General features: G+C 39.7%; 2 protein-coding genes across 2 annotated transcripts; both read right to left on the reverse strand.

Moving 5' to 3' along the window:
- Nucleotides 1–22111: 22111 nt before the first annotated feature.
- On the reverse strand, nucleotides 22112–27108 carry LOC148144539 (putative G protein-coupled receptor 139). Its single transcript, XM_087975389.1, has 2 exons — nucleotides 27039–27108; nucleotides 22112–23058 (listed from the first exon to the last, which is right to left on the reverse strand). Exons 1-2 carry the CDS (start codon nucleotides 27106–27108, stop codon nucleotides 22112–22114), a joined length of 1017 nt encoding a protein of 338 aa, XP_087831515.1.
- A 22149-nt stretch (nucleotides 27109–49257) lies between these two features.
- On the reverse strand, nucleotides 49258–50013 carry LOC148144540 (putative G protein-coupled receptor 139). The gene has a single exon (XM_087975390.1). It carries the CDS (start codon nucleotides 50011–50013, stop codon nucleotides 49258–49260), a length of 756 nt encoding a protein of 251 aa, XP_087831516.1.
- Between the last annotated feature and the right edge of the window lie 22076 nt (nucleotides 50014–72089).

Raw genomic sequence — 72089 nt, forward strand, 5'->3', positions numbered from 1 at the left:
TGTCTGTTTTAAAATCTAGTAGTCAACTGAGCGAAATTACTTTGGGTAATATTCATTGTACACTTACCGAAACAAATCGCAAAGTTATTCTCTGGGCTGCCAGCTTAAGAATGTTTTGAGTGGTCTGGCCTAGTCCATAATACAATCAGTTTTAATCTTGTTCGTTCTCCAGCTCAGGACATGATGGAGATCATCAATAGAACAGGAGGAACAAGAATTGATGGAGACCATTTGGTCTTTCGAAAGTGTTCTTCTGTTCAATGAATTTGATGTTACCACGCACCCATTTTCCTGCACTAACGCCAAATCCAATATTTCATTCATGATGAAGAATTTGTGATATGAGTCTGAAATATTCTTGGCAGCAGAATAATCACTACTATTTGGTGTAATGAATAGTGACATTAAAGGCATAATCTCCACTCCTGGCAAATTAATACAGGCTAGTTTTTTTCTTATATTTCGGCCAGTTCTGGGTAATAGTAGACTGTTGTATCAGTGCCAGAGTCTACCACAAAAAAAAGAGTTACTCGCTGGCATTAAGCAATGCACAGAGAAGTGATAATGGCTACTTCATTTCGAATGACCCACAGACTGATCCAGAATTTTTAAAAAAATCTCTTCGGGCCAAGTGATATTTCTAAAGTTGTTTTGATTATATTCACAATTCATCATACGGATCAGAGATCTGATTCAGTGAAGAGACGTAGAGGTATTTTGGATGGTCTGAGAGGGTTTCTGTATCAGGTTGGATCTCAGTGCACCGTGAATGGCAGAGGTCTCAGAGACATGAGCTCTGGCGATGTATAAATGAACCACTATTTAGTCTTTCTCCATATATTCAGAAGATTGTTTCGTTAAATCTGGAGAATTATTCCCCCCCTCGTTGTTATTTCTCCTCAGTAAATATCTCGGATATACGTGACGAGTCTTGCAGCCAGCCCTTCCTGAAAACTTCATTCAGTCAGGTGGATCCGGTTAAATGGAATTTTGGAGTTTCGTTTCTGGATGAAATACACAGATTTTGTGACTTACTGGAATAAATGAATCTCACTTTGGAGATTTTCAGTCGGAGTTTTTCTGTCACGACATTATATAATGTACACAGGGAACACGTTATCAAATTTAATAGCAAGCAAGATCAGAACTGCCCCGTACTTTTTTTTTTGGACAAACGCAGGGCAGTTCCTTGTCCTGTGCTCAGCTGAATTCTTATATCCATCGACACCAGTAGAAGAAACAATATAATTAGAGACTACATTCCACGGGCTCTCTTCAACTTTGGCTCTCGATGTCATTGTCACCTACTTTCAGTTTTCACATTTTCAGGCATCCGGTCTGTTCTTGCTGTAACACATCACTTTCACTTCAGCTTTATTCTATCACCTGGAATGTGGATAATTCTCTCCCTTTGAGATGAAAAGGCAAATATTTTAAGGTTATTCTCATATCCACTAAACAAATCAATACTGGCTGAATACTCACAACGAATGTGTATTGTTGGGTAAAGTCCATAAAAGAAATGATGCATTTTTTTGCCAATTTTCGAACCAACTATGGTACTCTTCCCTGAGGTTCCTTTGAGAATAGATAATGTGTGGGATGAGTCACTTATTGACAGGCAACAGATCTAAATATTTGAACAACGAAAATTGATTAACAGAATTGCTTCATGTACGTGAATGCGTCAGATAGAATAAGGAAGCAAACCAATTGGTCTTTGGATCCTGCATTGCCGTTAAACAATATCGTAACTCATTTATCATCGACATATGCTCTTTCCTCAGTCTCTGTCATATATTGTCTGTGGGGAAGATCAAACGTTGTCTAACTCATCCGTGAATGAATTTCTGGTGAAGCCTCTGCGGATCTCCTTGGAAATAACTTCTGGGGGTCCTTAAGAGAAAGGTCGTTGCATCATATTTACAGCTAAAATGGAAAATCTGTTGAATTTAAACTTCACTGCAAAGTACCTTCCTGAGTCACTTCAGTATATCAAGTGATACATCATACGGGGAATGCTTGAGCACTCTAGTTATGTTCTCGGTGGGTATAGAAGGATGAGAGACAATCTCATTGAAACACATGGAATACTGAAAGGTCTGCGTAGAATGGACGTGGAGACTGTTTCTTTCCACTACTAGTCGAGCAACAAAAGGCAAAGACTCAGAACTGTGGTAAGTTATTTCCTCAGCCAGTGGCTGGGGAATCTGTGGAACCGATTGTCTTGTCAGGCCAAGTTCAGAATACTTAAGGCAACGGTAGATAGGTGAGTGATTATTAAGGGGAATGTGGAGAATGCAGGAAAATAGAAACGTACCAACTATGACCAAATGGCAGAACACAATCGTTGGACGTACGGCATAATTCAACTCCCATATCTGATTGTCTTACGGTGTCAATATTAAGTACCTAAATGCAATGTGTTCTGAAATAAAAAGGTAAACTTTTCTTCTAATAGGATGGTGAGTGAGCAAGGAAGAATTGAGAATAACCTGTTGTGAACCTCCACCCAGCTTTAATAAATTTGACTTTTCTAAGTTTATTTAACATGACTTAGCAGGAGAGGATTAACAGAACAGAATCTCAAGCGATAGCACAGAAACACAGATCTGAGTAGTTTTTTTTTCAAATGCCTTTGCTGTGCAATTGACCTGACCAAGTTACAGTTTTGCATACTTTCACACTTATTCGCACGAATGATGTTAGTGTGGACGAGTGTTCAGCTAATCCTTGAAACCTGGAGAATTATAAGTGAATGCACAGCATCGAAGCATCATGCAAATGTAAGGAGCATGTGACTCATGACTCATTGTAATTGTTAGCTCATGAACATTGTCATACTCGGGAGAGATCATTCTCTTGTCTTGTGTGTTAAAATAGATATAAGGCGTTTTCCATCCTTCACTTAAACCAATGGTTCACACTAATGAGACACCTTTTAAAAGCTCTGACCATGGACACTACTTAAAATATTGGAAGTTTTAATTTTAAAATGTAGCTTGTTCCCCCTGAACAGAGAACGTATGATCGTTCTCGTTGCGAAAATACAATCAGACAATCATCTTGCAACAGTCCACAGGAGCAAGTTGACAACGGTGAGAGGCAATTTACCTGCTCTTCAGATGGGAAGGGATTGACTTCTCATTCCAATCTGCTGCGAAACCTCCCTATTTCACAATGAGGTAGAAGATATTCGCCTGCTTTGCGTCAGGGAAGAGATTTCTTTTCTCAGACATCCAACCTGCTGAGTGCCAACAGGCCTCCACTAAGGAGAGATCATTCACCTATTGAAGATGTGCTAAAAAAGATTCACTTTACTTGTTGAACCACAAGTAGCTTTGCAATTGATTGTAAGTGTTGGATTCTGCTGCAGATGTCTTTTTTTTTCAAGTACTAAATAACTGGCCCTTCATCCTGAGACAGTGCCCAGGATTACCATTCCCCAGACAGAGGAAAATCCCTCTCTGTAACTATCCAGTTAAACTCATGCGCATTCTTTCATGTTTCAATAAGACTATTTTTCAGACTTTTATGTTCCACATTTTGTATTGTACGAAATCTCCTTAATCCCCATAAGTAAGACAGTGAACGTTTACAGTACTATGTTCAATGTAAGTAAACTCATTCTTCAACCATTTTCTGCAACTATGTGCTCAGAGTCAAATCTGAACAATTGCTGCAGCTTCTAACATGAGTACGGCAAGGAATTCTAAAAAATCCCAATCACCTCTAATAGCCTACCCAATCTGCTTTTTATATTTAAAGGTTTTCCACGTGCACAATTCATCCACTGTCACAATCAAAACTCAAACCCTCCAACTCTCTCAACACGTCCGCACGCTCTCAGAACTCACCTTTTCAGCTCTCAGAGTCCGTTCCTCATGCTGTTATATATCACCACTCCTACTTTCACAGCTGAACCACACCCATTCTGACATGTGTCATTGAAAATATGTGCAGCAATTTGCTCAGCGATCTATTCTATTGACATACAAAATAATTAATTCACGGAAGAAATTGCCATTTGCGTCACATGACACCAGAAATGTGCAATGTTTATTCTGACAATTGGGTGTTATTTATTCTGATGTTTAAAATCTCCGTAACTAAGATAGGCATTCATATTCAGATAATGCAAATGCTGATAAATGACAGTTTGCATTTTCTTACAAACATCAGTCTTCAGTTGAAGCCACGTTTTGAGAATATTATCAGATTTGAGACACATAATTCAACAGTGTTTTACTTGCTGTTCTTACAGTTTACTTATCGTTTTCACTGCACAAGAAACTGTCTCTTCTATATTGGAGAGAATGAGCACAGACTGATATGTTTCGGGGACAAATTATACGCTGTCTGCAAACTACAAAAGAAAACAGTGGAGAAAGATTGAACGTTTTCTATTTGGAAGAGAGAAGCAATATATTTCCACCCAGAAGAAAGACAGGTTAATTATAGAATGGGTCTCTGAACTTTGCTTTCATTACTCGCCCCAGTGGCAAAATGTGCATACTGCGCCATCACCTTTAACTTATTTAATCTCACCTACCTTCTAACAATCACAAACTCTCTCTTCTGCTTTGCACTCTTTCTCAAACTGTGCAATTTACAAAATTCTACTGAATATCTAATTTTGTCCACGTTCAAATGCAATTTCTGTAGACTGAAACGTGAACTATTTTCACAAGGCAGAATCTGCACTGTCTGACCTGAACATCCAGCAATTTTGCTAATAGCGGAACCATAGGTAGCTGTTTATGGTCACCTACTAACTGATGTCACCACTCAACATGCAAGAATGTACTGGACACTGCTTTTCAGATTTCAGGGCGTTTCATATTATTTTGAAGTGTAAAAGTCCCTAACTGGAAAGATAACGTTGAAACGGCTATGAAGGCGGCATTCACAACGACTTTGGATTTCGATTTGACAGGTATGAGGCAATGGGCATCCCGTCTTTAAGAATGTGACGACATTGGTAAAACCGCCTGCTAGTTTAAACCAGCAACACAGAAAAAATTTACCCCGTGCAGTAATCTGTGAAAATTCGAGTAAACAAAGGTAACCATTTAAAGTAAAAATAACAACATTATTTCTTAAAGTACAACGGTGAATAATTAACTAACAGCTACTTGCAATCCTTTCTCTAGCCTAATCTTTACCTTCCCCTTCTACAATGCTTGTCCCATAAAACGTGCCGTATAAGATTTTCCAAAAATCCAAATTTCAAAACCAGCCAGCTGTCGAATCTTCTCTTTATATTTTCTTCTGTCTACTTTTCTTCTTCTTAGGGATTTCTGTTTTGCAGGTCACTGATCAATAAGGATACCTTTGAGATAGATATTCTCCTGGCAGTCTGCCTGTAGTGGTGGCTTGTCAGCTCTCCTCCACCTGTTCAATATGTCCCGGTATTACACCCCAAAGTATCGGGTTGTTTCATTGGTTTTTAATATTGCCAATATACTAAATTCAAACTTGATTGCAGGTTGGTATTTTGGGGTATAATTAAAACATTCGATTTTTTTTGTTATCTCCAGGGAAACAGCTACACTGGCTGCTGGAACAAAGTTTACATTATATCTTGTTCAGACCTCTTGGAGTTCTACCAGTTTTCTCTGCAAGCTTTTAGCTCTCTGAAAGATTCAGTACCCCTTATATCTTCAGAAGATCTCCCCCTTAAGAGAAAAAAATTGTCAAAATGAAAAGTTGGATTAGTTGGAATTTTGCCTATTCCTCATCACATTACACTAACAGACAGATAACTTTAATATAAGTTGATTGTAATTATTCCCAGAAACCGGTATGTATAAAACGGCGAATACATAGAGACTGTATCTAAACTTTATCAGTTAAATCTGCGATACCGCATCTGCGATTACATCCTCACTAGCAGCAATATGCATGATTTTTAAATTACATCTGTAACATAAGACTCCAACAAAATCGGCTCATATTGTTGTCTTTAAATTTTCCAAGAATGCAAGAGGATTGTGATCCGTGTACACAACCGTTTCCAACATATTGTTTGTGACATAAACATCATCTCGTTGTAAGGCCAGTACCAAACTCCATACTTGTTTTCCGATCATGGAGTATTTCCTCTGGTGGATGTTGAGCTTCTTCGAAAAGTAACCAGTTGGCAGTTCAATCAAATCCTCGTCATCGTGGAGGAGTACAGTTCCAACTCTTGTGTCACGAATATCGATGACGGCTTAAAAGGTTTTGAAAAGTTTGCTGCTGAACATTGCTTTTAAATGGTCGATTGCCTCCTGACATCGTTCTTTTCACCGATACTTATTCAGCAAATTGGTTAACTGTGCCACTATAGGCCTGGTGTTTGGAACAAATGTCTGATAGAGTCCTCAGGATTGAAGCACCTCGTTATTCGAGTTTGGTCATGTAAATGCCTCGACGGCATTCATCTTTGCATTCCATAAGGACACCTTCCGTGACCGATGATCGATCGCAAGACCATCAATTCTACTTTTGTGAATTCAGATTTATTTAAAATTATCACCATTTTTGCTTCTCGTAGTCGTTCAAAGAGTTATGCCAACTGTAGCATGTGACCTTTGCAGGAGTTTCTGAGCATCGCTATATCGTCGAAATAGACTGTACAATTCGTTAACCCAGCACAGCTCTGTCCATGAGTGTTTGGAATGTTCGGGTGGGTTCTTCATTCCAAAGAGCATCGCTTTAACCTCAAATAGTCCTTTTCTGATTACAAATACATGAATGTATTTCTCCGTCTCTGATAAAGTTACCTGCCAATAGCCAAGCTATAAGTCCATATTCTTGATGCAACTGACTTGTCCGAATTTTTCGAAACAGTCATGCATTCTCGAAATTGGATATTAGTCTGACTTTGTAAAGCTGTTGACCTTTCGATCATCCACACAGAATCAGAGAGTTCGTCAAGTTTGGGAATGAAGACAATCAACGAACTCCACTCACTCTGGCTTTGTTCGATGGTTACCTCGGAAAGCATGGGTTTTTCGTCCATTTAGACCTATCTGAGCTTGAAATGATTAAGCTGATAGGGATTTTGCTTTATCGAGGCAGCATTCCCCACGTTTACTTCATGTACAATAGCATTCGTCCTCCCCATCTGATTCTTACATATGTGTTTAGAATGCAGTAACAATTTATTCAACAGCGTTCAATGCTCATGAGATGAATAGTTTACAAAAATATCACACTCCTCAATTTACTTTCAGGCCCATCAAGATCCACATCATCTAGATTTGGTTCCTTACACTGTGGAGCAGTAACCACCATCTGTTTCTCAATTTTTTTCTCTGCCATAGCATACGGTTTGAACATGTTCACATGACATACCGAGAAATTTTCTTTCTATGTGGCATTTTTCTGAATAGTTCGTTGATCCAACTTTTACTCAATTTGATAGGGATCACTAAACCTGGCTTTGCAGGGATCTCCAATCACTGGTAACAGTACTAACACGTCGTCCTCTCGGGAACACGTCCGAGTTTCAGAGCTTTTATCTGCCACCTGTTTTATTCTATGTTGTGGCTTCTTTATGCGCTGCTTCACCAACTCAGTGACTCGATTTAGTCTCTTCCTCACCTCTGATACATAATCTAAGCGTGAGATCTCAGCCGTTGGTCCAGTCAATTTTGCATTAATTACATTCAAAGCTACTCTCACTTCGTGTTCAAATATTAACTTGAAGGGCATCTCGAATGGCAAGCAATACGAATGGCATACTTTTATCGCACTCATTCGGGTAATTCTGATAGTATGCTCTCATTATGGTCTTCAAGGTCTGATGTGACCTTTTTAAAGCTCCATGGTATTCAGTATGATGCGCCCTGGATTTAAAGTGCTGTAGACCTCAGCTATCCATAACCACCTTATAGGTCCTGGCAGTAAAATGTGACCTTTGCCCCAACTCAATCTCTCTGAGTAGCCCATAATGGGTGAAGAAAGCTACTAATTCCTCTACTACCTTTTTTGCCCTCATACTCTCTAACGGAATTGACTCCATATATGTGGTAGACACATCCATTATTGGTAAAAGGTAATGGCTTCCACTTTCCATTCTTGTGAGGAGGCCTACACAATTAATTCTATCCTGCATGAAAGGTTCTTCAAATACTGGAATTGGCATCAAAGCTGCTGGCTTTCTTACCACCTTTGGCTTACCTACCAGTTGGCATGAATGACACAGAAGGCAAAAGTTCAACGAATCCTTGTGCATTTCAGGCCAATCAAAATGGGCGTGTACATTAGCATGACTCTGTAGTGCCCCTAGGGTACGTCCTATAGGTAGTTCATGTGCTACGCATAGCCATTCGTGTCTGAACGCTACTAGAAACAGAATCTGGTGCACTTCAGCCCATTTCACCACTGCGCTAACCTTCAGTGGTCTCCATTTCCGTCTGAGGATTCTAACCTTCAGGTAATAGCCCTCCGTAACATTCTCTGCCTCCTATTCTGAGTACACATCCACGCATATTTCCTTTGTCACATTGCCTTGCTGTTGCAAGTCCCTTTGCTTTCAGAATGAACCACGTCTGACTGACGCTCTGCCTGTTCAGTTTTTTCCTGCACTATTACGTCAAACAGGGTATTCGCTAATTTAACCTCAACTCCTTCATCTTTATCTTTAGTTTTCGCTTCGTGCTGTGACTTAGGACAGTGGGATCTGGTTACAATCATATTTCTGATTTAACTTCTCATTTTTTTGGTCTTCCTTCGGCTTCTCCACAACAAGGGACGTCCACCTTGGATCTTACTAAATCATTCCCAAGAACAAACTGAATTCCTGGAACGGGCGTTCTTTTAGTCACTCCCACTGTATTTTCTCCAGACTTGATTATGCACTCCAAACTGATCTCACACAGGGGAACGGTAAATTTCTGTACATCTATCCAACGACTTCCAACACCATCGGGTAACAGATGAAAAAGAGTGGATATTCGCTCATCTCTTACTATTAGTGACTTGGGAGATCCTGTATCTCAGATTATTATAATTTCCTGTCCTTCTCCCCATGTTCTTTCTGCGTAAACTTGACCTATAGACGTAAGTTGATTTTAGGGATTAGTTATTAATGACATAACCAGCCCCTTTCTATACTTAACACTCTCCTGCAGCTTCGAGCTCTTCTTTGTGTCTCGTTTACCACTTAACGAATACCACTGGCTTAGCTTCTTTCCCACAACACCTTTCTTTAACGACCAGCACTGTGAGTTTGTGTGCCACTTTCTGACAGTTAAAACACCTTTTCCCAGTGTCCTTCTGACACTACAAGAACTGCAATTTTCTGTGTCCCACCCAATTACAGCGAAAACGCCTGAGGCCTTTCACCTCCTGTCGACCCTCTTGCGCATTTTTAGCCCGTGGTAAGTTCTTCCCAGTGCTCTCTACTTTACGTTTCATCGTGTAGGATCTCCCCTTCTCCCAATTTCGATACCTCACAGAATGAAAATCTGGCCAGAAGCTTTTCTTATGCATGAACATGTATTCATCTACTAATTCGGCTGCCCTTCTCACTTCCTGAAATTTCTGTTCCTCCACGTGTATTGTTACCATCTGCGGAAGTGAGTGTTTTAGACACCTCTAGCAGAAGAACCTCTCGTAGAGCCGTAAATGTCTTACCTATTTTTAAAACATGCAACCATCTTTCAAAATGATTCTTTCTAATCGATCTTCACTTAAGTATGACCTGTTCCTTCTTTGTGTTTTTGAACCGCTGTCTGTATGCTTCTGGTACCAAATCATAAGCACTTAAAATAGCCTGTTTAAACTCTTCATATTCTCTTGTTCCTTCATCTGATACTGCAGCATATCTCACGAGCTGTGACTAAATGTTAAATCTGAACTAACATTACCCAAATATCTTCGTATCACTCCATCTGCCTAGCCAATTTTTCAAATGTAATAAAAAAGTCTTCAAACTCAGTTTCATCAATATGTGGCAAACGTTTGACATATTTGTATGGACCACTACCTTCCCTTTTAATCTCCACCCTCTTAATTGTAATTTGAGTCACAACTTCTCAAGTTCAAAGGGTCTATCTCCTTTTCCTCTTTCTCTCTCTGTCTCTCTGACTCTCTCTCTCTATCTCTTTCTTTCTTCGCTGTCTTTCTCTCTGTTACTTCTGTTTCGAAATCCCTTTCTTCTCTCTGTCCTTGCATAGCTGAGAAGATTTTTTCTCTCTCTCCGTCTCCTCGAATTCGATTTTCCTCAAATGCAGCTTCTGTTCTTTTTTACTACCTCTCCTGCACTTGTCTGTTTCTCTGACACACCTGAGTGTTTGAGTAACTCGCTTACAATTTCAACTTTGTTTTTGTTGTTGGTTCAACCCAAATCTAACTGATTCGCTAATCGGAAAAGTGTGACCTATTTCTTTCCTGCTACACTTTCTTGGCACGTCTAAGAATCGTCCTCAAATCCCAAAAAATGTTTAGCAATTTTTATAGCCAATTGTCTCACTTCTAATTCTTTCAAAATCAAGGCACCGAAATTAAACAAATTATCTCACCTATGTTTTATTTAAAGATCTGGGACACTAACCTGCAAGTTTTTAAATCTGATGGTATTTTCCAGAACTACTCAGATCTATCTAAATCATTTCAAACACGCCGAAGAGAGTCCAAGCTGTTATGACACGGAGTAACATCCACCCCATCCGCCCCCGTTTTAAAACAAAAAAAGGAAAAGATTTACCCCACGCGGTAATCTGTGAAAACGCGACAGGCAAAGAATTATCCCAATGGTCTCCATTTAAATTCGTAATGACCAAGTTTATTTATAAATTATATCAACGAATAAATAACTAATATCTTTTTAGAACTCCATTCTCTAATCGATCTTGTATTTTCCTCTTCTACATGATGAGTCCAATAAAACCTGCTGATTAAGATTTACCAAAAATTCCAGTTTCTAAATCAGCCAGCAGTGGAATCTTCTCTTTACATCTTCCAATGCCTTCTTTTCTTCTTCTTCGGGATTCCTGTTTCAAAAGTCACTGATCGGTAAAGGTACTGTTAAGACAGTTGTTCTCCAGGCAGTCTGCATGTGGTGCTGGTTTGGCATGTCTCCTCCAACTGTTCGTTTTTTCCAGTCTTATACCCACAGCATTGGATTGTTTCATTGGTTTTCTGATATTGTCAATATACTAAATTCATAATTGATTGATATGTCAATATATTAAATTCATAACTGATTGTTGATTGGTATTTTGTGGACTAATTCAAACTGATTGGCCGAATTTGAATTTGTATTATCGTCTCCAGGCGACCACTTCCGCGAGCTGCTGAACCAACAGGGTACATTCTATCTGTTCAGAACACTTGTTTCTGTATCAGCAAGTTCGTCTGGCTTTTTACTCTCTTAAAGATACAGCACCCCTCACACCTTCATCAAAATAAAGAGAATCATGCGGTATGAGGAATGCAAAGCAAAGTAATCAAAAATCAAATTCCTGCAAATGGAAAGAGAAAAAAACGTCTTGCATTCGGGAATTTGAGGCAGTGTTTCAGATCACTCAAATTATATAACTACGTTGGAAAATTTTAGAGACTTTTGCAATTTATTAATTGAAGTGCACAGTTCCAGAATCTTGTGATCTTCTTGATCTTGGGAAGCAATCTATGGGAGTTGCAGTAAGTGTTACAGAAAAAATGTAAGAGAACTTTTGACCAGAGAAAAGCAAAACATATGTTTGTGAAATAGGTTATGCTCATGTTACAAACTGATTTTTAAAAAATAATGTATCCAGTCATTCGATGGACTTGCAAATGGTGTTTAGTGGATACTTTACTGCATCTTTAGCTCCTCTTTGTCTTTTCTCTGCATGACTCCATAAATTTACACGTGTTTGTGCAACAGCTGAACAGTTTCAAATTAATTCCACATTCCTGCAAAAGAAACTTGGGACAGTAAACCCGCCAATAGCTAAATAACTGCTCTTTGCAAATCGCCATCGAACATATTTATACCGTAGGTTATCCAGAGCAAGTTGAAACTGCCCAAAACTGACGGAAGTAAAATGATGGACATTTTTTTTCTCTCGCCCATTCTCTGGGTGTCTCATTCCCTTCGTTACCTTGGCCGTCCAGTCTCTGACATGCTGTGATAGTCATTAGAACATGTCCGACAGTGAAAACATTCAACAACACAATGAAAATAAAAGGAATATGATAGGTCAGAATACGTGTCAAAATGTCTAATGATGTCCAGCCAGGCGACGTGTAGAAACATACATTTCTGCTCCAAAAGCATGGCGTTATCTATTATGGAAAATGTCTTAAATATAAAATCAAATGGGATGTTTTTACAGAAATCAAAGAGCATGCAATTCTTCTCACTACACCAGCTCTTTTTGCAGTGAATTGTTTCAGCTCCTGATAAAAAATGACCACACATCTCTCAACGGTAAATGCGACTGCCTGCCAAGTTTAGCTGTCCATGGCTGCATTAGTGACGACAATGGTACTACTGCAGCTCAGAGCGGTTATCAGAAAACCAATCAGGCAACGTATAGCACGAATCCGATTCAATATCATTGCAGTGATTACAACGCCAAGATTCGCCACTGTCATGAACAACAGGAAGGTAATGACATAGGTACAGAGACCACGTCTCCCTCCGGAAATGATAACAAGAGCCATTACATTCGCTATATGGGATAGAAAGAGCCATATAGTCTTCTGGACTGCAAAACAATGATAGAGTTGTGCACCACAGCTAATTTCGCAGACTTCCTGCTATAACTTGACACAGTCGGCGAATGATGATAATTAACTTTGTTAGCATGGACGTGGCTTGCCATGAATTCCTATGATATCACTTTAATCAAGGGCAAAATTACCCTTTGTTTAACACGTATTTGCTCAGTTAATGGATCTGTCTCCTTCCACGTTGAGCAGAGTTACAAAGATTGCTGATAATGGCATTCCTCGCACTCAGAACAGTGCAATTGTCAGGAGATAAGTACAATGTCAGTTGTCCGAATTGAATTGTTGCAAGTGGCTCAAGGTAAGATATAATAGGCAGAAACGTTTTGTACATGTGTAAAAGCAACACCAAAATGGAGTGAACTTTTTGTGTATATGTATATTCTGGATGTACAATAGGGTCCAAGACAAAAACTCACTGATTCCACGTACCCTATGTTCCAATTGCCAAAGACAGCAAAACATGATATCCGCTTGCATCTTACCTTATCTATCAACAGTTGCGCATAACGTGAACTCACCAATGTTTGGACTGATTTTGTTTTTTGAACAAGCTTCACACAAAGGTATTGAAGATTTTTGTCTTCATTCTTAAGGTCATGCAGGACTTGTATAATGATAGCAATGCAGTGTCCATATGCTTGCTTGAGATAGCTCGCCTATTCAACAATGTAACGTCCAAGGAAGCCATAGGAATAGACAATGCCAGTTGATATCATGGCGTTTCAGATTATGTGAATCAAAGTGAATTGATTTTACGAACTCAGCAAATTACTCACGAGTTCATCTTGAAGAGATCCACATAAGCTCCAATAAAGTTTGCTTCCGCGAGATGTGTGTTAAGCTCAGACCTCAAAAACATTTTCATTGGCGTCTGTAAGAAGTGTGTCGTCGCTTGAATGGCACACAACCTTCTCTTCCCTGTAAATTTTCAGTTTCTTGTTTGTAATTTTCTGATACTTGACTCAAATGCACTTTCGAAATGCCAATGTTAAATGAGATTTCTTTTGTTTATTTTCTGTTTCAGAAATTTACCGGAAAAGCTTTACAACAGTTTTCAACAAACCTAAATTCATTCGTCATTATGCACATCGCTGAAGTTTCATGGTGCACAAACTTGATCTAGTCGACAATCTCGAGAGGCAGTACGGTTGTATTAATTCAGATTACTTAATTGTGAAAAACAGCAGGTTAATGTTCTGGTAATCAGCCAGATGGTGAAATTTAAATTTAAAAGTATCTTAAAGTACAGTAGCTCAGTTGTGATTGCACTCTATTTTTTGGGAATTTGCAAGTTTGAGCCTGATCTGTACTTTGCCATTCACGAATTGTCAAAGGTATGTTTGATACGATCCGCATGTATACTGTTTTAAAAACCCAGTATTCCTCAGGAGCAACATTTGTGGTTGACATATGTCATTCTTACCTCAAATGGCCTTAACGTGGCTTCTGATGCACATCAATGTGATTAACTCTGAAGTAGTCTTTGCTCATTTATGCCTGGACAATAAATGGTTGGCAACAAAGCGATACCTGCAGCTTTGCTACGGATTTCTCTTTTTTAAGATACGGTCACAAAATATTTTCCACTGTTATGATTTGAAGTTGGAATGTAGCACATGAAAGACGTCACGTCGGTGAATGTTTGCCATGAATTGAGCCTTCTCCAAATCGTACAAATTCATGAAAGTGTCAAACATTTTTTTATTAAAGTTTGTCTCATTTACCTTAAGTGACAGTTGAAGGTGAGGGTATCTGAAAGCTTTCAGTGATTACTTAACAGCGTGTATTTATATTATTTCTACTGACATGGATTCTAACACGATGCTGCTGGAATAACATCGAGTCTGGGACACACACGTAACCTAGAAATATCGCCATTTATGTGACGTGAGAGATGCTTTGCATGCAAGGGTATGGCGGATCGTATCAAACATACCTTTGACAATTCGTGAATGGCAAAGTACAGATCAGGCTCAAACTTGCAAATTCCCAAAAAATAGAGTGCAATATCGGTTGCCATTACAGAGTTGAACAGAAAATGCCGAAAGAAACATGCGTGAACAGTTCTGCTTTCAATGACGTAGAGATGATCAGAAAGTAATGCAGTCGTGCTTATTTGATGCTACATTTTTGTCACAGTGCCCTATTACTTACTCCGAGAAAGAATATGCTTACAATCTGCATCCGTTCTCACTTAGTGTCTCCTGTCCTCTATTTCATTTCTGTGGACAATGCCGTGTCCAATGAAACTTAAGTAGCCCGGTTTAATACTTTATCAAGTATGTCAGGTAACATTCAGCTGTCATTGAATCAGTGTGTGATACATGGAGTCGCCTCAAATCAACTGAGACCACCCGTGGACTAATTTAGGACTGTCCTCTCATACAGTGTAACTGCTGTTTTCCAGTGTCAGAGTGTTTCGGGAGAATGGTGCTGATTAGTTCAAAATGAGAATCTTTGAATTATACCTGCATTTAAAGAGCAAGCTGTGATTTTAGATTGGCTGCCAATCTTGTATAGTAATATTCCACAAACAGCAATTAAAACTTTGAATTATTGAATACTTTAGTTTTCAACTGTATTTGATTAAGAAATAAATCATCCGACTAAAACATGAGAAATACCCAGTTCTCCTGAGCATTAAACGATCACATAGTTTCGTGTCTGAAGCTCTTTTCTGAAATGGCACGTAGTGGTTATTACAGAAACATCAATAATGTTTTATCAACTTCCTGTTCAATATTCCATATTCATTGACTATATTCTTTGACATAATAAAATGGAGATTTTGAAACTATGCAGCACCGGGAGTACTTCAATGAACAGCTTCTGTCCGACGTAAGACCTGTCGTTGGTTTTGATGTCCATGTATGCAAGTTGCATGTGCCATAAATAGTAAGGAAGAAAGACAGAGCAGAACGGAGAGAAAAAATGTTTGATCTTTGCCATTATCTCTGTCTCCTTCTTCTCTCTCTTTGAGACAAAATAAGATTGAAATCCAAAAAGGTACACCGAAAGAATCTATGTAACTGCAAATCGTGACAAACTCAATCAACCATCGAATTGGAGAATGCCCAGCAGTTGACAGTAAACGGCTTGCCTTCATTGCAAAACTTCAAATGACTGTTGGAAAATAACTTCTGCCATAGTTTAAAATTGTGAATACCTGAATTGTGTTTACCCTCTCTAAATTTCCGTTCCTCTACATTATGTGTGTAAAAATACTTGTTTTTCTTTGTCTTAATCGTGACTGAGCTCGTCTGTATTTGATTAGGTTTGAAACATTACTGTTTACGTTTCAGGGTTGTTAAATGCATATATTTTTGTCTTGTGTACGTCAATAAATAGTCATGTTTATAGTACTGATGAAAACTATTGTGAATTCTTCCTTACCTGAACATTTGTCGAATAATTTACAATATTGGTATGCACATGATATTGTATATGTTTCTGCATTTTTGCAGCTTATTAACGAGTGGAGCACGATTTTGACGCACTGATTTGCAATTAAGTCTTGACATCACTTTCACGCAATATTACGAGTTGAGACAGTGAGATATTTCACTTCGATCGTCATTTTTATTTCATCCCTGGCGAAACAGATTCAATGTCAGTCCAGCTGCAAGAAACAAAAAGAACGTTGTCCCCGTTTTTATATGGCAGTTTTCAAATCATAACCATTCTGAACTTGGAAACAAAAACAAGAAGGGGCACAAGAAGCAAAATGACACGATTTAAAACAGTGAGAGCGAAGCTGAAAGTTTAAGTGAATACAACTTGGAATGCTGCAAGAGAATCTCATCAAGCTATTTTGTTCTGAAATGAGGAAACGCTGATGGGATCCTTCGCAATATTAATGAAGGCATCGTCTGCAACGCAATACCTTGATATTGAATCATGAAAATTACTGTTGAATTAACATTTGAATTAGAATGCTTAACTCCGTGTGCCATACTTTGGTATAGATATCTGTCTCTCGAAGTGGTTGCGGGCGGCACGGTGGCACAGTGGTTAGCACTGCTGCTTCACAGTGTGAGAAATCTGAGTTCCATTCCCACCTCAAAGACTGACTGTGTGGAGTTTGCACGTTCTCCCCGTGTCTGCGTGGGTTTCCTCCCACAGTCCAAAGATGTGCAGGTCAGGGGAATTGGCTATGCTAAATTGCCCGTAGTGTTAGGTAAGGGGTAAATGTATGGGTGGGTTGCACTTCGGTGGGGTGGTGTGGTGTGGATCTTTTGGGCTGAAGGGCCTGTTTCCATGCTGTAAGTAATCTAATCCAAAATATTTTCGAGATTGCATCAGAATATGGGATTTTACTCGCGTAGAAATATTCAAGAGAGGAAAATGCCCTCATTCATCAAGTTCGATTTTCAAAGATGTATGGAACTTTAGTTGACAAGGAAAGGTTTGGAGAAGGCACAGAAAACAAAAGATTTGTTTTCAGATTGACACAATTTTCAGAGAGACGATCAGTTAGAATAGGATGAAGAACGACTGTCTGAACAGAATGATTCTATAACATGCAGGCGTTATGCATGAAGGATAGAGCTGAAAGTATAGTTATATCTCTATTATTGCTTAATTTGTTTTACGACCTTGGAGTACTCAGAAATGCTGTCTTGAATTCTGGTATTTCAGTCTGTCTGATATACAGTGACTCTCTGAGCATTTATATTTAGATCCAAAATTCTGTTTTTCCCACACAATGTGCAGACATTACTTCTCATGATGTAATCATCAAGTCTCCTGTTAAATGCCTGGTTTGAACTTTTCTTGCCACCCCATCTCAGCAGACACAGGTTCTCAATATCATGTCATCCAACACCTTGAGTGTGTGTTTTTTAAAATTCTGTCAAGTCTCAGATCAGCTTTTTGGTCTTCAACGAATACAATCCCAATTTCAGCAGTGCATAAATGAACGCTTTTATTTCTTATGTTTGATTTATTCTTTCGCTTTTTCGATAATAAGCAGTCAAAACCGACTGAGGTTTTCTGGCAGGTTCTCTCCACAGAAAAGAACAACTGCTGCCTATTCGAAACAAGTGCTCACAACATCCACCTGCAGGAAGTGATGGGTGCGAATTACCTCTGCAACAACTGGAGGATTGTGGCTGTGAAAATGCACCGTGGTTGACGAAAACACCAACGTACTTTATGGGCATTCTGTGCCTGGCCAAATATCACCAGTTTTCAAGACTTCCTGACGAAACTAGCAGAAGTTGAAACCACATGTTTGGAGGCACTAAGATGATCGAATTTGTGCTCAACGGGGAGAGTTGAAGAACCCTTCTCAAGGAATGCTGCGAAAACACATATCGTCAGTCGAATCCCGTGATGTGGCAAGGATATCGTCACATTCCCAGCGCCGGTCAGTTCGAAATTACTTGGACATGCTGCGGGATCATGTTCACTGCAAAGTGTAAATGGGAAGTGTGCTGAACAAGTAAGTCAAATTTGATGGTATGTCTGGATTAAACTCTATTTACATCGGCCTTGGTGAAAATCATACAAATACACAACCTCAAGATGGGGTAACACCTCGTTGTCCTTCTCTTGGTTGTAACAAGTTTCACCGTTCTCAATTACCTAATCTCCATAACCCTATACGCTAAAAATCCCTAGATCCTTAGACAGCAATTTCTCCTCATCTCTGTCTAAATGTACACTGCTTATTTTGAGATGATGTCCTCTGGTTTGAGACTCTGCCATAAGGGGAAACATTTGTCTAAATCTACACGGTCAATTTCTCTCATAATCTTGTATTTTTCAACAAGGTCGCTTCTCGTTCGTTTATATTCCTAAATGTCCAGTTGAAACCTTACTTCCTTTTCAAAACACAGCCTAAATGCTCAGAGTGAGAATTTCCTCATCCATTCTTAAATACCAGCATATATTTCCTTCAATTACTGCTCAGCCACAGCTTCATTGAGGCCTTTATGGATTGTACAAAACTTCTTCAATTTTTAAACTGTGTTTGCTTGATTTAAATGAAAGGCAAATTTAATTCGCCTTCCCTATTGCCGGCATTTTGTGATGTGCAGACAAGTATTCCCAAATCTACCTGTAGTATAACTTTCTCGTTTCAACAATTTTGCTTTGCAGTTGGTTTCCTCAATATATTAAAGTACGCTTTTCAAATATTAATTGGAAGCAAACTTGTTATTTCATATTATCCTACGTTTATTTTAGCGATGGAAAGGGTTATGTACATGCACAAAGCAAAAGTAATAGATGGGGGAAGGACAAATACAATGCGAATAGACAAGGCACAGGAGGATTCGAATGTGCTCTCAAAATGCAGGGAATGGAAACAATCGAAATGTGGAGTTGATTTAAGGAACAGATATTGCCTGTGTTTGATAACCTGTCAGGCAGGGAGGAAATGTTAAGGTAAGTGTTGTTTCAGAAATAATTTGTATCTCTTATTTGGTGGAAGAGGAAGGCTTATGTGATGTTGAGACGAGATGGTTCAGATGAGTCGATGGAGAGTTACAGATTAGTTAGGAAAGATGAGAAAGAGAGAGTTAAGAAGAGCAAAGATGGGAAAAGAGCAGTCTTTAACAGGTAGAATAAAGGAGAACCCTAAAGCTTTCGACAGGTATGTGAGGAATAAGAGCATGGCTCGGGTTGAAATTGGACCAGAGTTTAGATCAGAGTGGTGCTGGAAAAGCACAGCATGTCAGGCAGCATCCGAGAGCAGGAAAATCGACGTTTCGGGCAAAAGACCTTCATCAAAAATAGAGACAGGAAGCCTTCATTTTGGAGAGATAAATGGGGAGTGGGGGTGGGGCTGGGGAGAAGGTAGCAAAAAATGAAATAGATGAATGGGGTTGGGGTGGTGGTGATTGGTCAGAGAGGAGGGTGGGGGAAGGTAGCAAAGAGTTCAATAGGTGAATGGGGGTGGGGATGGAGGAGAGAGGGGATGAAGTCAGTCCTCACTTTTGCCTTGGAATAGGGAAAGTGAAAGACAGAAGTGGAAAGTTTGGGGTTGACCACGTGGAGATTGGAGAGGTGCTAAACAATTATTTCTCATCCGTTTCGACTCAGGAAAAGGAGAGTATTGTAGAGGAGAAGACTGAGATAAAGGCTATTCGACCAGAAAGGATTGAGGTTTTAAGGAGGAGGTGTTATGCTTTCTAGAAGGTATGAAAGTAGGTATGTTCCATTGGCTGGATAAGATTTATCCAAGAATTCTCTGGGAAGGTAGGAGGAAGATGTCGGAGCCTTTCGTCTTGATCTTTGAATCGTCACTTTCTACAGGTTTCGTACAGAGGACTGGAGGTTTGTAAATGTTGTGTCTTTGTTAAAGAAGGGCAGTAGAGATGAACCACGTAATTATAGACCACTTAGTCTTACGTCTTTTGAAGGAATGCTTTTGGAAAGATTATGAGAGGTACGATTTAGAATAATTGAGTAAGCAATCCTTTGACTGGAGGTAGTCAATGGTCTCGTCAAGGGCAAGTCATGTCTCACAAACCTCAAAGAGATTTTTTTTGAAAGGTGACCAAGCATGCGGATGATCGTCGGGCAGTTGACGTGGTCGACATGGACTTCAGCACAGCCTTTGATAAGGTTCCACATGGTATGCTTCTGGGTAAAAATTCGGAGGCATGTGATTGAGGATGATTTTGCAACCTGGATTAGAACTCGCTTTCTGTGAGAAGGCAGTGAGTGATGGTTGATGGAAAATATTCAGCATGGAGACCAGTTGCTAGTGGTGTGCCACAGGACCTCGTTTGGGATTGTTGCAGTTCATATTTTTATGAATGGCTTCGACATAGGCATAGGTGGACGGGTTCGTAAGTTGGTGGAGTGGTGTACAGTGTGGAAGAATGTTGCAGCTTGCAGGGGGACTTGGATAAACTGCAGAATTGTGCTGAGAGGTTGCAAATGAAGTTCAGTGCAGACAAATGTGAGGTGATTCACTTTGGGAAGAATAACAGTAAGGCAGAATACTGGGTCAATGGAAAAATTATTGGTTGTGTGCGTGCGTTGAGGGATCTTGTTGTCCACGTATATACATCCCTGAAAGTTGCCACGCAGGTTGATAGTGCTGTTAAGAAGGCATACGGTGTGTTAGGTTTTATTGGTAGAGAGATTGAGTTCTGGAGCCGTGATGTCATGCTCCAACTATACAAAACGTTCATGTGGCCTCACTTGCATCGCCCCACGACATTAAGGATGTGAAAGCATTGGAAAAGGTGCAGGGAAAATTTGCCAGGATGTTGCCTTGTCTGGCGGGAAGGTGTTATGAGGAAAGGCTGACGGGTATGGGTCTGTTCTCTTTGGAGAGACGAAGGCGAAGAGGGGATTTAATCGAGACATACGAGATGATCAGAGGATTAGATAGGGTGGAGTGTGAGAGTCGTTTTCCTCGACGATGAGGTCAGCTTGTTCGAGGGGGGGCAACTTAGGGGTGATAGATTAAAGACAGATTTAAGAGGCAGGTTCTTTACTCTGACAGTGGTAAGGGCATGCGATGTCCTGCCTGCAAATGCTATTAACTCAGTCGCATTAGGAGCATTTAATCAGCCCCTTGGTTAGCATATGGATGATGATGGGATAGTGTAGCGGGATAGGCTTAGGTTACTTCAAAGTTTGGTGCAACATCGAGGTCCGAAAGGCAGTGGGCTGTAATGTTTTATGTTCTATGTCGCACTGTAGGTAAGCAACGGAAGTATTTTTTATACAAAATGTTCCAGAAAATAATTTAAGATTCTATGTTTATTCTAGTAAATTCTACTTCCTGAATGTTCACATCGACATCACGTGAAATGCAGACTGGTTGCTGTAACGGGCTGAGATAGTCAGAATATAACGCTTTTGTTGAAGGATTCAGGTGAAACTCGTAAATATAAAGTTGTACAGAAGTATTTCTCACAGGGTAAACAATAGTACATCACAGTCTTGTTTTCCAAAGTAACAAAGTCAGCCATTTTGATAAGTTAAGGAAGTCTAGTTGCATGTGTGGAGAATGAAAATAGTCAGTTTCCCCCACCCTTCATTGTGATTTTTTTTTAGTGTTTTTTTTTAATGTCCAATATCCACAGCTTTTTTCATTATGGCGGCAAAGTCACTTGATATTTTATTTATGTCGTGCCTTAATTTTTTCGTTTACCTAAATTTATTATATTTGTTTTAGTGTGAATCAGAGAAAAGAAAGGGAGAGAAACAAAGAATAGACTTTTCCCCATCGTCAAATAGTGTCTTTGGATCTTTAACTAACCTGAGATGATCTACACAGGCAAGACTTTAGCACGTGATCGAAAAGGCTGGATTTTTAATCGTACACCATTCTTTTTGTTTTGGAATAAGTAATATTTCTGAGCTTGCGTGTGGACATTTCATTATTTAATGTGGCCGTTAATACAGAAAACAGTCTGATTTCTTAAATTTTCTACAAATTTAACGATGTCGACGGAAGAGAAGTAACTCTTTTTTTTAATGCTTTAATATAACCATTGAGAGTGATGAATGGGCATATGAACAGGTTCTTCAACTCCTCTTGGAACTTTTTCTGTGATAGCGCATAAATGAAGACGTTATTACAGGAACTAAGCAATTGAAGCATGTTCGCCGCTTCTTGAAGTATGTACACAGGATCATTGAAATCTAGGCTGTTAAAGTAGGTGATATCAGACACTCGGACGTAAAGGAAATGAACAACATAGGTAACCCACAGAAGTAGAAAGCTGAGCGAGATAGTGAAGAGCAGTATAACGGACCTTTTTCGGTTCACAATCTCTGGATCTTTGTCCGTCTTGGATCCCCGGAGCCTCAAGCGGGCTCTGCTGGCTGTTAAGATGTGCCTAATAGTTAGTGCATTGAGAAGTAGAATGAGATGGAACGGCAGAAAGGGTGTTAAAATGTGGTCAAGCCAGTCGTAATCTTTCCAAGCAGGCAAAGTGAAATAAGTGGACTCGAGGTCACAGAACCAGGGTACTCCATCCTGGATATACAAAGGCTGACAGACAAAGTACAACGGAGCATTTTTGATGCATCTCAAGACACAGATCACACCTATGACCAGTGAAGCAGTTTTCTCTGTGCAGTATCTGGTCTTCAGTCTCTGGCTGCAGATGGCTATGAAGCGATCAATGGTGAAGGCGACTGTCAGCCAAACTGAGCCATCCCGTGTGGCAAAACCTAACATTATGGAGATTGCACAAGCAGTGGTGGTGGACAGGATACTATCCAAAAAATAAATGCGGCTTATCCTGTTGAGGATGACAGTGGTAATGATGACAAGGAAGTCGTTGACTGCTATTGCGATAAGATAGAACGTGATACACCAGGAGAGACCGCACCGACCTCGCCTTAGGATAACAATCACCACAAAATTAGCTACGAGAAATTTAAAGAAAGATGTTGTTGAGAGAGTTGCAAAAAATCCCTATTTTTAGATTAAGTCCCTTCCAGTGTGGAAACAGGCCCTTCGACCCAACAAGTCCACACTGACCCTCCAAATAGTAATCCACCAATACTCATTTCAATACATTTAACTTTGACTGATACATGTAACACTATAGGCAATTTCGCATTGCCAATTCGCCTCATCTGCACATGTTGTGGAATGTGCAAGGAAACCAGAGCACCCAGAGGAAACTCATGCAGACAGGGGAGGAACGTGCAAACTCCACACAGACAGTTACCCGAGGCTGGAATGAAACCTGGGTCTCTGGCACTGTGAGGCAGCAGTGCTAAATTGTCCTCATCCATTGTGTCCCTGAAGTATGTGTTGACTTGTTCCTTTAACTTTCAGACTTTGATTATTCTGATTGCATTGCGAATAATTCAGCAGACAATGCTGGACGAAACATTATTGAATGACACTGTTTTGACAATCAATGCATGCCACCAAAGTCAATCTCAAATCCTAAAGTCAAACCCAGGAGGAATAATTGAAATTCAGATCAACTGTAACATGGGATGCCATGCGCTTGTCCATGCCAATTTCCATTGATTTTTGTCATTATTCTCGCTGACCGATAGTGGCTGTCGATCTGACAAATGCTTCCAATTTTCCACTGCGTCCACATTCTCACCATTCCAGGCTTGCAACATAGAATCATTGAGGCATGCGGTCATGTAGAAGCCTTTCAGCACATCTAGTTTGTACTGACAAAATATAATAGCACTTGCAAGTGTCCCATTATCCTGCATGAGCTCAAAATACTTGCATGGTATGGCACTTCACGTTTTCCCCCCCAAATATTTTGAGAGATATTGAATTATCCCGGCTCAACTGCTCCCTCGGAGTTCATTTCAGATCTCCAAAATCAACTGAGAGAAGAAAGCATTTCCTCTACTGCTGTCGATACTTTAAGTTTACGTCCCTATAATAAAGGAGACAGCTGCTTTATTACCAACATTTCGATTTTGCTCTTGACCAGATGGACCAGTGCCAGTACTCCATCAACGTTCTCTGCTCTCAGGAAGATAAAAATCCCAGATCATGCAGCCTCTCGACAAAGCTGAAAGGCTGAATTCCACTCTACATTCTCGTGAATCTCCCTTGTAACACATTGAGAGCAATCGTGTTCTTTATTTCGTGTGGTCACATCACCTGCACAATGGCAGCGATGGTGTTGCTAAAGTTTTGTGCAACTCCAACATCCCCTCTGTTATCTCATAACCTGTGTCATGACTGTTAACAGCTCAAGTTTCAGCTTCCTTCCAGTTCTGCCCACTTACACAGTTCGATCAAGACTCACACCATTTAAGATGGCTATGCCATTCGCTGTCGAAGTCCTGGTCAATAAAATGTCATGTCTCCAGGGCCCTATCTCGAAATTCTTTTCAAGAATACTTATAACATAACTCTTTGTTGAAAAATTTAGTAGCCTTTCCTAAAATCTGATCATTTTCTTTGGTTTCGGATATATTTAATAAACGTTCGAGCAAAAGACCAAAAATATGGGCAGCATTAATGGAAGAATTGGGCACAGATTTACCTTGTGAAAAATAACGTAGAGATAAGCAACCAATGTTAATTTTACAAGGGGGCACTGATTCTGACTAATTGATAAAATTACAGAACGATCTGAAAAATAAAAGGCAAACGTGGAAGACAACCCAAATCCAGATTAAACATATGAAGCATTTCTTTCTAAATTATAACATTTTCAAATGTTCACGCGATTAATTTCAGAGAGCACATTAGGAATGGTGATTTCCCAGTGGGAACTCATTATGATTTAACCATTGCACAATTGGAAAGCTGGAATTAATAATGCATAGAATCACTGCATGTTCACTTTTTTTATTTCAGAATTCGTATGATGATTTCTGTGAAATATTTTTGTTTCAGACATGCAATAATCTCTGTTTACTGACTAATTTTTGTGACACTATGGCATGCCTTTTTTCTAGTTAACGGTAAGACATTAGACTGCATTGGATTAAAACGTAAACTTGTAAAGCTTTCATTTTTTTAAGCACCATCGGTGGGATAGTGTTAGAAACGGAGAGAAAAGAAAGCTTGAATGGGCGGGAAAATATGGTATTAAGGTAGGGGTATATCAGAATGATTAATGAAATATTCAAGAAACCGAAATAGTGATGAAAACATCAAAGGAACGAGAAATAAGTACTACAGAAAACCAGCAAGACTTTTGAACACAGAGAGTAAGAGTTATTTTTTTTTAAAAAGGCATGAATAGTGAATGTAACAGTTTTTTTTTTCCTTTATACATCAGTACGGGCTTTTTATAATGTAAAATGAGGAAGTGTAGAAATATGATTAAGCATTTAGTGCTGGTGTTCACGAGAGAAAGTAGAGAGAATATCCCAGCAAAGCTATGGCTTGGGAATAAAAAGGAGCGTGGAACTCACGAAATTCAAAAGCATCACTGATGTGGAACTGAGCAAGATGTTGGAGTGGGGGCCAAAATGTACCGAAATCATGGTAGACGTCATCCTTAGTTTTGAAAACATGCACCTCGCAGTTGATATCTCTTCTAATTTTCCAAAACTCCTTATATTAAGAGAAGGAGCAATTAGTTTGAAAGTTACTGAATGCATTTTCTTTACTCAAAATGTCAGCAAGACAGAAAACAAGAAATTCCATATCAGTTTGCTGATAAACTGTCAAAGGAGAAATATTAGAAGTTACTTTTTTTAAAGTAGCCACATCAGGCCACTTGGGAATCTTCAAAGAAATCATATTCAAATCTGTTTTCAGAAAGGAAACTGAGATGTAAATCATGTTTTGGAAGTATTTCATGAAGTGCTGTGTGTTACTAGAAACCAATTTAGATTTTTCAGAATGCACTGAATAAGGTACCCCAAAATGTTTCGGTGGGAAATAAAGTTTCAGGATGTATTGGATACAGTGAACGCACGGATGCACACTGGCTGGCGGACAGGAAACAGAAGATATGTATATATGGCCACATTGGTCTTGGTGCAGCACAATAAGTCGTGTAAACATAAGTTGTGAAGGGGTCATGGATGGCCACAAAAAATAAGCCAATGCTAAAAGAGTCACGATAGAACGCAAAAATGGTAACATCATGCTTCACTTATGGGCCCTACCGGTGATACCGCATCGAAACCAGTGGATTGCAAATTGATTTAATTGAAATAATGATGTTTATAAACTGGAAGTAGTTCAGGGAATGTTTCCTGGATTAACATCTGGCGTAGACACGTTTCGCTCTGAGGAATGTTTGAACATTATCGGCATATACGAGCTGCTACTTTGAAGATTAGCTGGTGAAATTGTGTGCACACATGTTCGACTGACATGGTGGGTGTGGAAAGTCTGTTTTGTCTTGCGGCATTATATATTACTAACGGTCACAGTTTTAAAATATGGTATGACCCACTCAAAACTGACTTTAAGCGTTTTTTTTTATTGCCATTGAGTCTCTGGTTTTCGATTCTTTTCTTAGGAATATGTAGTGGAGTCAGAGCATTTTAATATTTCCGAAGATTTCAATCTTTTCATAGTAAAGGTTATTGGAGTTCAGAGTGAATATAGAATAGGGGTTATAGCTATGTCAGTATGATCCCATAAAAGGTTAGAGCAGGCACGAGTTCCAAACAGAACACTCCTGCACCTTATTTGCAGAAGTCCTTCATTAAGAAGTTAATATTCATGCAATGCCACATATTATAATCTATATTTTAGAAAGGCAACAAATGATATAGCTTTCAAAACAACAACAATAAAATTAAATAACATATTGTTAAGTTCCATGATTAATTTTATCACAGTGAGGCAACTTTGGGATAAGCAAAGAAAGATTAAACAGATCTTGAAAAAGGATCAGTAAAACATCTCTTAAGAAGAAACAGCATCATAGCTATTCTTTACTTACCAGGTGCACCAATAAGAGCGAGAATGGGATAGCAAACGGCAAAAAAGAGCCCATTCGCTGGACCATGCATCGTCTTTGAGAATCTAAACGAATTTCAAATCAACAGAAAATGAATTGTTGTCAGTATCAATCATCCTTTATTTATTCATCGTAAGAGATCTCAGAGGATCAGCAAAGTTACACCAGCCACTTTAATCAGAGTCGGTGAATAAACAAATGATCTAACTTTCCACGACACAATTACCTATTCGGCACTCGGACAATGAAATTGAGTAATCAAATTTTCCCTGAGGGTGAACTACTGTCTGCAATTCTGTGATTAAGTGTCAGTAGAATCCATAGCTTTTGTCTCCATCAGTTGAGCTGCTGCTGATAGGGAGTCAGCTAACCACTTTTTCTGAAATCTTACGTTGCAATTTCCATTACATTAAAATAATTTCATGCTTTCACATATCATACTGGAATGATAGATTCCCAATACTCTGGCAGCAGGCCATTCAGTACATTGAGTCCGCACTATCCCTCCAAGGACACTCTTACCAGATCTACTCCCTACTTCGTAGACCAAGACGGCCATCAATTTGACTATGACAATGTAACTACTCCAAGACAAGCGAATTAAAACACACCAGAGAGTAATTGGAAGCCTGGTTTTCACTCAAAAAGGCTATCAGCAAATGCATAGAGATGGAACCAGTGTACAGGCCGCTGCAGGGAAGACCCAGAAGTGACACCACAAAAGGCCGGACCACATAAAATGCAACTGGGACAGAATAAAAGCTGTTCACAGAAACCGCACACTTAATGTTATTCAGCACTGCAAGAGAACGTCTGAATGATAATCTCGTAGCTCGCAAAGGTAACTAACTACCTCAAACAGGCAAGATGTGTGCTGAGCTGATGCTGGGAAGAAATGTTTTAACTTTTCTTTCATTTCCGAGCTGATTGTGGGTTTGAAGAGCCAGAGCTAAATCTGAAATATTTCCTACCGGGATTTGACGTAATGCTGCATCATTATCAGCTTTTCTTCAAATACTCACAGTGACAATAGCTCAACCGTGATTGTCATAACGCTAGTCCCTTTTTCACTCTAAATGCTGTCCCTTGGCTCAAGGATACTCTATCCTTGATTTTTCTCAGAGGGGAAATAAACTGGGTCAGACTCCAATCAGTCTGGTTTGGTCCGGAGTTGAAAATGATTTTGAGATCCCTTTCGTTAATATGTGATCAGATGAGATAGGCCAAGTGGTCATGCATTAGAAGTGACCTACATTATGAAATTGTAGTGGTAAGCTCTTTAGCTAGCTGAACTGAGCAGTTTGTAGTTGAGTTTGAACTGGCAAGTTAAAAAGGGAAATGTGCGAAACTCTCTCTCTATCTTTCCTGCCCTTCAACTTCAACCGGTGAGCATGTGTTGCATGTATACTGTGTTTTTTTTTTAAAGGGAGATTGGTTATTTGGACTTTTGTTTGTATTCTGAGCATCATAATTAATTCTAGCTGGATGGGTTGATTTCTGTCGGTTTCTTTGTGTTTCATTTTGCAATTGGAGGAATAAAGTTTTTTGTCTGTTTTAAAATCTAGTAGTCAACTGAGCGAAATTACTTTGGGTAATATTCATTGTACACTTACCGAAACAAATCGCAATGTTATTCTCTGGGCTGCCAGCTTAAGAATGTTTTGAGTGGTCTGGCCTAGTCCATAATACAATCAGTTTTAATCTTGTTCGTTCTCCAGCTCAGGACATGATGGAGATCATCAAGAGAACAGGAGGAGCAAGAATTGATGGAGACAATTTGGTCTTTCGAAAGTGTTCTTCTGTTCAATGAATTTGATGTTACCACGCACCCATTTTCCTGCACTAACGCCAAATCCAATATTTCATTCATGATGAAGAATTTGTGATATGAGTCTGAAATATTCTTGGCAGCAGAATAATCACTACTATTTGGTGTAATGAATAGTGACATTAAAGGCATAATCTCCACTCCTGGCAAATTAATACAGGCTAGTTTTTTTCTTATATTTCGGCCAGTTCTGGGTAATAGTAGACTGTTGTATCAGTGCCAGAGTCTACCACAAAAAAAGAGTTACTCGCTGGCATTAAGCAATGCACAGAGAAGTGATAATGGCTACTTCATTTCGAATGACCCACAGACTGATCCAGAATTTTTAAAAAAATCTCTTCGGGCCAAGTGATATTTCTAAAGTTGTTGTGATTATATTCACAATTCATCATACGGATCAGAGATCTGATTCAGTGAAGAGACGTAGAGGTATTTTGGATGGTCTGAGAGGGTTTCTGTATCAGGTTGGATCTCAGTGCACCGTGAATGGCAGAGGTCTCAGAGACATGAGCTCTGGCGATGTATAAATGAACCACTATTTAGTCTTTCTCCATATATTCAGAAGATTGTTTCGTTAAATCTGGAGAATTATTCCCCCCCCTCGTTGTTATTTCTCCTCAGTAAATATCTCGGATATACGTGACGAGTCTTGCAGCCAGCCCTTCCTGAAAACTTCATTCAGTCAGGTGGATCCGGTGAAATGGAATTTTGGAGTTTCGTTTCTGGATGAAATACACAGATTTTGTGACTTACTGGAATAAATGAATCACACTTTGGAGATTTTCAGTCGGAGTTTTTCTGTCACGACATTATATAATGTACACAGGGAACACGTTATCAAATTTAATAGCAAGCAACATCAGAACTGCCCCGTACTTTTTTTTGGACAAACGCAGGGCAGTTCCTTGTCCTGTGCTCAGCTGAATTCTTATATCCATCGACACCAGTAGAAGAAACAATATAATTAGAGACTACATTACACGGGCTCTCTTCAACTTTGGCTCTCGATGTCATTGTCACCTACTTTCAGTTTTCACATTTTCAGGCATCCGGTCTGTTCTTGCTGTAACACATCACTTTCACTTCAGCTTTATTCTATCACCTGGAATGTGGATAATTCTCTCCCCTTGAGATGAAAAGGCAAATATTTTAAGGTTATTCTCATATCCACGTAACAAATTAATACTGGCTGAATACTCACAACGAATGTGTATTGTTGGGTAAAGTCCATAAAAGAATTGATGCATTTTTTTGCCAATTTTCGAACCAACTATGGTACTCTTCCCTGAGGTTCCTTTGAGAATAGATAATGTGTGGGATGTGTCAGGCAACAGATCTAAATAATTTAACAACGAAAATTGATTAACAGAATTGCTTCATGTACGTGAATGCGTCAGATAGAATAAGGAAGCAAACCAATTGGTCTTTGGATCCTGCATTGCCGTTAAACAATATCGTAACTCATTTATCATCGACATATGCTCTTTCCTCAGTCTCTGTCATATATTGTCTGTGGGGAAGATCAAACGTTGTCTAACTCATCCGTGAATGAATTTCTGGTGAAGCCTCTGCGGATCTCCTTGGAAATAACTTCTGGGGGTCCTTAAGAGAAAGGTCGTTGCATCATATTTACAGCTAAAATGGAAAATCTGCTGAATTTAAACTTCACTGCAAAGTACCTTCCTGAGTCACTTCAGTATATCAAGTGATACATCATACGAGGAATGCTTGAGCACTCTAGTTATGTTCTCGGTGGGTATAGAAGGATGAGAGACAATCTCATTGACACACATGGAATACTGAAAGGTCTGCGTAGAATGGACGTGGAGACTGTTTCTTTCCACTACTAGTCGAGCAACCAAAGGCCAAGACTCAGAACTGTGGTGAGTTATTTCCTCAGCCAGTGGCTGGGGAATCTGTGGAACCGATTGTCTTGTCAGGCCAAGTTCAGAATACTTAAGGCAACGGTAGATAGGTGACTGATTATTAAGGGGAATGTGGAGAATGCGGGAAAATAGAAACGCATCAACTGTGACCAAATGGCAGAACACAATCGTTGGACGTACGGCATAATTCAACTCCCATTTCTTATTGTCTTATGGTGTCAATATTAAGTACCTAACTGCAATGTGTTCTGAAATAAAAAGTAAACTTTTCTTCTTATAGGATGGTGAGTGAGCAAGGAAGAATTGAGAATAACCTGTTGTGAACCTCCAACCAGCTTTAATAAATTTGACTTTTCTAAGTTTATTTAACATGACTTAGCAGGAGAGGATTAACAGAACAGAATCTCAAGCGATAGCACAGAAACACAGATCTGAGTAGTTTTTTTTTTCAAATGCCTTTGCTGTGCGATTGACCTGACCAAGTTACAGTTTTGCATACTTTCACACTTATTCGCACTAATGATGTTAGTGTGGGCGAGTGTTCAGCTGATCCTTGCAACCTGGAGAATTATAAGTGAATGCACAGCATCGAAGCATCATGCAAATGTAAGGAGCATGTGACTCATGACTCATTGTAATTGGTAGCTCATGAACACTGTCATTCTCGAGAGAGATCATTCTCTTGCCTTGTGTGTTAAAATGGATATATGGCGTTTTCCATCCTTCAATTAAAGCAACGGTTCACACTAATGAGACACCTTTTAAAAGCTCTGAATATGGACACTGCTTAAAACATTGGAAGTTTTAATTTTAAAAAGTAGCTTGTTCACCCTGAACAGAGAACGTTTGATCGGTCTCGTTGTGAAAATACAATCAGACAATTATCTTGCAACAGTCCACAAGAGCAAGTTTACAACGGTGAGAGGCAATTTCCCTGCTCTTCATATGGGAAGGGATTGACTTTTTCATCCAATCTGCTACGAAACCTCCCTATTTCACAATGAGGTAGAAGATATTCGCCTGCTTTTCGTGCGGGAAGAGATTTCTTTTCTCAGACATCCAACCTGCTGAGTGCCAACAGGCCTCCACTAAGGAGAGATCATTCACCTATTGAAGGTGTGCTAAAAAAGATTAACTTTACTTGTTGAACCACAAAGTGGCTTCGCAATTGATTGTAAGTGTTGGATTCTGCTGCAGATGTCTTTTTTTTCAAGTAACTGGCCCTTCATCCTGAGACAGTGCCCAGGATTACCATTCCCCAGACAGAGGAAAATCCCTCTCTGTATCTATCCAGTTAAACTCATGCGCATTCTTTCGATTTGACAGTTATGAGGCAATGGGCATTCCTTCTTTAAGAATGTGACGACATTGGTAAAACCGCCTGCTAGTTTAAACCAGCAACACAGAAAAAAATTACCCCGTGCAGTAATCTGTGAAAATTCGAGAGAACAAAGGTAACCATTTAAAGTAAAATTAACAATTTTATTTCTTAAAGTACAACGGTGAATAATTAACTAACAGCTACTTGCAATCCTTTCGCTGGCCTAATCTTTACCTTCCCTTTCTACAATGCTTGTCCCATAAAACGTGCCGTAAAGATTTTCCAAAAATCCAAATTTCAAAACCAGCCAGCTGTCGAATCTTCTCTTTATATTTTCTTCTGTCTACTTTTCTTTTTCTTAGGGATTTCTGTTTTGCAGGTCATTGATCAATAAGGATACCTTTGAGATAGATATTCTCCTGGCAGTCTGCCTGTAGTGGTGGCTTGTCAGCTCTCCTCCACCTGTTCAATATGTCCCGTATTACACCCCAAAGTATCGGGTTGTTTCATTGGTTTTTAATATTGCCAATATACTAAATTCAAACTTGATTGGAGGTTGGTATTTTGGGGTATAATTAAAACATTCGATTTTTTTTTGTTATCTCCAGGCAAACAGCTGCACTGGCTGCTGGAACAAAGTTTACATTATATCTTGTTCAGTCCTCTTGGAGTTCTACCAGGTTTCTCTGCAAGCTTTTAGCACTCTGAAAGATTCAGTACCCCTTATACCTTCAGAAGACCTCCCCCTTAAGAGAAAAAAAATCGTCAAAATGAAAAGTTGGATTAGTGTTTTTGCCTATTCCTCATCACATGACACTAACAGACAGATAACTTTAATATAAGTTGATCTTAAATTATTCCCAGAAACCGGAATGTATAAAACGGCGAATACATAGAGACTGTATCTAAACTTTATCAGTTAAATCTGCGATACCGCATCTGCGATTACATCCTCACTAACAGCAATATGCATGATTTTTAAATTACATCTGTAACATAAGACTCCAACAAAATCGGCTCATATTGTTGTCTTTAAATGTTCCAAGAGTGCAAGAGGATTGTGATCCGTGTACACAACCGTTTCCAACATATTGTTTGTGACATAAACATCATCTCGTTGTAAGGCCAGTACCAAACTCCATACTTGTTTTCCGATCATGGAGTATTTCCTCTGGTGGATGTTGAGCTTCTTCGAAAAGTAACCAGTTGGCAGTTCAATCAAATCCTCGTCATCGTGGAGGAGTACAGTTCCAACTCTTGTGTCACGAATATCGATGACGGCTTAAAAGGTTTTGAAAGGTTTGCTGCTGAACATTGCTTTTAAATGGTCGATTGCCTCCTGACATCGTTCTTTTCACCGATACTTTGTGTTCGAATTCAGCAAATCGGTAAACGGTGCCACTACAGGCCTGGCGTTTGGAATAAATGTCTGATAAAGTCCTTAGGATTGAAGCACCTCGTTATTCGAGGTTGGTCATGTAAATTCCTCGATGGCATTCATCTTTGCATTCCATAAGGACACCTTCCGTGACCGATGATCGATCGCAAGAACATCAGTTCTGCTTTTGTGAATTCAGATTTATTTAAAATTATCACCATTTTTGCTTCTCGTAGTCGTTCAAAGAGTTCTGCCAACTGTAGCATGTGACCTTTGCAGGAGTTTCTAAGCATCGCTATATCGTCGAAATAGACTGTACAATTCGTTAACCCAGCACAGCTCTGTCCATGAGTGTTTGGAATGTTCGGGTGGGTTCTTCATTTCAAAGAGCATCGCTTTAACCTCAAATAGTCATTTTCTGATTACAAATACATGAATGTATTTCCCGGTCTCTGATAAAGTTACCTGCCAATAGCCAAGCTTTAAGTCCATATTCTTGATGCAACTGACTTGTCCGAATTTTTCGAAACACTCATGCATTCTCGAAATTGGATATTAGTCTGACTTTGTAAAGCTGTTGACCTTTCGATCATCCACACAGAATCAGAGAGTTCGTCAAGTTTGGGAATGAAGACAATCAACGAACTCCACTCCCTCTGGCTTTGTTCGATGGTTACCTCGGAAAGCATGGGGTTTTCGTCCATTTAGACCTATCTGAGCTTGAAATGATTAAGCTGATAGGGATTTTGCTTTATCGAGGCAGCATTCCCCACGTTTTCTTCATGTACAATAGCATTCGTCCTCCCCATCTGATTCTTACATATGTGTTTAGAATGCAGTAACAATTTATTCAACAGCGTTCAATGCTCATGAGATGAATAGTTTACAAAAATATCACACTCCTCAATTTACTTTCAGGCCCATCAAGATCCACATCATCTGGATTTGGTTCCTTACACTGTGGAGCAGTAACCAACATCTGTTTCTCAATTTTTTTCTCTGCCATAGCATACGGTTTCAACATGTTCACATGACATACCGAGAAATTTTCTTTCTATGTGGCATTTTTCTGAATAGTTCGTTGATCCAACTTTTACTCAATTTGATAGGGATCACTAAACCTGGCTTTGCAGGGATCTCCAATCACTGGTAACAGTACTAACACGTCGTCCTCTCGGGAACACGTCCGAGTTTCAGAGCTTTTATCTGCCACCTGTTTTATTCTATGTTGTGGCTTCTTTATGCGCTGCTTCACTAACTCAGTGACTCGATTTAGTCTCTTCCTCACCTCTGATCCATAATCTAAGCGTGAGATCTCAGCCGTTGGTCCAGTCAATTTTGCATTAATTACATTCAAAGCTACTCTCACTTCGTGTTCAAATATTAACTTGAAGGGCATCTCGAATGGCAAGCAATACGAATGGCATACCTTTATCCCACTCATTCGGGTAATTCTGATAGTATGCTCTCATTATGGTCTTCAAGGTCTGATGTGACCTTTTTAAAGCTCCATGGGATTCAGTATGATGCGCCCTGGATTTAAACTGTAGACCTCAGCTATCCATAACCACCTTATAGGTACTGGCAGTAAAATGTGACCTTTGCTCCAACTCAATCTCTCTGAGTAGCCCATAATGGGAGAAGAAAGCTACTAATTCCTCTACTACCTTTTTTGCCCTCATACTCTCTAACGGATTTGACTCCATATATGTGGTAGACACATCCATTATTGATAAGAGGTAATGGCTTCCACTTTCCATTCTTGTGAGGAGGCCTACACAATTAATTCTATCCTGCATGAAAGGTTCTTCAAATACTGGAATTGGCATCAAAGCTGCTGGCTCTCTTACCACCTTTGGCTTACCTACCAGTTGGCATGAATGACACAGAAGGCAAAAGTTCAACGAATCCTTGTGCATTTCAGGCCAATCAAAATGGGCGTGTACATTAGCATGACTCTGTAGTGCCCCTAGGGTACGTCCTATAGGTAGTTCATGTGCTACGCATAGCCATTCGTGTCTGAACGCGACTAGAAACAGAATCTGGTGCATTTCAGCCCATTTCACCACTGCACTAACCTTCAGTGGTCTCCATTTCCGTCTGAGGATTCTAACCTTCAGGTAATAGCCCTCCGTAACATTCTCTGCCTCCTATTCTGAGTACACATCCACGCATATTTCCTTTGTCACATTGCCTTGCTGTTGCAAGTCCCTTTGCTTTCAGAATGAACCACGTCTGACTGATGCTCTGCCTGTTCAGTTTTTTCCTGCACTATTACATCAAACAGGGTATTCGCTAATTTAACCTCAACTCCTTCATCTTTATCTTTAGTTTTCGCTTCGTGCTGTGACTTAGGACAGTGGGATCTGGTTACAAGCATATTTCTGATTTAACTTCTCATTTTTTTGGTCTTCCTTCGGCTTCTCCACAACAAGGGACGTCACTCCCACCTTGGATCTTACTAAATCATTCCCAAGAACGAACTGAATTCCTGGAACGGGCGTTCTTTTAGTCACTCCCACTGTATTTTCTCCAGACTTGATTATGCACTCCAAGCTGATCTCACACAGGGGAACGGTAAATTTCTGTACATCTATCCAACGACTTCCAACACCATCGGGTAACAGATGAAAAAGAGTGGATATTCGCTCATCTCTTACTATTAGTGACTTGGGAGATCCTGTATCTCAGATTATTATAATTTCCTGTCCTTCTCCCCATGTTCTTTCTGCGTAAACTTGACCTATAGACGTAAGTTGATTTTAGGGATTAGTTATTAATGACATAACCAGCCCCTTTCGATACTTCACACTCTCCTGCAGCTTCGAGCTCTTCTTTGTGTCTCGTTTACCACTTAACGAATACCACTGGCTTAGCTTCTTTCCCACAACACCTTTCTTTAACGACCAGCACTGTGAGTTTGTGTGCCACTTTCTGACAGTTAAAACACCTTTTCCCAGTGTCCTTCTGACACTACAAGAACTGCAATTTTCTGTGTCCCACCCAATTACAGCGAAAACGCCTGAGGCCTTTCACCTCCTGTCGACCCTCTTGCGCATTTTTAGCCCGTGGTATGTTTTTCCCAGTGCTCTCTACTTTACGTTTCATCGTGTAGGATCTCCCCTTCTCCCAATTTCGATACCTCACAGAATGAAAATCTGGCCAGAAGCTTTTCTTATGCATGAACATGTATTCATCTACTAATTCGGCTGCCCTTCTCACTTCCTGAAATTTCTGTTCTTCCACGTGTATTGTTACCATCTGCGGAAGTGAGTGTTTTAGACACCTCTAGCAGAAGAACCTCTCGTAGAGCCGTAAATGTCTTACCTATTTTTAAAACATGCAACCATCTTTCAAAATGATTCTTTTTAATCGATCTTCACTTAAGTATGACCTGTTCCTTCTTTGTGTTTTTGAACCGCTGTCTGTATACTTCTGGTACCAAATCATAAGCACTTAAAATAGCCTGTTTAAACTCTTCATATTCTCTTGTTCCTTCATCTGATACTGCAGCATATCTCACGAGCTGTGACTAAATGTTAAATCTGAACTAACATTACCCAAATATCTTCATATCACTCCATCTGCCTAGCCAATTTTTCAAATGTAATAAAGAAGTCTTCAAACTCAGTTTCATCAATATGTGGCAAACGTTTGACATATTTGTATGGACCACTACCTTCCCTTTTAATCTCCACCCTCTTAATTGTAATTTGAGTCACAACTTCTCAAGTTCAAAGTGTCTCTCTCCTTTTCCTCTCTCTCTCTCTGTCTCTCTGACTCTCTCTCTCTATCTCTTTCTTTCTTCGCTGTCTTTCTCTCTGTTACTTCTGTTTCGAAATCCCTTTCTTCTCCCTGTCCTTGCATAGCTGAGAAGATTTTCTCTCTCTCTCCGTCTCCTCAAATTCGATTTTCCTCAAATGCAGCTTCTGTTCATTTTTACTACCTCTCCTGCACTTGTCTGTTTCTCTGACACACCTGAGTGTTTGAGTAACTCGCTTACAATTTCAACTTTGTTTTTGTTGTTGGTTCAACCCAAATCTAACTGATTGGCTAATCGGAAAAGTGTGACCTATTTCTTTCCTGCTACACTTTCTTGGCACGTCTAAGAATCATCCTCAAATCCCAAAAAATGTTTAGCAATTTTGATAGCCAATTGTCTCACTTCTAATTCTTTCAAAATCAAGGCGCCGAAATTAAACAAATTATCTCACCTACGTTTTATTTAAAGATCTGGGACACTAACCTGCAAGTGTTTAAATCTGATGGTATTTCCCAGAACTACTCAGATCTATCTAAATAATTTCAAACACGCCGAAGAGAGTCCAAGCTGTTATGACACGGAGTAACATCCACCCCATCCGCCCCCGTTTTAAAACAAAAAATGGAAAAGATTTACCCCACGCGGTAATCTGTGAAAACGCGACAGGCAAAGAATTATCCCAATGGTCTCCATTTAAATTCGTAATGAACAAGTTTATTTATAAATTATATCAACGAATAAATAACTAATATCTTTTTAGAACTCCATTCTCTAATCGATCTTGTACTTTCTTCTTCTACATTATGAATCCAACAAAACCTGCTGATTAAGATTTACCAAAAATTCCAGTTTCTAAATCAGCCAGCAGTGGAATCTTCTCTTTACATCTTCCAATGCCTTCTTTTCTTCTTCTTCGGGATTCCTGTTTCAAAAGTCACTGATCGGTAAAGGTACTGTTAAGACAGTTGTTCTCCAGGCAGTCTGCATGTGGTGCTGGTTTGGCATGTCTCCTCCAACTGTTCGTTTTTTCCAGTCTTATATCCATAGCATTGGATTGTTTCATTGGTTTTCTGATATTGTCAATATACTAAATTGATAATTGATTGATATGTCAATATATTATATTCATAATTGATTGGTGATTGGTATTTTGTGGACTAATTCAAACTGATTGGCCGAATTTGAATTTGTATTATCGTCTCCAGGCGACCACTTCCGCGAGCTGCTGAACCAACAGGGTACATTCTATCTGTTCAGAACACTTGTTTCTGTATCAGCAAGTTCGGCTGGCTTTTTACTCTCTTAAAGATACAGCACCCCTCACACCTTCATCAAAATAAAGAGAATCATGCGGTATGAGGAATGCAAAGCAAAGTAATCAAAAATCAAATTCCTGCAAATGGAAAGAGAAAAAAAACTTCTTGCATTCGGGAATTTGAGGCAGTGTTTCAGATCACTCAAATTATATAACTACGTTGGAAAATTTTAGAGACTTTTGCAATTTATTAATTGAAGTGCACAGTTCCAGAATCTTGTGATCTTCTTGATCTTGGGAAGCAATCTATGGGAGTTGCAGTAAGTGTTACAGAAAAATGTAAGAGAACTTTTGACCAGAGAAAAGCAAAACATATATTTGTGAAATAGGTTATGCTCATGTTACAAACTGATTTTTAAAAAATAATGTATCCAGTCATTCGATGGACTTGCAAATGGTGTTTAGTGGATACTTTACTGCATCTTTAGCTCCTCTTTGTCTTTTCTCTGCATGACTCCATAAATTTACACGTGTTTGTGCAACAGCTGAACAGTTTCAACATAATTCCACATTCCTGCAAAAGAAACTTGGGACAGTAAACCCGCCAATAGCTAAATAACTGCTCTTTGCAAATCGCCATCGAACATATTTATACCGTAGGTTATCCAGAGCAAGTTGAAACTGCCCAAAACTGACGGAAGTAAAATGATGGACATTTTGTTTCTCTCGCCCATTCTCTGGGTGGCTCATTCCCTTCGTTACCTTGGCCGTCCAGTCTCTGACATGCTGTGATAGTCATTAGAACATGTCCGACAGTGAAAACATTCAACAACACAATGAAAATAAAAGGAATATGATAGGTCAGAATACGTGTCAAAATGTCTAATGATGTCGAGCCAGGCGACGTGTAGAAACATACATTTCTGCTCCAAAAGCATGGCGTTATCTATTATGGAAAATGTCTTAAATATAAAATCAAATGGGATGTTTTTAACACACATCAAAGAGCATGCAATTCTTCTCACTACACCAGCTCTTTTTGCAGTGAATTGTTTCAGCTCCTGATAAAAAATGACCACACATCTCTCAACGGTAAATGCGACTGCCTGCCAAGTTGAGCTGTCCATGGCTGCATTAGTGACGACAATGGTACTACTGCAGCTCAGAGCGGTTATCAGAAAACCAATCAGGAAACGTATAGCACGAATCCGATTCAATATCATTGCAGTGATTACAACGCCAAGATTCGCCACTGTCATGAACAACAGGAAGGTAATGACATAGGTACAGAGACCACGTCTCCCTCCGGAAATGATAACAAGAGCCATTGCATTCGCTATGTGGGAAAGAAAGAGCCATATAGTCTTCTGGACTGCAAAACAATGATAGAGTTGTGCACCACAGCTAATTTCGCAGACTTCCTGCCATAACTTGACACAGTCGGCGAATGATGATAATTAATGTTGTCAGCAAGGACGTGGCTTGCCATGAATTCCTATGATATCACTTTAATCAAGGGCAAAATTACCCTTTGTTTAACACGTATTAGCTCAGTTAATGGATCTGTCTCCTTCCACGTTGAGCAGAGTTACAAAGATTGCTGATAATGGCATTCCTCGCACTCAGAACAGTGCAATTGTCAGGAGATAAGTACAATGTCAGTTGTCCAAATTGAATTGTTGCAAGTGGTTCAAGGTAAGATATAATAGGCAGAAACGTTTTGTACATGTGTAAAAGCAACACCAAAATGGAGTGAACTTTTTGTGTATATGTATATTCTGGATGTACAATAGGGTCCAAGGACAAAAACTCACTGATTCCACGTACCCTATGTTCCAATTGCCAAAGACAGCAAAACATGATATCCGCTTGCATCTTACCTTATCTGTCAACAGTTGCGCACAACATGAACTCACCAATGTTTGGACTGATTTTGTTTTTTTGAATAAGCTTCACACAAAGGTATTGAAGATTTTTGTCTTCATTCTTAAGGTCATGCAGGACTTGTATAATGACAGCAATGCAGTGTCCATATGCTTGCTTGAGATAGCTCGCCTATTCAACAATGTAACGTCCAAGGAAGCCATAGGAATAGACAATGCCAGGTGATATCATGGCGTTTCAGATTATGTGAATCAAAGTTTATTGATTTTACGAACTCAGCAAATTACTCACGAGTTCATCTTGAAGAGATCCACATAAGCTCCAATAAAGGTTGCTTCCGCGGGATGTGTGTTAAGCTCAGACCTCAAAAACATTTTCATTGGCGTCTATAAGAAGTGTGTCGTCGCTTGAATGGCACACAACCTTCTCTTCCCTGTAAATTTTCAGTTTCTTGTTTGTAATTTTCTGATATTTGACTCAAATGCACTTTCGAAATGCCAATGTTAAATGAGATTTCTTTTGTTTATTTTCTGTTTCAGAAATTTACCGGGAAAGCTTTACAGCAGTTTTCAACAAACCTAAATTCATTCGTCATTATGCACATCGCTGAAGTTTCATGGTGCACAAACTTGATCTAGTCGACAATCTCGAGAGGCAGTACGGTTGTATTAATTCAGATTACTTAATTGTGAAAAACAGCAGGTTAATGTTCTGGTAATCAGCCAGATGGTGAAATTTAAATTTAAAAGTATCTTAAAGTACAGTAGCTCAGTTGTGATTGCACTCTATTTTTTGGGAATTTGCAAGTTTGAGCCTGATCTGTACTTTGCCATTCACGAATTGTCAAAGGTATGTTTGATACGATCCGCATGTATACTGTTTTAAAAACCCAGTATTCCTCAGGAGCAACATTTGTGGTTGACATATGTCATTCTTACCTCAAATGGCCTTAACGTGGCTTCTGATGCACATCAATGTGATTAACTCTGAAGTAGTCTTTGCTCATTTATGCCTGGACAATAAATGGTTGGCAACAAAGCGATACCTGCAGCTTTGCTACGGATTTCTCTTTTTTAAGATACGGTCACAAAATATTTTCCACTGTTATGATTTGAAGTTGGAATGCAGCACATGAAAGACGTCACGTCGGTGAATGTTTGCCATGATTGAGTCTTCTCCAAATCGTACAAATTCATGAAAGTGTCAAACATTTTTTTATTAAAGTTTGTCTCATTTACCTTAAGTGACAGTGGAAGGTGAGGGTATCTGAAAGCTTTCAGTGATTACTTAACAGCGTGTATTTATATTATTTCTACTGACATGGATTCTAACACGATGCTGCTGGAATAACATCGAGTCTGGAACACACTCGTAACCTAGAAATATCGGCATTTATGTGACGTGAGAGATGCTTTGCATGCAAGGATATGGCGGATCGTATCAAACATACCTTTGACAATTCGTGAATGGCAAAATACAGATCAGGCTCAAACTTGCAAATTCCCAAAAAATAGAGTGCAATATCGGTTGCCATTACAGAGTTGAACAGAAAATGCCGAAAGAAACATGCGTGAACAGTTCTGCTTTCAATGACGTAGAGATGATCAGAAAGTAATGCAGTCGTGCTTATTTGATGCTACATTTTTGTCACAGTGCCTTATTACTTTCTCTGAGAAAGAATATGCTTACAATCTGCATCCGTTCTCACTTAACAATGTTTCCTGTCCTCTATTTCATTTCTGTGGACAATGCCGTGTCCAATGAAACTTAAGTAACCCGGTTTAATACTTTATCATGTATGTCAGGTAACATTCAGCTGTCATTGAATCAGTGGAGTCGCCTCAAATCAACTGAGACCACCCGTGGACTAATTTTGGACTGTCCTCTCATACAGTGTAACTGCCGCTTTCCAGTGTAAGAGTATTTCGGGTGAATGGTGCTGATTAGTTCAAAATGAGAATCTTTGAATTATACATGCATTTAAAGAGCAAGCTGTGATTTTAGATTGGCTGCCAATCTTGTATAGTAATATTCCACAAACAGCAATTAAAACTTTGAATTATTGAATACTTTACTTTCCAATTGTATTTGATTAAGAAGTAAATCATCCGACTAAAACATGAGAAATACCCAGTTCTCCTGAGCATTAAACGATCACATAGTTTTGTGTCTGAAATGGCAGGTAGTTGTTCTTACAGAAACATCAATAATGTTTTATCAACTTCCTGTTCAATACTCCATATTCATTGACTATATTCTTTGACATTATAAAATGGAGATTTTGAAACTATGCAGCACCGGGAGTACTTAAGTGAACAGCTTCTGTCCGATGTAAGACCTGTCGTTGGTTTTGATGTCCATGTATGCAAGCTGCATGTGTCATAAATAGCAAGGAAGAAAGACAGAGCAGAACGGAGAGAAAAAATGTTTGATCTTTGCCATTATCTCTGTCTCCTTCTTCTCTCTCTTTGAGACAAAATAAGATTGAAATCCAAAAAGGTACACCGAAAGAAACTATATAACTGCAAATCGTGACAAACTCAATCAACCATCGAATTGGAGAATGCCCAGTAGTTGAGAGTAAACGGCTTGCCTTCATTGCAAAACTTCAAATGACTGTTAGAAAATAACTTCTGCCATAGTTTAAAATTGTGAATACCTGAATTGTGTTTACCCTCTCTAAATTTCCGTTCCTCTACATTATGTGTGTAAAAATACTTGTTTTTCTTTGTCTTAATCGTGACTGAGCTCGTCTGTATTTGATTAGGTTTGAAACATTACTGTTTACGTTTCAGGGTTGTTAAATGCATATATTTTTGTCTTGTGTACGTCAATAAATAGTCATGTTTATAGTACTGATGAAAACTATTGTGAATTCTTCCTTACCTGAACATTTGTCGAACAATTTACATAATTGGTATGCACATGATATTGTATATGTTTCTGCATTTTTGCAGCTTATTAACGAGTGGAGCACGATTTTCACGCACTGATTTGCAATTAAGTCTTGACATCACTTTCACGCAAAATTACGAGTTGAGACAGTGAGATATTTCACTTCGATCGTCATTTTTATTTCATCCCTGGCGAAACAGATTCAATGTCAGTCCAGCTGCAAGAAACAAAAAGAACGTTGTCCCCGTTTTTATATGGCAGTTTACAAATCATAACCATTCTGAACTTGGAAACAAAAACAAGAAGGGGCACAAGAAGCAAAATGGCACGATTTGAAACAGTGAGAGCGAAGCTGAAAGTTTAAGTGAATATAACTTGGAATGCTGCAAGAGAATCTCATCAAGCTATTTTGTTCTGAAATGAGGAAACGCTGATGGGATCCTTCGCAATATTAATGAAGGCATCGTCTGCAACGCAATACCTTGATATTGAATCATGAAAATTACTGTTGAATTAACATTTGAATTAGAATGCTTAACTCCGTGTGCCATACTTTGGTATAGATATCTGTCTCTCGAAGTGGTTGCGGGCGGCACGGTGGCACAGTGGTTAGCACTGCTGCTTCACAGTGTGAGAAATCTGAGTTCCATTCCCACCTCAAAGACTGACTGTGTGGAGTTTGCACGTTGTCCCCGTGTCTGCGTGGGTTTCCTCCCACAGTCCAAAGATGTGCAGGTCAGGGGAATTGGCTATGCTAAATTGCCCGTAGTGTTAGGTAAGGGGTAAATGTATGGGTGGGTTGCACTTCGGTGGGGTGGTGTGGTGTGGATCTTTTGGGCTGAAGGGCCTGTTTCCATGCTGTAAGTAATCTAATCTAAAATATTTTCGAGATTGCATCAGAATATGGGATTTTACTCGCGTAGAAATATTCAAGAGAGGAAAATGCCCTCATTCATCAAGTTCGATTTTCAAAGATGTATGGAACTTTAGTTGACAAGGAAAGGTTTGGAGAAGGCACAGAAAACAAAAGATTTGTTTTCAGATTGACACAATTTTCAGAGAGACGATCAGTTAGAATAGGATGAAGAACGACTGTCTGAACAGAATGATTCTATAACATGCAGGCGTTATGCATGAAGGATAGAGCTGAAAGTATAGTTATATCTCTATTATTGCTTAATTTGTTTTACGACCTTGGAGTACTCAGAAATGCTGTCTTGAATTCTGGTATTTCAGTCTGTCTGATATACAGTGACTCTCTGAGCATTTATATTTAGATCCAAAATTCTGTTTTTCCCACACAATGTGCAGACATTACTTCTCATGATGTAATCATCAAGTCTCCTGTTAAATGTCTGGTTTGAACTTTTCTTGCCACCCCATCTCAGCAGACACAGGTTCTCAATATCATGTCATCCAACACCTTGAGTGTGTGTTTTTTAAAATTCTGTCAAGTCTCAGATCAGCTTTTTGGTCTTCAACGAATACAATCCCAATTTCAGCAGTGCATAAATGAACGCTTTTATTTCTTATGTTTGATTTATTCTTTCGCTTTTTCGATAATAAGCAGTCAAAACCGACTGAGGTTTTCTGGCAGGTTCTCTCCACAGAAAAGAACAACTGCTGCCTATTCGAAACAAGTGCTCACAACATCCACCTGCAGGAAGTGATGGGTGCGAATTACCTCTGCAACAACTGGAGGATTGTGGCTGTGAAAATGCACCGTGGTTGACGAAAACACCAACGTACTTTATGGGCATTCTGTGCCTGGCCAAATATCACCAGTTTTCAAGACTTCCTGACGAAACTAGCAGAAGTTGAAACCACATGTTTGGAGGCACTAAGATGATCGAATTTGTGCTCAACGGGGAGAGTTGAAGAACCCTTCTCAAGGAATGCTGCGAAAACACATATCGTCAGTCGAATCCCGTGATGTGGCAAGGATATCGTCACATTCCCAGCGCCGGTCAGTTCGAAATTACTTGGACATGCTGCGGGATCATGTTCACTGCAAAGTGTAAATGGGAAGTGTGCTGAACAAGTAAGTCAAAATTGATGGTATGTCTGGATTAAACTCTATTTACATCGGCCTTGGTGAAAATCATACAAATACACAACCTCAAGATGGGGTAACACCTCGTTGTCCTTCTCTTGGTTGTAACAAGTTTCACCGTTCTCAATTACCTAATCTCCATAACTCTATACGCTAAAAATCCTTAGATCCTTAGACAGCAATTTCTCCTCATCTCTGTCTAAATGTACACTGCTTGTTTTGAGATGATGTCCTCTGGTTTGAGACTCTGCCATAAGGGGAAACATTTGTCTAAATCTACACGGTCAATTTCTCTAATAATCTTGTATTTTTCAACAAGGTCGCTTCTCGTTCGTTTATATTCCTAAATGTCCAGTTGAAACCTTACTTCCTTTTCAAAACACAGCCTAAATGCTCAGAGTGAGAATTTCCTCATCCATTCTTAAATACCAGCATATATTTCCTTCAATTACTGCTCAGCCACAGCTTCATTGAGGCCTTTATGGATTGTACAAAACTTCAATATTAAACTGTGTTTGCTTGATTTAAATGAAAGGCAAATTTAATTCGCCTTCCCTATTGCCGGCATTTTGTGATGTGCAGACAAGTATTCCCAAATCTACCTGTAGTATAACTTTCTCGTTTCAACAATTTTGCTTTGCAGTTGGTTTCCTCAATATATTAAAGTACGCTTTTCAAATATTAATTGGAAGCAAACTTGTTATTTCATATTATCCTACGTTTAGTTTAGCGATGGAAAGGGTTATGTACATGCACAAAGCAAAAGTTATAGATGCGGGAAGGACAAATACAATGCGAATAGACAAGGCACAGGAGGATTCGAATGTGCTCTCAAAATGCAGGGAATGGAAACAATCGAAATGTGGAGTTGATTTAAGGAACAGATATTGCCTGTGTTTGATAACCTGTCAGGCAGGGAGGAAATGTTAAGGTAAGTGTTGTTTCAGAAATAATTTGTATCTCTTATTTGGTGGAAGAGGAAGGCTTGTGTGATGTTGAGACGAGATGGTTCAGATGAGTCGATGGAGAGTTACAGATTAGTTAGGAAAGATGAGAAAGAGAGAGTTAAGAAGAGCAAAGATGGGAAAAGAGCAGTCTTTAACAGGTAGAATAAAGGAGAACCCTAAAGCTTTCGACAGGTATGTGAGGAATAAGAGCATGACTCGGGTTGAAATTGGACCAGAGTTTAGATCAGAGTGGTGCTGGAAAAGCACAGCATGTCAGGCAGCATCCGAGAGCAGGAAAATCGACGTTTCGGGCAAAAGACCTTCATCAAAAATAGAGACAGGAAGCCTTCATTTTGGAGAGATAAATGGGGAGTGGGGGTGGGGCTGGGGAGAAGGTAGCAAAAAATGAAATAGATGAATGGGGTTGGGGTGGTGGTGATTGGTCAGAGAGGAGGGTGGGGGAAGGTAGCAAAGAGTTCAATAGGTGAATGGGGGTGGGGATGGAGGAGAGAGGGGATGAAGTCAGTCCTCACTTTTGCCTTGGAATAGGGAAAGTGAAAGACAGAAGTGGAAAGTTTGGGGTTGACCACTTGGAGATTGGAGAGGTGCTAAACAATTATTTCTCATCCGTTTCGACTCAGGAAAAGGAGAGTATTGTAGAGGAGAAGACTGAGATAAAGGCTATTCGACCAGAAAGGATTGAGGTTTTAAGGAGGAGGTGTTATGCTTTCTAGAAGGTATGAAAGTAGGTATGTTCCATTGGCTGGATAAGATTTATCCAAGAATTCTCTGGGAAGGCAGGAGGAAGATGTCGGAGCCTTTCGTCTTGATCTTTGAATCGTCACTTTCTACAGGTTTCGTACAGAGGACTGGAGGTTTGTAAATGTTGTGTCTTTGTTAAAGAAGGGCAGTAGAGATGAACCACGTAATTATAGACCACTTAGTCTTACGTCTTTTGAAGGAATGCTTTTGGAAAGATTATGAGAGGTACGATTTAGAATAATTGAGTAAGCAATCCTTTGACTGGAGGTAGTCAATGGTCTCGTCAATGGCAAGTCATGTCTCACAAACCTCAAAGAGATTTTTTGGAAAGGTGACCAAGCATGCGGATGATCGTAGGGCAGTTGACGTGGTCGACATGGACTTCAGCACAGCCTTTGATAAGGTTCCACATGGTATGCTTCTCGGTAAAAATTCGGAGGCATGTGATTGAGGATGATTTTGCAACCTGGATTAGAACTCGCTTTCTGTAAGAAGGCAGTGAGTGATGGTTGATGGAAAATATTCAGCATGGAGACCAGTTGCTAGTGGTGTGCCACAGGACCTCGTTTGGGATTGTTGCAGTTCATATTTTTATGAATGGCTTCGACATAGGCATAGGTGGACGGGTTCGTAAGTTGGTGGAGTGGTGTACAGTGTGGAAGAATGTTGCAGCTTGCAGGGGGACTTGGATAAACTGCAGAATTGTGCTGAGAGGTTGCAAATGAAGTTCAGTGCAGACAAATGTGAGGTGATTCACTTTGGGAAGAATAACAGTAAGGCAGAATACTGGGTCAATGGAAAAATTATTGGTTGTGTGCGTGCGTTGAGGGATCTTGTTGTCCACGTATATACATCCCTGAAAGTTGCCACGCAGGTTGATAGTGCTGTTAAGAAGGCATACGGTGTGTTAGGTTTTATTGGTAGAGAGATTGAGTTCTGGAGCCGTGATGTCATGCTCCAACTATACAAAACGTTCATGTGGCCTCACTTGCATCGCCCCACGACATTAAGGATGTGAAAGCATTGGAAAAGGTGCAGGGAAAATTTGCCAGGATGTTGCCTTGTCTGGCGGGAAGGTGTTATGAGGAAAGGCTGACGGGTATGGGTCTGTTCTCTTTGGAGAGACGAAGGCGAAGAGGGGATTTAATCGAGACATACGAGATGATCAGAGGATTAGATAGGGTGGAGTGTGAGAGTCGTTTTCCTCGACGATGAGGTCAGCTTGTTCGAGGGGGGGCAACTTAGGGGTGACAGATTAAAGACAGATTTCAGAGGCAGGTTCTTTACTCTGACAGTGGTAAGGGCATGCGATGTCCTGCCTGCAAATGCTATTAACTCAGTCGCATTAGGAGCATTTAATCAGCCCCTTGGTTAGCATATGGATGATGATGGGATAGTGTAGCGGGATAGGCTTAGGTTACTTCAAAGTTTGGTGCAACATCGAGGTCCGAAAGGCAGTGGGCTGTAATGTTTTATGTTCTATGTCGCACTGTAGGTAAGCAACGGAAGTATTTTTTATACAAAATGTTCCAGAAAATAATTTAAGATTCTATGTTTATTCTAGTAAATTCTACTTCCTGAATGTTCACATCGACATCACGTGAAATGCAGACTGGTTGCTGTAACGGGCTGAGATAGTCAGAATATAACGCTTTTGTTGAAGGATTCAGGTGAAACTCGTAAATATAAAGTTGTACAGAAGTATTTCTCACAGGGTAAACAATAGTACATCACAGTCTTGTTTTCCAAAGTAACAAAGTCAGCCATTTTGATAAGTTAAGGAAGTCTAGTTGCATGTGTGGAGAATGAAAATAGTCAGTTTCCCCCACCCTTCATTGTGGTTTTTTTTTTAGTGTTTTTTTTTAATGTCCAATATCCACAGCTTTTTTCATTATGGCGGCAAAGTCACTTGATATTTTATTTATGTCGTGCCTTAATTTTTTCGTTTACCTAAATTTATTATATTTGTTTTCGTGTGAATCAGAGAAAAGAAAGGGAGAGAAACAAAGAATAGACTTTTCCCCATCGTCAAATAGTGTCTTTGGATCTTTAACTAACCTGAGCTGATCTACACAGGCAAGACTTTAGCACGTGATCGAAAAGGCTGGATTTTTAATCGTACACCATTCTTTTTGTTTTGGAATAAGTAATATTTCTGAGCTTGCGTGTGGACATTTCATTATTTAATGTGGCCGTTAATACAGAAAACAGTCTGATTTCTTAAATTTTCTACAAATTTAACGATGTCGACGGAAGAGAAGTAACTCTTTTTTTTAATGCTTTAATATAACCATTGAGAGTGATGAATGGGCATATGAACAGGTTCTTCAACTCCTCTTGGAACTTTTTCTGTGATAGCGCATAAATGAAGACGTTATTACAGGAACTAAGCAATTGAAGCATGTTCGCCGCTTCTTGAAGTATATACACAGGATCATTGAAATCTAGGCTGTTAAAGTAGGTGATATCAGACACTCGGACGTAAAGGAAATGAACAACATAGGTAACCCACAGAAGTAGAAAGCTGAGCGAGATAGTGAAGAGCAGTATAACGGACCTTTTTCGGTTCACAATCTCTGGATCTTTGTCCGTCTTGGATCCCCGGAGCCTCAAGCGGGCTCTGCTGGCTGTTAAGATGTGCCTAATAGTTAGTGCATTGAGAAGTAGAATGAGATGGAACGGCAGAAAGGGTGTTAAAATGTGGTCAAGACAGTCGTAAGCTTTCCAAGCAGGCAAAGTGAAATAAGTGGACTCGAGGTCACAGAACCAGGGTACTCCATCCTGGATATACAAAGGCTGACAGACAAAGTACAACGGAGCATTTTTGATGCAGCTCAAGACACAGATCACACCTATGACCAGTGAAGCAGTTTTCTCTGTGCAGTATCTGGTCTTCAGTCTCTGGCTGCAGATGGCTATGAAGCGATCAATGGTGAAGGCGACTGTCAGCCAAACTGAGCCATCCCGTGTGGCAAAACCTAACATTATGGAGATTGCACAAGCAGTGGTGGTGGACAGGATACTATCCAAAAAATAAATGCGGCTTATCCTGTTGAGGATGACAGTGGTAATGATGACAAGGAAGTCGTTGACTGCTATTGCGATAAGATAGAACGTGATACACCAGGAGAGACCGCACCGACCTCGCCTTAGGATAACAATCACCACAAAATTAGCTACGAGAAATTTAAAGAAAGATGTTGTTGAGAGAGTTGCAAAAAATCCCTATTTTTAGATTAAGTCCCTTCCAGTGTGGAAACAGGCCCTTCGACCCAACAAGTCCACACTGACACTCCAAATAGTAATCCACCAATACTCATTTCAATACATTTAACTTTGACTGATACATGTAACACTATAGGCAATTTCGCATTGCCAATTCGCCTCATCTGCACATGTTGTGGAATGTGCAAGGAAACCAGAGCACCCAGAGGAAACTCATGCAGACAGGGGAGGAACGTGCAAACTCCACACAGACAGTTACCCGAGGCTGGAATGAAACCTGGGTCTCTGGCACTGTGAGGCAGCAGTGCTAAATTGTCCTCATCCATTGTGTCCCTGAAGTATGTGTTGACTTGTTCCTTTAACTTTCAGACTTTGATTGTTCTGATTGCATTGCGAATAATTCAGCAGACAATGCTGGACTAAACATTATTGAATGACACTGTTTTGACAATCAATGCATGCCACCAAAGTCAATCTCAAATCCTAAAGTCAAACCCATGAGGAATAATTGAAATTCAGATCAACTGTAACATGGGATGCCATGCGCTTGTCCATGCCAATTTCCATTGATTTTTGTCATTATTCTCGCTGACCGATAGTGGCTGTCGATCTGACAAATGCTTCCAATTTTCCACTGTGTCCACATTCTCACCATTCCAGGCTTGCAACATAGAATCATTGAGGCATGCGGTCATGTAGAAGCCTTTCAGCACATCTAGTTTGTACTGACAAAATATAATAGCACTTGCAAGTGTCCCATTATCCTGCATGAGCTCAAAATACTTGCATGGTATGGCACTTCACGTTTTCCCCCCCAAGTATTTTGAGAGATATTGAATTATCCCGGCTCAACTGCTCCCTCGGAGTTCATTTCAGATCTCCAAAATCAACTGCGAGAAGAAAGCATTTCCTCCAATGCTGTCGATACTTTAAGTTTACGTCCCTATAATAAAGGAGACAGCTGCTTTATTACCAACATTTCGATTTTGCTCTTGACCAGATGGACCAGTGCCAGTACTCCATCAACGTTCTCTGCTCTCAGGAAGATAAAAATCCCAGATCATGCAGCCTCTCGACAAAGCTGAAAGGCTGAATTCCAGTCTACATTCTCGTGAATCTCCCTTGTAACACATTGAGAGCAATCGTGTTCTTTATTTCGTGTGGTCACAACACCTGCACAATGGCAGCGGTGGTGTTGCTAAAGTTTTGTGCAACTCCAACATCCCCTCTGTTATCTCATAACCTATGTCATGACTGTTAACAGCTCAAGTTTCAGCTTCCTTCCAGTTCTGCCCACTTACACAGTTCGATCAAGACTCACACCATTTAAGATGGCTATGCCATTCGCTGTCGAAGTCCTGGTCAATAAAATGTCATGTCTCCAGGGCCCTATCTCGAAATTCTTTTCAAGAATACTTATAACATAACTCTTTGTTGAAAAATTTGGTAGCCTTTCCTAAAATCTGATCATTTTCTTTGGTTTCAGATATATTTAATAAACGTTCGAGCAAAAGACCAAAAATATGGGCAGCATTAATGGAAGAATTGGGCACAGATTTACCTTGTGAAAAATAACGTAGAGATAAGCAACCAATGTTAATTTTACAAGGGGGCACTGATTCTGACTAATTGATAAAATTACAGAACGATCTGAAAAATAAAAGGCAAACGTGGAAGACAACCCAAATCCAGATTAAACATATGAAGCATTTCTTTCTAAATTATAACATTTTCAAATGTTCACGCGATTAATTTCAGAGAGCACATTAGGAATGGTGATTTCTCAGTGGGAACTCATTATGATTTAACCATTGCACAATTGGAAAGCTGGAATTAATAATGCATAGAATCACTGCATGTTCACTTTTTTTGTTTCAAAATTCGTATGATGATTTCTGTGAAATATTTTTGTTTCAGACATGCAATAATCTCTGTTTACTGACTAATTTTTGTGACACTATGGCATGCCTTTTTTCTAGTTAACGGTAAGACATTAGACTGCATTGGATTAAAACGTAAACTTGTAAAGCTTTCATTTTTTTAAGCACCATCGGTGGGATAGTGTTAGAAACGGAGAGAAAAGAAAGCTTGAATGGGAGGGAAAATATGGTATTAAGGTAGGGGTATATCAGAATGATTAATGAAATATTCAAGAAACCGAAATAGTGATGAAAACATCAAAGGAACGAGAAATAAGTACTACAGAAAACCAGCAAGACTTTTGAACACAGAGAGTAAGAGTTATTTTTTTTTAAAAAAGGCATGAATAGTGAATGTAACAGTTTTTTTCCTTTATACATCAGTACGGGCTTTTTATAATGTAAAATGAGGAAGTGTAGAAATATGATTAAGTATTTTGTGTTGGTGTTCACGAGAGAAAGTAGAGAGAATATCCCAGCAAAGCTATGGCTCGGGAATAAAAAGGAGCGTGGAACTCACGAAATTCAAAAGCATCACTGATGTGGAACTGAGCAAGATGTTGGAGTGGGGGCCAAAATGTACTGAAATCATGGTAGACGTCATCCTTAGTTTTGAAAACATGCACCTCGCAGTTGATATCTCTTCTAATTTTCCAAAACTCCTTATATTAAGAGAAGGAGCAATTAGTTTGAAAGTTACTGAATGCATTTTCTTTACTCAAAATGTCAGCAAGACAGAAAACAAGAAATTCCATACCAGTTAGCTGATAAACTGTCAAAGGAGAAATATTAGAAGTTACTTTTTTTTTTAAAGTAGCCACATCAGGCCACTTGGGAATCTTCAAAGAAATCATATTCAAATCGGTTTTCAGAAAGGAAACTGAGATGTAAATCATGTTTTGGAATTATTTCATGAAGTGCTGTGTGTTACTAGAAACCAACTTAGATTTTTCAGAATGCACTGAATAAGGTACCCCAAAATGTTTCGGTGGGAAATAAAGTTTCACTATGTTTTGGATACAGTGAACGCACGGATGTACACTGGCTGGCTGACAGGAAACAGAAGATATGTAAATATGGCCACATTGGTCTTGGTGCAGCACAATAAGTCGTGTAAACATAAGTTGTGAAGGGGTCATGAATGGCCACAAAGAATAAGCCAATGCTAAATGAGTCACGATAGAACGCAAATATGGTAACATCATGCTTCACTTATGGGCTCTACCGGTGATACCGCATCGAAATCAGAGGATTGCAAATTGATTTAATTGAAATAATGATGTTTATAAGCTGGAAGTAGTTCAGGGAATGTTTACTGGATTAATATCTGGAGTAGACACGCTTCGTTCTGAGGAATGTTTGAAAATTATCGGCTTATACGAGCTGCTACTTTGAAGATTAGCTGGTGAAATTGTGTGCACACATGTTAGACTGACATGGTGGGTGTGGAAAGTCTGTTTTGTCTTGCGGCATTATATATTACTAACGGTCACAGTTTTAAAATATGGTATGACCCACTCAAAACTGACTTTAAGCGTTTTTTTTATTGCCATTGAGTCTCTGGTTTTCGATTCTTTTCTTAGGAATATGTAGTGGAGTCAGAGCATTTTAATATTTCCGAAGATTTCAATCTTTTCATAGTAAAGGTTATTGGAGTTCAGAGTGAATATAGAATAGGGGTTATAGCTATGTCAGTATGATCCCATAAAAGGTTAGAGCAGGCACGAGGTCCAAACAGAACACTCCTGCACCTTATTTGCAGAAGTCCTTCATTAAGAAGTTAATATTCATGCAATGCCACATATTATAATCTATATTTTAGAAAGGCAACAAATGATATAGCTTTCAAAACAACAACAATATAATTAAATAACATATTGTTAAGTTCCATGGTTAATTTTATCACCGTGAGGCAACTTTGGGATTAGCAAAGAAAGATTAAGCAGATCTTGAAAAAGGATCAGTAAAACATCTCTTAAGAAGAAACAGCATCATAGCTATTCTTTACTTACCAGGTGCACCAATAAGAGCGAGAATGGGATAGCAAACGGCAAAAAAGAGCCCATTCGCTGGACCATGCATCGTCTTTGAGAATCTAAACGAATTTCAAATCAACAGAAAATGAATTGTTGTCAGTATCGAATCATCCTTTATTTATTCATCGTAAGAGATCTCAGAGGATCAGCAAAGTTACACCAGCCACTTTAATCAGAGTCGGTGAATAAACAAATGATCTAACTTTCCATGACACAATTACCTATTTGGAACTCGGACAGTGAAATTGAGTAATCAAATTTTCCCTGAGGTGAACTACTGTCTGCAATTCTGTGATTAAGTGTCAGTAGAATCCATAGCTTTTGTCTCCATCAATTGAGCTGCTGCTGATAGGGAGTCAGCTAACCACTTTTTCTGAAATGTTATCTTGCTATTTCCATTACATTAAAATAATTTCATGCTTTCACATATCATACTGGAATGATAGAATCCCAATATTCTGGCAGCAGGCCATTCGGTACATTGAGTCCGCACCAACCCTCCAAGGACACTCTAACCAGATCTACTCCCTACCTCGTAGACCAAGACAGCCATCAATTCGGCTATGACATGGTAACTACTGCAAGACAAGCTAATTAAAACACACCGGAGAGTGATTGGAAGCCTGGTTTTCACTCAATAAGGTTATCAGCAAATGCATAGAGATGGAATCAGTGTACAGGCCGCTGCAGGGAAGACCCAGTAGTGACACCACAACAGGCCGGACCACATAAAATGCAACTGGTACAGAATAAAAGCTGTTCACAGAAGCCGCACAGATAATATTATGCAGCACTGTAAGAGAACGTCTCAATGATAATCTAGTAGCTCGCAAAGGTAAATAACTAAGTCAAGCAGGCAGTACGTGTGCTGACCTGATGCTGGGAAAAATTAGAGTAACTTTTCTTTCAATTCCGAGCTGATTGTGGGTTTGAAGAGACAGAGCTAAATCTGAAATATTTCCTATCGGATTTGACATAATGCTGCATCATAATCAGCCTTTCTTCAAATACTCACAGTAACAATAGCTCACACGTGATTGTCACAACGCTCGTCCCCTTTTCTCTCTCAATGCTGTCCCTTGTCTCAAGGATACTCTATCCTTGATTTTTCTCAGAGGGGAAATAAACTGGGTCAGACTCCAATCAGTCTGGTTTGGTCCGGAGTTGAAAAGGATTTTGAGAGGCCTTTCGTTAATATGTAATCAGTTGAGATATGCCAAGTGGTCATGCTTTAGAAGTGACCTATATAATGAAATTGTAGTGGTAAGCTCTTTAGCTAGCTGAACTGAGCAGTTTGTAGTTGAGTTTAAACTGGGAAGTTAAACAGGGAACTGTGTGAAACTCTCTCTCTATCTTTCCAGCCCTTCAACTTCAACCTGTGAGTGTGTATTGCATTTATATTGTGTTTTTTTTAAAGGGAGATTGGTTATTTGGACCTTTGTTTGTATTCGGAACATCGTCATTAATTCTAGCCGGATGGGTTGATTTCTGTCGGGTTCTTTGTGTTTCATTGTGCAATTGGAGGAATAAAGTTTTTTGTGTTTAAAAATCTAGTAGTCAACTGAGCGAAGTTACTTTGGGTAATATTCATTGTACACTTACCGAAACAAATCGCAAAGTTATTCTCTGGGCTGCCAGCTTAAGAATGTTTCGAGTGGTCTGGCCTAGTCCATAATACAATCAGTTTTAATCTTGTTTGTTCTCCAGCTCAGGACATGTTGGAGATCATCAATAGAATCGGAGAAACAGGAATTGATGGAAACCATTTGGTCTTTCGAAAGTATTCTGTTCAATAAATTTGATGTTACCACGCACCCATTTTCCTGCACTCACGCCAAATCCAATATTTCATTCATGAAGAAGAGTTTGACACAACAGGCCGGACCACATAAAATGCAACTGGGACAGAATAAAAGCTGTTCACAGAAGCCGCACAGATAATGTTATGCAGCAGAATAATCACTACTATTTGGTGTAATGAATAATGACATTAAAGACATAATCTCCACTCCTGGCAAATTAACACAGGCCAGGTTTTTTTTCTATTTCGGCCAGTTCTGGGTAATAGTAGACTGTTGTATCAGTGCCAGAGTCTACCACAAAAAAAGAGTTACTCGCTGGCATTAAGCAATGCACAGCGAAGTGATAAGTGGTGTCGCGCAAGCTTTCCTGGGTAGGTTTTGTTTCCCTATAAAAGCGCTCAGCTCCAAGGCCTAGGCCTTACTCTCTCAGCGGAGCAGATAAGGGCTGTTTGGCAGTGGTTGTTTGAAGGCTCGGTGACGTTTGTTTAACGGTTTAAATTTGAATTTTAAAAAAAAATTGCGGAGCGGACCCGGAAGCTGGTGTAGCGCAAGCTTACCTGGGTAGGTTTTTTCCCTATAAAAGCGCGCAGGAGAGGAACCCGAGGCACTACAGAGGCAGTGCCTCCCACCCGCCCTCCTCTAACCTAATAATAAGACCCGTTGTGGTAAGTAGGTAAGTTTTGCATTTTGCTTGTTCTATGCTTTAGACCTATTTTTTTAAAAAAAAGTTACTTTTAGAGGGATGGCAGTGAAAGCAGTGCAATGTTCCTCTTGCAACATGTTTGAGGTAAGGGATGCCATGGTCGTCCATGCTGATTACACTTGCAGGAAGTGCACCCATCTCCGGCTCCTCCAAGACCGTGTTAGGGAACTGGAGCTGGAGTTGGATGAACTTAGGATCATTCGGGAGGCAGAGGTGGTCATGGATGGTTCTCGGTGGCAATGAACAAATGAAAGTGGACTGGAGAAAATGAGTGGAACCGCACTCTATGTTCCCTGTCACTTCAAATCAGAAATCTGAATACTATGCATCATTAAATTTATTCTTGCCTGGAAGAAAGCGGGTGAAGGACTGCACGTAGAACTGGAATATCGTTTTAATTATAAACCGTTGCGGATCTGGGCTCTAAACGTGGTTACAATGACAACCAGAGTTGAGTATCGCTAATTATTTGTTCAGGAACAACATACATTATTGTTATAACTTCCGTCGCTCACGCTGACAAAGTGGACTGTCAGTTTCAATTACTTAGTTCACTGACTCACAAGGAAAACTTGACTGCAGCCTCTGATAACAATGTTTAGATGGTTAGACTAATGCTATTCAAGATGAGTATTGATTGAAGAATAAATCAAATACAAAAGAAAACCCCGAACATTGTGATTACGAAATCAACTGTACCTTTCCCTACAAATCAGCCACAATCCTGATTTTCAACATGATATAAATCTTCAGTGTCACTGGCTCAAAATCCAGGAACGCCATTGGTAAGAGAACTTAAAGTTCCCCGGAACCCAAGGAGTCGATCACTTTAAAAACCAAATTGCCTTCTCTTTCTCCAAAGTCATAAAAGGATTCTGTTTCGGTTAAATATCACAAGAAAAGGCTTCTCTTCACACAACTTAAATGCAAGTTTGTAAGCCACTGGCAAAGAATCAATCAAAGAATGTGAAAAGTATTCAACTCCCACGAGCCAAAAAACAACAGCACCGCGTGACTAAGAATTTCAGTGTCTGCTCTGACTCATTAATCATCCGCTATTGGTTGTCTTCAGGTGGTTAGCGTTTTTCAGACGGGAGTTTCATCCGTCTTTATCGTTGATATTTTAAAGAAAGTCTACATCATCCTGAATCAGTGAATCCATCACTTGCCTTTCTGCAGCTGCTGAAATGAAGGAACGGAGACATTATTCAATAGTCCTCCATGTGCTTGACATAATGCAGATTGCTCGAGTGTTCCGTTCTTAGCATCATGTGACAGGTCAATGCCTCTCAAAGCGAGTATTGTATTCCCCTGTTTTTGTGCAGGTTTACTGGACCAAAACCAGTTGTTGCATTTTCACATCACCTCATCGTTGTAACAGTGAAACATTTTGGCACGTTTCAAAGGTATGAAATAAACCAAATGCTTTTCATCCATACCAATAAAGCTCTGCGTTCGAATGTGAAGCATAAGATATCACCGCAAATTCTGGAATAATGTCAAATTCAATCCTGCTTTCACTGTCTGCTTGGTGCACTGTCTGGTTCAGTGTCGTTCTGTCAGTCTCAGCACATATCTGAGTCTCCGTGGGTCTCAGAGTGCGGAATCTGTCAATGCTGTTTTCAATTGGCAGTGTGGAGGAACAGAGGGATCTGGGTGTGCATGTACACAGATCCCTCAAAGTTGCTACCCAAATGGATAGGGTTGTTAAGAAAGCATATGGTGTTTTGGCTTTCATTAACGTGGGATTGAGTTTAAGAGCTGCGAGGTTTTACTGCAGCTCTACAAGTCCCTGGTGAGACCACACTTGGAATATTGTGTCCAGTTCTGGTTGCCCTACTATAGGAGAGATACAGAGGCTTTGGAGAGTGTGCAAAGAAGTTTTACCAGGATGCTGCCTGGACTGGAGGGCTAATCTTATGAAGAAAGGTTGAAAAAGCTTGGATTTTCCTCTCTGGAGAGAAGGAGGACGAGAGGAGACCTGATTGAGGTGTACAAAATAACGAGAGGAATAGATAGAGTCAGTAGCCAGAGACATTTCCCTAGCGCTGGATTGACTGGTACGAGAAGTCATAGTTTGAAGTCATTAGGAGGAAGGTATAAAGGAGACGTCAGAGGTAGGTTCTTTACGCAGAGAGTTGTGAATGCATGGCATGCTGTTGCCAGTTGTATTGGTGGAAGCAGAGTCATTGGGGACATTTAAGCAACTGCGGGACATGCACATGGATAACAGTGAATTGAGGGGTGCGTAGGTTAAGTTACTATATTTTACATTAGGATTAAATCTCGGCACAACATCGTGGGCCAAAGTGCGTGTTCTGTGCTATACTTTTCTATGTTCTATGTTCTATCTTCTAATACTTCCAGCTTGACTGTGTGGTTCACATGATCAAACACGAGGAAAATCTGTCTTGTGGAACTAACTCTGTGTACATACGGTATTGGTTTCACTGTAATAAAAAAATCCATGGGCTCTCTTGAATTTTGAGAATACCAGGAAAGGTAAGGAGCGGTGCTTGTCGTGTAATTACAGAAAAACTGGGCATCATCTCTCTCAAACACTGTTTTTGAAGCTGGTGTCTGTGTGCTGGAATCTCCTCAACAACGTACGGTAAAAACCAGGAGTAAACAGAAATTGGAGAAAGCAATTAAACGATTTTTATTACCTACAATCAATTTGTAACCTTGAACAATAACACAAGAACTAGAAAAAATAACGAAAAGTTCCCGGAAATGGTCAGCCACGTTTAACATATACCAGGGAAACTAAACACGAATCGCTTTTTTTCTCAAAAACTCAGTGTATGTAACGGGAAAGAGCTTTGAATGATTAAATGCAATTCCCTCAAAAAGCAGACAAACCTCCTAGTGAAGTTATTTCGCAATTCATCTCCATAGCATTAATGTAAAACTGCTTAAGTCAGAGCGATTAAATCTCCAAATGCTGTCAGAGCATCTTAGTCAGAAATCCTGGATGGATTTCCAACTGAACTCTTCTGCTGTCATTTACTTGAGGACGTTTAGTAACTACCCCCAACGTTGGTCGGTGTTAAGTCCAAATGCTAATTTTCATATGGGTAGAATGCATTGCTCTCTCTTTCTTCAGCAACTGATTAAATAAATGTGATTCCTACCAATGATCTGAAGCAGATATTTCTCGAAGTTTTAACCCCTCTCATGAGAACAGCTGCAGCTGTGAGGAATAAAAACAGTGGTCTGGGCGTCATTCTTGCAGAGATCACGCAAAATTTTAGCAGAGCGAGTCTAAGATGCAATTGTTTTCATGAATAGCTGCGGAAGAGGCTTTTCTTTCTGTATCTCTGACCATAAGTTTATAGTTGCCAAAGACATTAAGTGGCAGCCATAGAGTTCAAATTTCTTTGTCCTTCAATTCAACCAATCAGCTACATTTGAATGTAACTTTAGACGATCGCAGGAGAAAGGAAGAAAAGTGCATTCACTAGATGACAGCGTTTTGTGCAGAGATTGAACAAATATTGATTTTTAACTAGTTTATTTGCCTTTCGGTAAACTCATGGAAGGAACAGAGTTCTTGACTTTCTCGGATCAGAACTGGAATCGCATAGTTAAAGAGCTGCTCGCTAATTATGAGAGAACCCTTCAGTCCAGGCAGCCGATCTGAGGGATTTGGGCACAGTGATGAGATAAATACATATCTACATTTTCAAATATTTAAACGGTAGAGGATAATGATGTTGCTGCATTTGCCAGTAGGTGTAACAGCAACCGAATTTTCTTATTTTTGATTGGGTCATAGCAAATGTAACGACAGTATCTAAACCAGCAACACTGCAGTGCCTGACGAAGCAGTCTGACTGCCACGTTTTCAAGGATCATTAGATATCGGTACCAGCATTGTGAGCGGCGCCCAAATACAATCCATGAAAGTTTGAAGAAGACATTTTGGGACAGTTTCTCTCCGAGTGCGAATGGGAACAGAAAGAGCAAAGATGCACATCAACTCAAAGCCCGAAGAAAGGGAATGCACATTGTCAAGTTTACAGATTGTGCGAAAATAATGGAAAGGCAAGTGGTGTAGAATGCAGAAGCAGTCTACAAGAAGAGAAGGAAATATCGAGTTTAAGGCAGTGAGGTTAAAACGTCCTCTCGTGGCATATCTAGTAACATTGCATCTCAAGAAAACGAACAACTGAGTCGTGTAATTATATCGGATCATTCACTTTGAGGAAACGTTTTGGAGACAATTAGATTGTGTTACTATCCATTGAATGATGTAAAAATAAAGTTCAGTTCATTTCCTTCATGTATTGTTTATGATTTATGCTATCAAGTCCGGTATCTCTCATATTTAGTTCCTGTGCTTGTCGTCTGCACAAAAATGTAAAAAAAAAATCCTTCAATTCTAACAGAGCCGCCTTCTTGCTAAAGTAATGGATATGGCAATACTGTGATTTGAAGACGTGTATTTGGTCACGGTTTCTTTTAAGAGAGAGAACAAGAAATTCCGAACATTCTATGTGAACATAAACAGCTGAGGACTTTTTTAGATTACTTACAGTGTGGAAACAGGCCGATCGGCCCAACAAGTCCACACCGACCCGCCGAAGCGTATACCACCCAGACCCATACTCCTACATTTACCCCTTCACCTAACACTACGGGCAATTTAGCATGGCCAATTCACCTAACCTGCACATATTTGGATTGTGGGAGGAAACCGGAGAACCCGGAGGAAACCCACACAGACACGGGGAGAACGTGCAAACTCCACACAGAGAGTCGCCTGAGGCGGGAGTTGAACCCGGGTCTCTGGCGCTGTGAGGCAGCAGTGCTAACCACTGTGCCACCGTGTTTGAACAAAGTTGTTACATTGGAAGCAGCCTGGATTGATGTGATCAGCTCTGACAGACCAGCATTTCTAGCGTGTTTTTTTTTTTAAATAATGTTTTAGGTTTAGCTTTAAGCCGTTACATTTTGAATCTCCGTTGTGTTGAATATTGCAGTAAGTGTCTCCAGGCTGCTAATCTCTTTGTTGACATTTTCTCTCTCTGCTGCTGCTGCTACTGCTGCTATTGAATTGCATGTGAGACAATCTGTTTCTGGCACTGTTCATGGGATGTCCAAATGGCTAATCCGTTATCATTGATATTCCTATAATAATGATAATGTTTCTGTTGGAGTTAGGTAATTTCATGTGTTGTTTTCTTTTATGGTATGATAACTATAAGAAATGAATAAATTGTGCTTTGTTCAATATCAACTATTTAGCACTGTCCTATTGCTTCTAGAACAGCACTTTACACTTGCCTTTAAAATAAGAGAAAGCTCGCTTCCTTGCTAACTTCTTGAAATATTATACGGGGATCTGGTCTGTTCAGTAACACGGAAGAAACTGCATCTTGCTATTTGTCTTTCTATAGAAAGCCTTTCACACTGACCTCCCCACACACTGTCTGTCAGGAAATGAAATCTCCAATTCACATGTTCAGTATTTAGCACAGAATGACACTGTCCTCTAATGGCTTTTTCTGGAAGTTGTGAGCACGTTTTCTCACCAGGAGCTATATACAGTCGGTCGTGCTCCATGTCATCAAATATGTCCTCCTTTCTCATATAAAATTATTTTCCTGGAAAATCTGCATATTTACTTCAAATGCTGTAACCAGTTATTTCAGGGTATTTCCCTCACCGACTACAACTAAAACTTTTTCCCTTCTATAATTATCATTGATATTAGAAGATAAAAACCTGAAAATTCATCATAAAATCTTAGTCTGCCACTTGCAGCCTTACGTTACCTCAGTATGATATGATGTTAGCATTTATTTCCATTGTGCGCATGATACCAACTGGAAGAATAACACGGGTCATTGCTTATACTATTAACCTAATGGGGATCTATCCGAAATCATTCGCTTTCTCTCACACTCGCGCACGCACACACACACATATTCTGAAATCTGCCTACACAAGAAAATTTACTTATTCATTTCATTTGTGTTTACAAACGAATCTGATAAAATTAGTTTAGAAATGGATTCAATAGATAACATACAAACTGAAAGCAAGCCGGCGACTTGATAACCTTTAAGTTTCTGCTTCTATGTGTACATGTGTGCCTATGCGTGCTTGCAGGTGTCATTCTATTTGTATTTCTGTCTGAGTGTCTAGTATGTGCTTTCCTGTTTGTGTGTATGTCCGTCTGTGTGTAGCTTCAATGTGTTTTTGTATCTGTGTTAACATATGCATGTCTCTGTGCGTGTTTGTATGTGTGTGTTCATTTGTATAAATTCTGTAAGTTTTAGAATACTCGTCGACAAAATTAGAGTGGTCCTAAGGGAAGAGTACGAAACTGGGCCAAGGCCAGTTACACCAAAATTATGCAGGAGCTGAGAAATGTAGATTGGACACAACTATTTGAAGGGAAGTCCACATTTCATATGTGGGAGTCTTTCAATGATAGGTTAAAGATAGTGCAGGATTGACATGAACTGTTAAAGGCAAAGGGTAGGAAAGGCAAGATTCGTGAACCAAGGATGACAGGACAAATCGTTAGACGAGCCAAGAGGAAAAGGGAAGCATACATAAGGTACAGACTGCAAAGAACAGAATGGGCCCTGGAGGAGTAGCAGAAGAGTAGGACCAGTCTTAAACGAGGAATCAAGCAGGCTAAGAGGTGTCATTTAAATAGCTTTAGCAAGCGGAATTAAGGAGAATCCCACAGCATTTTATTCTTATATAAGGAGCAAGCGAGTAACTAGAGAAAAGATTGGTCCACTTAAGGATAATGAAGGAAGGCTGTGCGTCGAACCTGAGAGAATGGGTGAGATTCTGAATTATTAATTTGCATCAGTGTTCACTGAGAAGAGGAACATGATGAATGTTCAGATTAGAGATAGAAATTTGCTTATTCTGGATCACATTGATATAAGTAGGGAAGATGTTTTACATGGGCTAGAGGGTATAAAGGTGGACAAATCCCAAGGAACGGATGCGATCTATCCCAGGTTGCTGAGGGAGGCGAGAGAGGAAATAGCTTGGGCCCTGACAGATATGTTTGTGGCATCCTAAAACACAGGCGAGGTGCTGGAGGACCGGAAGGTCGCTCACGCTGTCCCCCTGTACAAGATGGGTAGTAGGGATATTCTGGAAACTACAGACCAGTGAGTCTGATGTCAGTGGTGGGAAATCGCTGTAGAAGGTACTGATGGATAGGATCTATTTCTATTTAGAAAATAATGGGCTTATCAGTGATAGGCAACATGCTCTTGAGCTGGGGAGATCATGCGTTACCAACTTAATAGAGCTCATTGAGGAAGTGACCAAGTTGATAGATGAGGAAGGGCTGTTGATGTCATATACATGGACTTCAGAACGTGTTTGATATGGTACCCCATGGAAAACAAGCAGAAAAGGCGACTTCACATGGTGTGGAGGGTGTTCCACCTAGGTGATAAAGAACTGGTTGAGCAACAGAAGACAGAAAGTAGTAGTTGAAGGGAGCTTCTCGAAGTGGAGAAAGGTGACGAGTGGCGTTCCACAGGAATCTGTGCTGGGGCAGCTTTTTCTTGTGATTTACATAAATGATTTGGAAGAGGGCACGGTTTGTATAATCAGCACGTTTGCAGATGACACAAAGATTGGTGGAGTAGCAGAAAACTTAAGGGACTGTCAAAACACACAGGAGAATATAGATAGACTTGAGAGTTGGGCGGGGAAGTGGCAGACGGAGTTCAATCCAGACAAATGTGAGGTGATGCATTTAGGCAAGTCTAATTCGAGAGCAAATTATACAGTGAACTGGAGAGCACTGGGAAAAGTTGATGAGTAGATAGATCTCGGAGTGCAGGTCCATTGTACCCTGATGGTTGCTGCACAGGTGGATAGAGTTTTCAAGAAGGCATATGGTATGCTTGCCTTCATCGGACGGGGCATTGAGTATAAGAGCTGGCAGGTCATGTTAAAATTGCAAAAGACATTGGTTCGGCTGCATTTGGAATACTGTGCAGAAAACTGGTCGCCACATTACCAAAAGGATGTGAACGCTTTGGAGAGGGTGCAGAGAAGCTTTACCGGGATGTTGCCTGCTATGGAAGGTGCTATCTATGAAGAGAGGTTGAGTAGGTTCGGCTTGTTTTCATTAGAAAACAGGAGATTGAGGGGGGACCTGATTGAGGTTTACAAAAACATGAACGTATAGAAATGGTAGATAGAGATAAGCTTTTTCCCAGGGTGAAGGATTCAATAAGAGTGGTCACGCTTTCAAGGTGAGAGGTTAAACGTTTAAGGGGGATACATACAGCATTTACTATACACCGAGGGTGGTTGGTGTCTAGAATCCGTTGCCAGCAGAGGTGGTAGAGGCAGGCAGAAGTGGTAGATTCTTTTAAGGTGCGTCTGGACAGAGGAGCAGAGGGGAGCAGAGGGATGCAGATTCTTCAGAGTTGTATGACAGGTTTAGACAGTAGATTTGCATCAGTGGAAGCTTGGAGGACCGAAGGGCGTGTTCCTGTAAATTATCTTTGTTCTTTGTTATTTGTCTTTGTTCTGTGCACAGTAGAATATACGTCAGGCTTCAGTTTGAAAGAATTGCAATGTCAACGTCTCAATCCTGTTGCTGTCTTATGACCATAATGATGCACTGCTACCATATGCTGGCAAATCAATGGTACAGCATAAGTTGCAGATATTTCAGAAGTCATCCCATTTTTCGGAAATTCCAACTTGGATTTTTGTCAAGGTCTACTTTCGAACTTTCGGATAAGTAAAACCAGTTTAAACACAGCCGATTTGAAAGAGTTTGCAATTTAGATTAGGGATTAGGGAACAATCGCTCAGAGGTTTGATTCGTTGGAATTTAGTTATTTGAGATGCCTCCACTTGAGGTAAGACTTCAGCTAATTCTGCATGCTCTCATAGTAACTGAGGGGGAACATTTCTAAAATATTTTACGTGTTTGTCGATAATTACATTCAGCTATGAGAGCATTTTTGAAGGACAGTTGATGTTATTTAGGACATCAGGAATCTAATGTTAGCATCAGAGGTAATGATACAAATATTGAGCCAAAGCAAGATTTTCCATGACAGAAGAGAATTTAAATATTTAGATTTCTAAGTGCAGGTAAATGAATGGAATACATCTACATCAGTAGAGATATCTCTAAGTTTGAATTTCGCAAAGTCCACTTTCACCTATCCCTTTGACCCAAATTGACGAAGTGCATGGATGAAGTTTCTGTAGTTAAGATGAATATGCTGCAGGTAAAGTATTATGAACAATGGTATGATTTGATCAGCTGAACCTCTAAACGTCATGAAACGGAAGCCCCCCGTTAGCTCCAGATGGAGGCACACAAAGTAATTTTACTATGATATGAGTGGGAGTGTACACAAAGTAATTTTGCTATGAAATGGGTGGGGAGGAAACTGAGCTGGAATCTCAATACCCCGGTGACAGTTTTGACTGTGGTGATACTTTAGGCTTGAATGACTTGTAGCTTCTTGATCTCTTTTCTCCATTTGCTTTTACTTGTATCAGGCAGCAGATAATGACTGATTCACGTTTACCACCTCTTAGTCTTCACACTGACTTTGTGAGCTTATGTTGTATTCTGCTGTTGCCCTTTCTCTGACTTAATTCTTGATGGTCTTAACAATTTGGCTGTGCAGTGGCATCAAGTCGGCAACAGTGAGGATTTGACCAACCTAACTGCCCAGGTGAAAATGGTGGTGAGCTGGCCTTTTGCTGTCTGCACTTGCAATTGTGCGGAGGTATTCATATCCTTTTCCAAATGCGAGATCCGGGCTCTGGACCACTTGATTTTGAAGTAATATGATATTGATCAGCACCTGGACGTCATGAGCTGAGGAATGAAGGAGCTGTCAGATGACTGGATGTTTTGCCTGGAAACACTTTCTGAAATGATCCAATCAAATATGATGTTTAATATCTCTCAGCTGAAATAATTCATCATCAACTCTTTTTGTTCAAATCCACCATTTGCTCTGCAAACGTTCAGACATTTGATATTTACTCTTTCCATAGTGGTGCAACTCTCTTAACTTGCAAGTTCGTGAGTTGTAAAATGTTAGCACCTAGATAATGTGACTATAGCAATCACTCCTTTGTGTTCAATGTATTAGAATCCATGCTTTAACTTGTTGACATTGTTTGTTGTCACCGTATTCATGCTATTTGCTTTTCTGTTTCTGTAGGCATTAATTGTGCAGACTTGGTCTCACAGGCTCTGAATAAAGTGATACAATTTGAAAGAAATTGGGTGATTATTAATTTCAGCTACTTGAACAAATACAATGCACATATTTTCAATTGTACCATGAGGACCCGGGAAACTCAGATATTATTAGTGAACGGTGTCCCTACATAGTGGAATACAGTGAGGGCAACTGGCATGCATGCTCGATTTTCTGCATCTCTGGACCATTTAAAAATTATGGGTACTTCATCATTAGTGTGCTACCGTGGGTTGGCAGACACAATGACAGGAACCAAAGGACCTGTACTCACAAGTTGGTGCGGGTCAGCTCGGGTGAAATAGAGGTAAGGGGAGGTGTGCAGCCTGCATTTAAATTCGCCCTTTGGAAATGCATTCTTGAAAAGCTGTGACTTGAAGAGATTAATAGATGCGGTGTTGGAGAAAGGTTTTGTCTTTTCCACCTTTCCTCCTCTGCACGTGGCATAATGCCTCAGTTGTTAGCAGTGCTGTCTCACAGCGCCAGTGAACTGTCATTGATTCCAGCCTCGGGCGGAAGTCTATGTAGAGGTTGCGTGGTTTTCCTCTCCCACAGCTGCGTGGTTTTCCTCTGCGTGATCGGATTTCCTCTCAGAATCCTAAGACGTGTGGCGGAGGTGAACTGGGTATGCTAAGTTGCCCATTGTGTTCAGGTATGTGTCGGTTCGGTGCATTAGTTGGTTAAATATAGGACAATATCGTAGGGATATTGGTCTGGGTGGCATACTCTTCGGAGGGTCGGTATGGACTTGTTGGGTCAAAGAACCTGTTTCCAGACTGTCGATATTCTGTAATTTATACCGGATACATTATTCAAATACTTTATTAGGAAATTCACACGGTTTTGCTAATTAAAATATTGGGGATAGAATAGTTTCCCTAACTGTCTGACCTGTCATTGTTTTCCAGTCGTTCATTAATATTTAACTGCAATATGATCGCATGTAAAGAATCAGAAAATAAAATTTGCACATAACGTTATCTGATGAGCGTGGATTTTAAATGTGCTTCTAATATTCTATGGCAGAAATATTATTAATCAAACCGGCTTTTATATTCATTGGGCATCTTGACCAAGGAAATCTGTCCTTTTAGATTATTGTCTTGAGCATCTCTGTTAACCATCTTCTATCACGTCATCAAAATATCCCCTTTTTACTTTATTCTATTGTAGAATCTTGGTCTTTAATATGTGTATTTTTAAAACTGTGCGGCGTCCAATCAGTTAACTGTAATTGCCTCAGATTTCCTCACCGGGCAGCTATTACATTCTGGAATTCCACATCGAAAATGTATTTTTTTTAAAATTCTAAATCAGCGTTACACGGATATTGATAGTACCAAGCCGGTTGCAGAGTTTGTATTTTTAATGAGTATGAGTGAGGAATTTATAGGGAATCTCATATAAACAGCAAACACTTCTGTCCTCACACGGTGAAAGCGGCAATCAGAATCAGTACTTGCTGAGAACAATTTAAAACAGTCTTTTTTTCTCGATTCCCTCCGGGACTTTTCACTCGTAGCTATGCACCACAGTTCCACTTTATGAAGCACAATTAAAAACGGCACTGAAGATGCAGCATCGGTGACCCAGAAAGTTGCCATAGTTATTGTAAGATGCATCAGCTGGTTCCCATCACTGTGAGACTCGTTGCACCATAATATAGTGCGGTGTCAGATAGAAGGATGTCCGAAATTGTCAATTGGTACAACTTATCTGTATGCTGGAGGGCGGCAGAAAACCGGGTGCGACCGAAATCCGCCTTTGTTTCAGCATCAGTAATCGTGGACCTCCAGATTGCGAAATCGGGCTGTCTGCCTTGATACTGATGGTACCAGAACGGTATCAGGACTTCCCGTGTAGTTGTAGTTTAAAGTGACATCTTCTCCTGCCTTTGGTGTGAGGTAGGGCTCCCGCTGTGTGACAGAACCTCCATCGCTCTGATCTAGAATACAAAGTCACGGAACGCAGAAATTAGTGATAAAATATGGAAATAAACTGAATTGACGATGGAATTTCACGGTGTAAACAAAACGTAGACAGGACTGAGAGTAACAAAAAGTCCATTCAGCACGTCAGGCTCATGTCCATGCAGCTAAAAAACATAGTTATCCTGCTTATTTCTCCCTCTCATTCTCTCTGTAGATATCTCCAACCATTTCCACTTCCCCATTTTAATCCACTTTCTTTAAAATCCGTCTTTCCCGGTTTCAATAATACTCCTTGCAGTAACAGCAGCCAGTTTCTCGATATGCTGCATGTAAACAAATTTATTTAGAAATCTGTTTTGGATCATCTTTCTGCACTGAGTTTTTTTTAAAATTAATTTTATAGATGCTTCAAAAATGCATTCATCTAACACTAAATCTTCTTTTAAAAGTTCAATTCATACCAACAAAAAATGTTATCCACACCAGAGAGAGGGCAGAGAGGTTCATTGCTGCTGCTCCTGATGCTAGCAATGTTCCAATACCTGACAAAATTGCAAAGCATGAGGCAAGTAAAAACTGACAGCATTAGCTGTATTCAATTGATGTCATTTCCTGAGGATTACGAGATAGAATGACTCGAGTCTGGTAGTCTGATGATGTCGATAACAATAAATCTATGCCTGTGTCAGAGAAGAGAAACATTAATGGGGCATTGGAATGAGTAAATTATCAATTGAGTAAACGATGACAGCTTGATCTGAAACTAAGCTTTTTTGGCCACTTAGTGGTCTGAAATATGTCGTTTTCATGAAATAAATATATTTGTTGAAATAGGAAGTTCCTTTTTCACTGACTAGCACAAGTCAGATGAGTTTAGAGAGTGGTGACGTCTGATAAGCTTCTATATATGACATATGAGGAAAGATTATCCCTACTCTCTCTGTGTTTGCAGCGTCAAAGAAGCGAACAGGGGCAATTGGCAGCGTGTGTTAGGGTGGAACGTTAATAACGCCACGACATTTAACTGCCAATTGCTCACTGTGGAATTAATTTGCATCAGAAATTTCACTCTTGTTTTTGGCTGATAGGAACGAACAATCGCTTGTTAAAATCTGGTCAATGTTTCTCCTTCCGCAGGGCTTCAGCTGTTTACTTGATTCCAAGTTGGCGGTAGATTTGTGCGATGTTCGCTCTTGAGTCCTGTCATTGTGACTCTCAGTTTTCAGTAATATTTTGCTCTGTCAGGCATCCACAGTTCACTGTTGGTAAAATTGTCCCTACTTTTTAAACAGTCAATGTTAACAAAAAGTCGTGGATATCCTCAGCTCTAATAACATCACCAATTACGTAGTTCAGAAGTGAGAATGTTAGTAATGTACATCAAGATTATCGAGGCTTTATCCCGAATCTGACGACATAGTTGCAATGAATGTGCAGCAGCCATCTTCAAGTAACTTTTCCGATTGGCCTCCACATTTTATTTGAAACCTTATCACTGTTTGAACCTCTTCCACCTGCAGAAATGTACAATTGCACAACTTCACTTGATTTTGATTATGCTCTGTCATTATATGGTAACTCATATTTTTCAAAATACAGATAGCAGATGTAAACGATGTCACGGATGTCTACATGGAGTAGTGCGTAGGTTTTGTACCAGTTATGAGAACTGAAGTTGTAAAGAATGAATGTAAAGTCACAACCATGTTTGGAGGTAGTTGACGTGAATTTGCATAAAGCAAACTAACATGGCAATTGTTACACTCAAGAATGGAGGTAACATCTAGTAACATCATGCATTTCTGCCGATCGGTTAATTGTTGACAGAGTTAGCAGCTGACAGTCATTGGCTCGCCGTTCATTTATTATCCATTTCCTGACATCAGAGATCTCAGATCAGAAATTGAACTCAGTGTTTTTCGTTCAATTTTTCTGTCTAGCAGGTGCACAGAATGAAGTGAAAGTGCCCATTGTATGCTGTTATGAGTGCCAAAGATTCCCGTTAAGGTGTCTGTCTAAAGACACTTAAAGGTTGGGCAGGTAAAGTATGATGGCCTCTAAAAATCAGTGCTGTAATGATGATTTGAAGTCAGTGATGTGGTTAATAAGTTGACTGCTTCATATAGTATCAGGGAAGTTGGAACTGATTGACAGGCCGTGCAGGAGTGGCGGCTTATGAGCAGTAGATATGCATTGATAAACTGTGGGAGATTCTCTGCCAAAACAAAACCACGTGTTGACATTCATAATAATTTAAGCACCTATCTGACAGTTTACAATAAACACGACACCTATTTCACTGACTTTTAATTGATGCTGCTTCACGTGAAATGATTTGATGTGACGGGGCGATTGCAGTCTCGTTACTAATGTTTACCAGCAAGTAGAAGGATTCTGTTTTCTGGCGTACAATTTCTGACAGAAAATACTCAACAAAGTTCAAAAGTAAACTCAAACTAAACTTTCAGCAAAGCTTTTTCCCGTTTTGTGTTCATGGTGAATAAGCAAAACAAAAAGAGTTAACATTCTGAGTTCAACATTCTGTTCTGCAGAGGGTCACTTGACTCGCAATATTAGTTCTCTTTCCATTGATGCTGACAGATCTGCTGAATTTCTGTAGCAATTTCTTCTTGTGTTTCAAGTATGGAAAAATGTTGTAATAAATTTTCAAGGAACGTATGCCAGTACATTTGAAAAGTCGGTGACTATTCACAAATGTGAAATTATCATTGACTAATCTTTCAGAGTATTTTGAGGTCATCACAATTCCACTGGGTAGAGAATAACAGGTATATGTATCGTTTTGGAGTACCAGTAGATCTTTGACAAAGTACCTCAGAAAATAAGCACCCAATGTGTTGGAAGTGAAGCATTGCTATGGATGAAGAATTGGCTGACAGGCAGGAAGAAGAGAGTTGTGAAAATAGTTGTTATTTAGCCTGGCTTCCTGGAACTAGTGGGGTCCCACAGGGATCAATGATTAGATGACAACTTTTTTTACAATGCACAAACATTCATACCTTGGAGAAAGGAAAGGAATGCACTGCAGCCAAATTTGCAAATAATGGAAAAATACCAGAAACGCAAACTGAGAAAAGAAAACAACTGGTTTAGGATAGTTAATAGCATTTGCAAGTGGGCGGTATATTAGTATTTGGACTGTAGTGTGAAAAACATGTGAAAATGTTCATTTTGCAAAGACGAGTA

This window comes from Chiloscyllium plagiosum, unplaced genomic scaffold, assembly GCF_037043375.1.
Source record: "Chiloscyllium plagiosum isolate Xiang-an unplaced genomic scaffold, Cpla_swu_hap1 HiC_scaffold_27, whole genome shotgun sequence".
NCBI lineage: Eukaryota > Metazoa > Chordata > Chondrichthyes > Orectolobiformes > Hemiscylliidae > Chiloscyllium > Chiloscyllium plagiosum.

Coding starts and splice junctions, on each gene's coding strand:
- LOC148144539 (XM_087975389.1), bottom strand. CDS start 27,108: ATGCATGGTCCAGCGAATGGGCTCTTTTTTGCCGTTTGCTATCCCATT. Junction 23,059..27,038: donor CGCTCTTATTGGTGCACCTG/GTAAGTAAAGAA, acceptor AATTTCTCGTAG/CTAATTTTGTGGTGATTGTT.
- LOC148144540 (XM_087975390.1), bottom strand. CDS start 50,013: ATGTTAGGTTTTGCCACACGGGATGGCTCAGTTTGGCTGACAGTCGCC.